Genomic DNA, 60,170 nt, shown 5'->3' with positions numbered 1-60,170 from the left:
CCATTCTGAAAACAAATATGCAACTGTAGGTCATGTCAATATTTATTACATTCCCAAAATGTCAAATACTTGAGTCTTGAAATATAAGAAAAGTGCAAGTGTAAACATCTTACACACACACACACACTATCTAAAGGGTGATCCTCGCTCCGATGCTGTAACTCTCTCGATGAATGCTCGATCAACATCAGCCATGTGCAAACAGACAAGCGGATTTCGCCTCAGACGCGCGTCAATTTCGCTTCAAACTTTTGCTTTTTACGAGCGTCAATTTCGCTCTGGGCGCGCGAATGGATTCAAAATATTCAAGCGTCCAACTAGACGCGGCAGACGCGAATTTGACGCGCTATTCGCGTTTGGTGTGAACGCACAGTAACGTGGTGGTTTTTTAAATGTTTGATTGCATTCGTTGTGTTGTACGACGCGAGGGAGCTTCAACGAGCTCTGAATTACGGCTTTGCAAACATTGCATTTTGCTGTCTTGCTCTGCGGTGTTTCCAGTGTGAAGAATTTCCACACAGCGGCCGCAAACTGCGGAATGGATTTCCTGAGCGGTGGCGTGTCTCATAACTCTGTGTCTCATTGAGCCGCGCCTCCGTTCAGGAAATCCATTCCGCAGTTTGCAGCCAGCTAGCAGACTAGCCGGCGGGAATCACTTTTGGAGTCATTTCAGCAGACAACGTTAAAGCGCAGACATGACTCAAGGATATCGGATATCTCCGCAGGTTGGATCGGGAAAATCCGATACGTGAATTACGCTGGTATCGGTCCCGATACCGATACTGGATCGGATCGGCCCCATCCCTAGTATAAACCTAGCTGTCTCAATACTCGTTTTCTTAATAAACGTTACCCTAATGAATATTCGATTACACATGCATTTCATTAGCTTACGCTAGAAGCCCAAGTGTCTCCGATGCTTGTTTACCATGTGGTAGGTCTTGAATATGATTAGTGCAAATGTGTTTACTTAAAGTCAGCATTTTAAATCTGACTGATGCAAATGTTAAAAAATATAAAATATACTGACTAGTAGGTTTTGCACAGGCAAGCACCACTAAGCAACCACCTAGAAAACCACTGAGAACATCCTGGCAACCACTTAGCAACACCCTATAGCAACCACACAGCAAAGTGCTAAAAAAACACTGAGGTGCAAATAATACACTTTTTGTGCACTGCTTTTTGTTCTCCTGCTTCTCAGCTAAATAAATAATTATTTACCTTAATGGTAAATGTGAGTTTGCCATATTGAATGTTATGCTGTGTACAGCGATAATGACAAGAAATGTCTTTCTATTGATTTATCCTCAATAGAGCAACATACAACACAAACAGTGGCTGTGTTTGAAAGCTTAAAAATGCTGCCTGCGGATGCTGCATTCCAAGGTAGGAAGGCATCCAGGCAAGTCCAAATCCAATGAGAACTTCACTACCTGTCTCCTGTGATTCCCTCATCTGATCGATTTTGAAGGCAGCATTGATGCCTTCGCTGCCTTTGATATCCCACAATCCTGTGCGTTCGGCTCTTTGACAGTTGAGCTAAAAAAATAATGATGGCGTCTGAAAGTTGCGGTTGGTGGTCAGGTGATGCATAAATGTATGTTTTCCACTTCTGATGGCATTTCTAGCGAGAAATTACTATTGTAGTAATTAAATGTTCGCTTAGTTTAGAAAGCTAGTTGCTTGAACGCCCGGAGAGTGCGATGATGGAGGATAAACTTGTGGTGCTCTCGCGGGTTACCAGGAGCTTAAAGGGGTGGTTCGGGATTTTTGACATCGGACCTCATTTTTAAGTCAGCCTGGTTGTTATTCATCAGTGGAGACATTTTTTTTTCCAAAATTATCCAGTCCTTATATTTGGATAGTTAGCCGATGCTCGGCTAGCGCGAGTCAATGGTATATGTTAGCCAGCCATTAAAAACCGTTTTACCCACTCCACAGTGCACCAAACGCAAATCAATTATAACACTAGACTATCGATGCAAATGTCCGTTGAGAGAATAATGTTAGAAATCAAACTTACCTTTCATCTCAATGATCCCAAAGGAACTAGTTTCTCAGCAGCTGCGGAATTTTACTTTGCTCCGGTTAGTAATGCGGCAAAAAGTAAACAGAACAGAAGCGCACTACAGTCGTTACATCCAGCTGAGCTAATGTTAGCTAGCATTCCTCAGCGATATCAAAGTCGCCAGGTAAATACACTTGCGTCATGTGTGTACCGGCTCACTCGGTTGCCTAGGTAATCAATATCACTCCGCTGCTGCTGTAGACAAGGCTTATGATCAGGGTTGGGGAGTAACGGAATACATGTAACGGCGTTATGTAATCAGGATACAAAAATCCAGTAACTGTAATCCGTTACAGTTACGTCAAAAAACGTAGTAATCAGATTATAGTTACATTTTGAAAAAAGGGGGAATACTTTCAGGATTACAATGGTTTCATTTAAAACTAAATAAATAAGTAGTTTGGCATAATAACACTATATTAAGCGCTGCTTGATTATACAGTAGTTCCTGGTTCTGTTGCCAGTAATGACTCACGTGTGCCACACGCTGGTGCATGCGCAAATAACAGCTGTCTACAATCTCCTCAGACGCAGATTGAATCACTGCTGCTAGTAGAAACGATGCTGCCTGCGGGTAATTCGCTTTTAATTCATGGAAATTCCGCTGCTATTTTGTAGAAATTAGGAGAGTAGCTTTTTTAGTACCCAAAATGTCCTTTCTTATCTTTTCTCGCGTAACGGGATGTTCGCTGTCTAGGTAACGTAGGGGAACTCCCACTGCCAACGCCCCACGTCCAGTCAGGCAAATTAAGAAAGATCACGGCTTTAGTCAACATGTAGGCCTATTTTAAAATAAACTAATATGTAGATTGTGTAAAAATTTTAAATGTTGTGTTTTAATTTTTTTGTTAAAAATTCATTAAAAATAAAACAAAATAATCTGTAATACCATACATTAGCCACTAGATGTCTGTATAGCCCTTTACATAAATATATATTCAGGCATGTGTGTATATTTAGCAAATATTGTACACTGGACCAAATTCTTAATAAAAAAATAAAAAAAAAACACATTTTTAATAATATTTCTTCTTGCTTGACTTTATTTATATACGTGACCTTGAAGTAATCCCAAAGTAATCGGTTACATTACTTTCATATTATAGTACTTGGATTACGTTACTGAATACTTTTTTTATGAAGTAATTTGTAACTGTAACGGAATACATTTTTAAAGTAACCCTCCCAAGCCTGCTTATGATTACAGGGAACAAATTATAACTAATGCAATGTGATGAAAAGGTAAGTTTGATTTCTAACATTATTCTCTCAACGGACATATACATCGATAGTCTAGTGTTATAATTGATTTGCGTTTGGTGCACTGTGGAGTGGGTAAAACGGTTTTTAATGGCTGGCTAACATATACCATTGACTCGCGCTAGCCTAGCATCGGCTAACTATCCAAATATAAGGACTGGATAATAAAAATAAAAAAATGTCTCCACTGAACAACCAGGCTGACTTAAAAATGAGGTCCGATGTCAAAAATCCCGAACCACGGCTTTAACAACTTCACGAACCGCAACCATGTTAACAGAAAGTAAATAAAGTTAATAAAAGGCTGATTTGACGTTTACTTGACTGACAGGACAGCTGTTTCAGTGGTTGCCGAGCAACATAAAAAACGCAGGGCACTGCTCGTTCTGTGTGATGGTAAGTGCATCTTTTCTAAATGCATCATCATTCAAACCTGAGAAACGGAGTAACGCGTGTGATCGGGGCCTAATATAGCAAAGCACCTGAAAGACCGACACCCGGATCTATAAATAATTTTGAGAGGTTGGTAACTCTTCTAATTTTAACATTTCTGAAACATTAACCAAGATGGCCTAGTATTGTTGTTGATATGAGTGTGTGTTGTCTCGTTTTTCACCGTAATTCTTAAAGTTAATATAATCTGACTGAGGAATCGTAGACAAGTAAATATTTTAACTGTGGTCAAATGTAAATTAACTTGTGCTTATTTTAATTTATAAAAATTTATATTTTAATTTATAAAAAAAATATTATTTAATTCTGCAATTTGCCTTCATTAGCGATTATCATCAATTTGATTACACAGATACTAATTAAACTAAACTGAGCTAGACAATGACATCTCTGAATTCAATAATGAAATGCCTTTAACAGAAAATTGAATGTTTAATCTTATTATTATACATTACTGACACACTATCCTCCACTGGATACTGTTAAGTGATTTGACACAATCATGTCGATCCAGTGAGCATTGTTTTCGCGTGTGATGCACGCACATTTGCGTTTAAATCTGTTCATCAAATAACGTTAATGTATTAACCAGCATTTATGCTTTTGAACAAGTGCACTACCTCAGGACATTTTTGTTCATGTAAAATATACCTCATTGTCATGTTCTAGACTTGTTATATTTAGCTTTAAATAAAAAAAAATACCCCCTTAATATTGTGCCAGTTTTTTTCTCCGTGGTATCGAATATCGATATTTTTCAAGGTATCGTATCGAAGTTAGAAATTCTAGTATCATGACAACACTACTCAGCAATTTGCACATGGTGTGTCTTAAAGCATATTTAAAACATTACATAGACATATAAACAACATTAAAAGCTTGACCGAAAGATCTGAAAAAAATCACCCATGCATGGTGGGTAAAGACCCTCCCCTCGAAAAAATCAGGACAGAAGTGGTTATAAGTGGACAAAAGAGACACATCTTAATACCAGGTGTAAACAGAGCCATAGGCCCATTCCAGAAACAAATGGCTTGACTCTTATGACCCATTTTATTAGTGAATCAAAAACTTATGCAACAGCTCGATTCCTCATGATCGATAAATCTGAAACACGGCCCTGTAGAATTACACTTTATTTCATAATGAAAGCAAAATGGGAATTATAAATGACTGAATTAATCACAATTGAATTAAAGGAGCTCTTCTAGAACTTATGAAATGCGGATATCTCAAACTCTTCATTTCTTTGAGGAAAGTTGGACATACTAAACGCTAATATGTGTAGACTAGAGCCTCTGCAAAACAATTTAGCAGAGTGTGCAGATGAAACATGACGGCTGCATCAGAGGCACTGAAGAACCAAACGCATCTACACCGTGAGCAGAGGTGTGATGAAGCTGCAAGATGCATCATTTAGCACTAAGGAAATAGTGCAAGTCTGCTGCTCAGAATCATCACATAACTTTTTTGAGTGCTGCTGAAGGGCTTCCGCACACACTTTCATTTGTGTACTGAAATGTAAGTTTTGAATTAGATCTTCTCACTTGAGGGTTAGCCATCTGCCCTGGTTTCTCCGTCCCACAGCATTGCTCCATTGAAGTGACAGTTTCTGCCATCTCCATTTCCCCTTCTGCGTGATACATACACACTGAACTTTGCTTAAAGCCAGCATGAAACGCAAGTTGCGATAGGCTTTTCTTCCCTATTTTGATGTGGGCCTATATCCGAGTGAAACGGCTTCTCAAATGTAGGGCAGGACTTGACTTTTTCCATGTGGAATTGATTGAATGGTTGTGGTTTGCTATTGGTCGATCTCATGTGAGTGACAGGTTGTCCCGCCCTCGCGCCAGTAAACACATCATCAGAGAAGAGATGGAAGCTATTTTGATTAAAGATTAATTTAGTTTTGATTTCTCAATTTTGATTTCATGGTGAGTTTAACCTTAATCTATAGCTGAGGAAGACAACATTTGTGGGGTTTTGGCGCGCTTTGGGTATGCAAAATTAAGTCGAACGGCTGAAGTTATCAGATAAGATGCTGCCTGTTTTTGTTTCATCATCAATTTCTGCATCATAAAAACTTTGAAATGCGATGATGATAGATGATGATATTTCAAAGAGTTTCAATGCTCAACAGGCTTCATTTACAAAACGTGAGGAGAATGAATTTCTGTGTAAAACAACACAAAGCCATGCTTACTACTTATAGGCTATTAGTCGCACAAATAATGAGCAGATCATTTTATACTTTATAGCAAATAAAAACATGCATTCAAAATAAATTACATTTACAATTTTGCATCTGCTTGACTAGGCACGCTGTGTTTTGAGTAATTAAAGGGGCAGTCTGTAAGAATGACAACTAGTGGTCGAAATAGTTACTGCGGTCCAATTCAAAATATCGGAGATCGTCGTTTCTCCCGCCACGTGCTCCTCAGACTGGACGAGTTTGGAAAATTGGCAACAGCAGTATCACAGACCAAAACAAAAACAAACATTCCAGCCTGGAAACACACATTTCAAAGTGAAATAACTGGCTGTAGAAGTGTTTTTCAGAGAAACGAGTATGTGAACTTAGCATGTTTCCTCAATATATGCAAACATGTTATGGTATGTTTATGCTTTTAGTAGAGTGAAAAAGTTACATACAGCACCTTTAACATGCACGTACATTTAATTCAAATGGGATCAAAGTCGAAGGGGTGAGACTTAAAAGTGGTTAATTTATGCTGCTTTACGGGGGATTATTATTAGGCTTTACTTCTGATATCTTTGCACATTTTGACATTCGCTGCGCCCTCACATACAAGGTTTTATTAGACCTAATTGTCATTCATGTCTTAAAGCTTAAAGACATGAAAGGAATGGAAAAATACATAGATTACTGTGTCCGTGGGCCACGTTAAAGATAAGCACAATGGAGCACCGAGCACTGGGTGAAACGGACTCACTACTGGACCAGCTGCTGTCTCGGAACCAGGTAAAGAAAAGCACAGTTTTTTTTTTTTTCAATGCACTTGGCTTCCCTGCGGTTATCCTTTGTCTTGGTCTGACTCACAGGTGGTCACGTGACCTGTCTCCAGTCATTCTATTGTGGGAGTGAAACAGCCAGAAGCCCATTTAGACCTCCAGAAAGTGAAAGGTATTGCAGCAAAATCTAAAGACCTGATGGGCCACCTGAGGGTTTGCCTCTCCAATCACACAATGGAGATCTGCAGCAGCGCTCCTGCGAATACAATTAAGCTCCACATTGTGGACAGGTTAATGAGGGGGGTGCAGGAGGGAACGGATATAGTAAGTAGAAGTAAACTTCCCAAAGCGTGGTAGAAGTTAGTTTGACATTTAACACCCTGATATAACACTTATTTGTGTTTTATTTTTCTCACCGATTCTGCTGAAGATTTTAATGCGAAAAGAAAATTTTTGGGGGGCATTTGTTTTCAATTGAACCCTGTGTATATAGTATAAAACTATATTTATTATACAGGTAGCTATAGGAAGAGAGTCTCAGAATAGACAATACAGTAGTCCTGACAGATGTATTGAACACTGCTGACACCTTGTGTTCTGTTATATGAAACAGACTAGACAGGAAATAGGAAACACTTTTCATTGTTCACTTTTCCAGTGACTGTTATTCTCTAAATAAGCAGGTAATTATGTTAGTGGAACTACATTAAAGTGTCATAATGTTATGTACTAAATAGTTTAAACTACTTTGTGATTAATAGTGTGGTGTCCACATTTGTTGCTTAAAATAGTGAATACTTTGTACAGCAGCAGTTCCTTTTTCCATCACTATAAAATGGTTATAGTTTAAACATTTCTACAACACTAAAGGCCAGTTATAAGTTATCTTATCATATAGATTGTAAATGTAAAAATAACATAGTAAAATAAAAATGTAAAATATAAAAAGGCATGTTTATAATATAAAATATTATAAATACATTTTTTGTAAGTTAAAAGTATGAAGTAACAATGTACAGTGAAAAAGTTTTAGGGTAAGATTTTTAAAGAAACTATCTATTTAATTCTGCAAGGACATTCAATTGATCAGAAGTGACGGTAACATTTACGTTGTTACAATTTTTTTAAATTAAAAATAAATGCTTACTTTCCATTCATCAAAGAATCCTGAAAAAATATCAGTTTCCACAAAAAATTTAAATAAAAAAAATGAATACGAAGCAGAACAACTGTTGTCAACATTTTCTATTTAACAAGACAATACAAGTGCGCACAGTTAGGAGATTATTATAATGCGGCATGGTTTTTCATTGAATATAATTTTACCGTACAAATGTTTCTTGACACAAAATCTAACATGAAGCTTTTATTGTTGTTCAACATAACGCCGTGTTGTTACAGAAAAACGGTAATGAGACACAACTATGACCAGACACATAATCGTTGGACAGCCTCCATTAAGTGTGCAGTGCATGACTTGATAACACCTATGCCATTTTTAAAAGACCGCAATGGAGAATAACTACTAACGGCAGTGAAAAACCGTATGTATGCATCGACAACAGACATTGGAAATCGAAGTAAATGGTTTGCTAGTGGCTTCGTGTGGAACAAAGATCTTCTAGTGTTGTTCAGTAATTACAACCTACTGCATGAAGCACCAACAGTGTACGAGAACCAAAAGCCAGAGCTTTCCAGCAAAGCCTGAGCTTAGATATTTCAAATTAGTCCACAGTTTAACACTGTTGCTATTAGCACAAATAGGAGTCATATATCGCAGTGCCTTTTATCGGTAAAACAATAAATAAATAAATGATGTAGACTCCGTGTCCATGCATTTTTTTAATGAATGAAAAAGGAATTTTATTCTTCTAGTGATTGTTAAAGCTGAACTGAATCAACATCACGGATAGATAAAAATAACATGATATATGTACAGTGCCATACATGTTTTGGATACAATAAATTAAGTTTATAGTGTAATATCAGTGAACACAGTTGAAAAAAAGTGATGGTTTACAATTTAAACTTTGTGTAAATATATAGGCCTATTATTATAAACTTCTCTGGGCACTTTAAGATTTTGAAATAGACATAAGGCGTAAAGAAAGGGCTAGAGCGGTTTATGAAATCGATATGCCATCACTAATAATCCGAGTTTTCAGATATGGAGCGACTGTAGGGGATGTGTGAATCTTCATCCCTGTCTTTATTATGTACACCAGAGACATATAGAAAGACTGCTGTATATGTGATTGAAATAACGTCTGGTAATGTTGCGTCATCTTCCTTGCTTATCTGGAAATTTCTGCATAGCATCCGTATTAGATTAGAGTGGTTATTACTAGCGTCTCTGGAGGGAGAGTGTTTTTAATGTCTGAGTCCACATGTCCAAATGTTAGAAAAGGGACACTTTCTTCTTCAGGTCATTCCGTTTCCATAGTGACAGACGATCAAATTCTGTGATGGGCATTCCAAATAAGCTCTGGAAGTCTTCTGGAGACAGATGCCTCTATTAAAGACGAGATAAAACAATCAGCCACTTTACAGTAGACGTGCAGTCTGAGACAAAACCCTACAACTTAACTTCAAATATTGCAATCAATATTATATGAAAAAATTTCACCCAATATGAGATGAGATATATGGATACCATAATCATAATATTTGTTTAGAAAAGAAAAACGGTGTCATTTTGAATTAAAACATAAATAAAAAAAATAGTAAGTAAAAGTTATGTATTTATCATATTTATTGACATTTATTATTTGTACTAGGAGTGTTTAGAAAAACATTAATAATAATAATAATATTAAGAATTTTATTTTATTTTATGAATATATATATATATATATATATATATATATATATTTTTTTTTTTTTATTGCGGTAGAAGTGTTTGGAAAAATGTAGTAGTAATAATAATAACAAACAATATGAAAATATTAAAAATTATTAAAAATTAATATATTTGTGTAGGAGTGTTTGGGAAAATAATAATAATAATAAATAAATAAATAAATAAAATAACAATAATGAACAATAATAATAATAATAATAATAAATGAACAATGGAGAATATTAAAACACATTTAAAAAATATTATTTATTTGTCGTAGTGGTGTTTGGGAAACAATAATAATAATAATAATAATAATTGATTTAATATATTATTATATTAAAATGTATTATTTTTTATTCAAATTTAAATAAACAATTTGAAAATATTTAAATGCATTTAAAAAATATTATGTATTTACTTATTTATTTATTTGTCATAGGAGTGTTTGGAACACAATAATAATAATAGTTTATTGAAAACAGTATTTATTTTATTAAAATGTTTTTTTTATTTTTATTTGTTGTAGGAGTGTTTGAGAAAAATAGAAATAATAATAATTGAACAATTAGAAAATAATAAAAATGTATTTAAAAATATTTATCTATTGTAGAAGTGTTTGGAAAACATAATATAATAATAATGACTAGTAATAATAATACTATAACAATTATTTATTATGAATATTGTTTTATTAATATTATTTTTCTTTTGAGCTGATTTTTCTTTTGTGGTTTTACACACTTTGCCTTTCAAGGACCTCAAACTGACTAACTTTTTACTAATGTTGACTAGTGCTCATTTGTGACTTACCTCTAATCTGGTTCTGTCCACACCTGGAGGAAGCTTACTGCGCCCTCTGTGGGTCACAACCAGCATTTCATATGGATATATCTGAAGGGAGAGGTGAGATTTTATGATGTTTTGGGAACATTATATTCAGTACTCATCCTTTTTGATTCATTGGACACAGAAAACAGACCAAAAGCTTCCAAAAGGTTTGCTCTAGGGAGAATGTTTACTGCACATTCAGCCTCCAAAGTTTTCAGTTCAATGTTGCCTTCAGTGATGCTGCCATATTGAATTCTGCATTCAATGGATGCAAGGCTTAGAAGCAACATGGATGTGAGTGAATGTATGGCATGGGGTTAGAAGAGAGAAGCTGAGCATGAAAACTTTGGAGGGTCTCTTAAGATCTGCCTCACCTTCTGTTCCAGAATACTAGGAAGAGAGTTTCCTCTGTCCATTCTCCCACTCTGTGAATCGCCATTCTATGAAGACACCACCACCCCAGCCCGAGACAAATGTCCCCCAGGACAAAGGAGATCAATATGAGACAGGTACATTTAGAGAGGAGGGTTTCATTTCATCCATAATAATGAACCAGGATCTTTTGACTCATTATTAAAGGGGTCCTATTATGCATTTCCACTTTTTCAACATTAGTTAGTGTGTAATGTTGCATCATTAAAGCTAAAAGTCCACTCCAAAGGGAGATATTTTATTGAACACAATCCACTTTCCAAGAACTACAACGAAGCGGCTCGTTTTGACTACAACATGTTATTTCCGGTCTGTCGTGGTGAAGAAGGAGCTGAGCCGTAAGGCGAAGCTCTCGATTTACCGGTCAATCTACGTTCCTACTCTCATCTATGGTCATGAGCTGTGGGTTATGACCGAAAGGACAAGATCCCGGATACAGGCGGCCGAAATGAGCTTTCTCCGCAGGGTGGCTGGGCGATCCCTTAGAGATAGGGTGAGAAGCTCAGTCACTCGGGAGGAGCTCAGAGTAGAGCCGCTGCTCCTCCACATCGAGAGGGGCCAGCTGAGGTGGCTCGGGCATCTTTTCCGGATGCCTCCTGGACGCCTTCCCGGGAAGGTGTTCCGGGCATGTCCCACCGGGAAGAGACCCCGGGGAAGACCTAGGACACGCTGGAGGGACTATGTCTCCCGGCTGGCCTGGGAACGCCTCGGTGTCCCCCCGGAAGAGCTGGAGGAAGTGTCTAGGGAGAGGGAAGTCTGGGCATCCCTGCTTAGACTGCTGCCCCCGTGACCCGGCCCCGGATAAGCGGAAGAAGATGGATGGATGGATGGATGTTATTTCCGGATCTTGTGAAGTCATAATGTTACTCATTAAATAATCCCTGCCCACGGAATACACGCAAATAGGGGACGAGGCCTGTTTGAGCAGCTGCTATGTCAAAGAGACGCTGTTTTTTTTTAAGAGTGTATCTGTGTGCTGCACATTTAATGGAGAACAGCTTCCAGAACCACAACGCACAAAAGCTTCTCCTGAAATAGAGCGCTTCTGTGTGGGGACAATCTGTTGTTCGTGGATCACAACTTGTAATTAAGTATTATTATTTGTAGTTGAGTTTTCTATTATAACAGATCAAATTATACGTTTTATGATGTTGCTACGATGTACTCACTTTTGTTGCCAGCTATTTTAACAATAATGGCTGTGTGTTGAGTTATTTTCAGAGGACAGTAAATATATATTGCTATACAAGCAGCACAATGACTACTCTAAAATATATCCAAGTTTCATTTCTATAGTATTGTCCCTTGAGAAGATATACAAAAATGCTGAAATGTGAACTGGGCAAGCTAACCAATCATAGCGTATTTCGGAAGGAGGGGCTTTATCGATACCAGAACTAAGCGACGCGTTCGGGCCAGACTGGGGAGAGAGGTGTTGTAATAATGTAAAATGTGTGAAAAATAATGTTTTTTGAACAATCAAGCATGAAAGCATATTCTAGTACACCCCAAAAACAAAATCAAGACCTTATAAAAGGGCATAATAGGACCCCTTTAAGTATGCAAACAGTATGTGGTGATCACATGAGTCAGAAGCCATGAGAAAGGAGTGTAGGCCAGAGCCATAGAGAGAGAGAGTTGCGACACTCTTTGATGTCGCCGCTATGGCTGTCACGTGGTTCATGTAAGCCCCAATAGTTCCAAAACGTACGCTGGCTGTCATGTTCTTCTATGGGACAGACAGCAGCGATTGCATTATTGAACGGTAAATATAAAATAAAACACACACCCAAGTACTTTTTCAGCTGTTATTGCATTATTGCATTTTGTTAATGTCAGTTTTGCATTTGGAGATACGTTTTAAGCTATATTTTTGGAGGGAAAAGCTTAGTGTTCATGTTCGCATGGGTAGTAGCACTGGCTTTAGCGGCTCTAACTTAACTTTTCCATATCATTCATCTGATGATGGACGTCTCATGATATTTATTTTAGCACAACTGGGCTGTATTAGGCTATTGATTCCCGTGATTTTGCTTATAAATTTTGATTCAGCCATTAGCCTACCTTCGTGATCACGCAAAGAGGTCTGCCGTGGCGGTCCGTTCAGAATTCGCTTAGAAGCTAGCTCACTTCTTCTGATGAAAGTGGCCACCCCCAGGACCACAACGTGAAACATGATCATGTTAAGACTAAGAATATTATTTTAAGATTAAGGCCATACACATTATCAAAACTATAAAAGATTAAAAACGAATTTAAGCATGGCTGATACAAATGAAGGTTTTCAAATAAAATATTTTTTATTAAACAATGACAGACAACAAAAATGTGTGCTTGTGTGTGTGAACAAGAAAAACAAAAACCAGGGGCAGGTGATCCATGAAACAGACAGGACTGGTGATGGCCATAACAATCCTAAAGGTCCAGCATTGTTCTCACAAGCCGCTTCACTCAAGACAATAATAACATAATGAAAAGTTAGTATATCCCAAAAAATTAAATTAAATAAAAGTTGCTATAAAGGTGGTAGCGATTCATTACCGAACTCTTAGCTGACGAAGTCGCGCTAGCTAACTAACGTTAGCTAGCAGGCAGTGCTTGAAAATTGGTTGAAACAACCAACATAAAATATAAATAATTACGCTGTGCATGTACAAATGAAGACCAGTATAAGCATCGCAAAGGGCCTCTGATACAATATAGACAGTTGACAATTCAAAAGAGGTCGATATTTCGGCAACTTAACTCTGGAACAACTCGACGCGCAGCAATGTAAGTGAATGGTGTCCAACGCCCAAATGACAGTGTTTGGAACTATTCCGATCTTCATATCCCGGAAGTAGGCGGTTAAAAGCGCCGCCATTATTAACAACGGAGGTCTATGGGAGTGTCGCAACTCTCTCTCTCTATGGCTCTGGTGTAGGCTAATGTCAGGGTAAAGATACATTAGTAGCAGGAACAGGATGTGGTTTCCAGGTCATAAAACCCAAACGCCATGCTTGTTAAATCAAATAAACAAAGCCATCTTACCTGTACACCTGAGGAACATATTAAGAAAAAAAGATTAGAATGAGTTAAAAAAAAACACACAGAATAATTTAGGAAATATTCAGAAAAATACATTGAGGTCCAAAAAGCTTTAAAATCATTCAATCAAAAGGGGGATGTATCAAATATTTGTTCATATTCATTTGCATTTCGATTCAAAATCTTACTCAAATGTATTATTCTGTTAGTATAATTTATAATGGAACTTTAATGCACGATGAGAATCTTACTTGTGTACACTAACGTTTTCTGACTTTACCTGTTTTTAGTTTTCCGTTGTCTGTGGAGGTAAAGTCTGCAGACTGCAGCTGTATGCAGAGAGAAAAACAGTTACACACACCAGAGACACTAAAGGACTACAGGAACATCTTAAACAACAGTTGACATGTTTGCCACATGATTGGCACATCTTTAAAAGGTACACATGAAAAATCTAGGGTTTTTAGAAAAGTTAATATTATGAAAACTTTGATTAACATTATAGGCGAACTCAGGGGTCAGGGGAGGGACATATTATGATTAAAATGTAAAAAACGACCCCTTTAAAGATGAATATCCCTTACCCTTGTGAGGCCTGTTCGACTGCAAGGAGGTAAAGAGGCGGATTTAGTAGCAATGGCTGATGATCCTGCAATGAATGTAAATGAAACATTTCATTAAAAGCACAATAGACATTTCTCTATAGACTTACTATTCACACAAATGTATTTCATCATTTGAACACTGGGTGTCCTCTGTGACTTACTGGTTGAGGCAGTGATGCCATAGAAGAACCATTTTTGGTTCCCCACAGAACCTTTCTTAGTGTAAAGTATATTCTAACAATCTAAAGAACTTTTTCCCACTATAAATAATATTTTGTGCAATGGAAAGGTTCCATGGATGTTAAAGTTTCTTCTTGAAACCACAGCTGCCAATAAAGAACCTTTACTTTTAAGAGTGTATCCTTTTTGAATACAAAAAAATACTTAAGCACTTCACTATGTTGAAGTGCACTAAGACTAAAACAGATGTCACATACCCAAATGTATGTTTGTCCCATCTGGCAAGGAACGTGTTTTTCTGCGGATGAGCCCTGATTTCTCTATTTCCTCCTTCAGGATCAATTTGCCCAAGTTGGACTGTATCTGAAAAACAAACAGCCCAGTCATGATTAGAGAGCTCCATTAAACGCTGGCCTCATGTTATGTGTGCATATCCTTCCAGCACTCACTTCCATTTAATGGCCTGAAAACAAAACACTTAATCATCTAGCCTTAGAAAAAAATATTCCAGCCCAGCGTCTGATTTATTCTAGACTGACAGACAGACAGTGAGGGATATTAATCTGAACAGGATTTATTGATATGGGGCAGTGAGTCCTGCTCCAGACAAAAGCTGCTTTCACCTTCTGAAGTTCCTGTTCCTGGAGTCTCTTTGCATCTTCAGTCAGGTCCTCAAACTCATCGTCCTCCATTGGTTTTCCCTGCTCAGCTGCTTTCTTTCTCCACTCGATCTCTGTGAGGAATTGACAGACGTTGTAAAAAAAGTGTATCGCCCTTGAGGGTGTACCAATGAAGGGGCTTTCGCACCGGGTAGGAAGAACTAGAGGAATAGAGAACTAGAGACCTCTAATAGGAACTAGAGACCAGGGGAGTCCCCCCAGAACTATTCCCCCAGGACCATTTTCCTTGTTGCATTCGCACCGGCATTTGGATCTTTGAAGTGACGTAAGCTTTCACTTGTGTGGTTAATAGTCATTTCTTATACATTATTAGATAGAACTGTTAAACAAAGTAAACGTATACGAAAAAAGTATTATATCGTGTGTCATGTGGGTGATGCCCAATGCCGCTAGCTGAGCAGAAATACATAACCATGTTTCGCTTGGTCCCTTTAAAGTCGAATTGGATTTCCTCCTTAGCGTAAAGGCTGAGAAGTGCCTGGACTTCGACGTTGGTCCATCTCTCGCTGTTTTTCATGTTTGCGGAGTAAATATATAGGCTATACACTGTGTGTTTATATGGCTTTTTAAAAATGACGGGTACCAGTGTTTCGCATGCATTCAACCAATCAACATACACTTACTAATCAGGCACTGAGGCACAACACAAAGTTTACAGCATTAAAGGGATACTTCACCTCTGGAAAGATGAATGTGTATTTAAAATAAGTCATTTATGTAGAAGAAATTTTTTAATTTGGAGCTTTCTAGACTGAGAAAAGCCAGAAAATGTATTTTTGGCTTATGTGGATGAAAGACAACAACTCCCAGAATGCACTTGCTTCGCTGCCCTAGGAGGCCACGCCTACCGGTAAGAGAGCGCAGTTGAAAACAACAAGGTTAGGCTACCAGTGAGTCTCCGTGATGAGTCTGCCTGGGATTTCGGGATCGCCCAAAATGTCTGGGATTCGGCTTTTGCGTTCTACTGTCGCCATTCATTATGTTTACTGTGGCGAGCAGGACGAGGCTGACGGCCGCGGGAGAACGGCGCGAGGCCGGTGGCGTCATTACTGAGACGCGCCGGTCTCGCATCTCTCACGGAGGTGCGTGCGGGAATTTTCTTAGCAATGTTAAGGTGAACTAAGTAACTTTTTTACCTTAACTGAACAGCTTCGGAGTCATTGGAATGGTTATATTACTTATTTCGGATTGAATGGTGGTCGTTTCGCACCCCCCTGGTGCCCGTGAGCGGAAAATCCGCACTTGCAACTTTGAGCCGGCGGGCGCGTCAGGAAGTATCGCGTGATATCAGGTCTCGCGATGTAAACAATTGCTTTACGGCCAAAAGAAATCTGCTAAAATGCTGTCATTATTGCGCTCCCTCACGCTGTTCGAACCCGAATGAAGAAGACGTTTTAAAGAATGTCCCATCTGCTTTGATGTCGTTGATCTACTAGCCTCTGGTGTCTGAGAATCGCCAATGAGTTTTTACAACAGTGTTGTCAAATATCTATTCCGAAGCTGTGGGGGGAGCTCTAGAGAGAAACCTGCGAGCAAAAAGCGAGAATACAGCGAAGAAATCCCGAAACTACTGAGCCCTGCTTTAAAACGCACATCAACCGATCACTTGTTTAGCGTTCATGTAAACACTACATTTAGATTCACCGATCGGAATGAATTCAGTTAGATTGAAACAAGAGGTGTGCATGTAAACAATGAATGGCGACTGCAGAAAGCAAAAGCTGAATCCCGGACATTTTGAACGATCTCGCCCGCCGGACAAGTCGGGAAAAGGAGGATGGTAACCCCTACTACTCAGCTTTCTCCTACTACTCAGCTTTCTCCACAGAACAAGAACCTGGCTAGCTTAGCTTCCAAAGAAAGACGGCTGACACTGTGTACATTCTGTGAGTGAGATCCCACCCTCTATGGGCGGGTTGAAAACATTCGGGACAGCCCCTACTACTGGCTGTAGTCTTTAGCCTCTGGCCAGAAAATCCTCCGATGACGCAAAATGACGATTTTTGCGTCATCGGAGGATTTTTTCCAGACAAAAAATACATAAATCTCTCCTCTCAGGGGGATATGAGGATGGAAAGCACGGTAATTCGAAAATACTACAGGTTTTCTACTAATACAAAGCTTAATGCTAAATCCTGAAGTATCCCTTTAAGTACGTTTATAAATACAGCCTTTTATGACCAAATTCAAAATGTCCGGCGCGGGAATAATTCGACTCGGTATGTTGCACTGAATTTAAAAGAGACCAGTTTTTGGGCAAACCGGTCAGAAATTATACGCAAAAATCACCATTTTTTTCATATCTCCTGACCAGTAGGTGGCGCTGTGCCAAAACGCTGTAGGTAGCCTCAGGTCATGCTTGTGATGACACATACCAACTTTGGTCTGAAAAATACGCTAAAGCATTGTAGCAATAATACATCTATTTTGACGAGCTCTTCGTCAAATTCGTTCGCACGTTATTCGAGAACGTTTTGGTCTATCAAAAGAGTTTTAAATAACTTTATGCCAGCATGGTCTGAAGATGATGTGAGCCACTTTTGATGAAAATAAGACAAACATTGCGTCATAGGATGCAATCGAATCGTCTTGAGCCAAGGAATAAGAGGACATTTTGTTTCTAGCCCTTACGGTTCAGAAGTTCTTAGTGTAAATTTGGACAGCTGATGGCGCTAGAGGGATTGAGTTTGAGACACGTATAAATAAATGCTAAAAAGTTAACTAGTTTCTGTAAGTCTGCATGCTTCTCTAAAGGTGCAATAACAGAATTGGGAAAAAATGCCACATTTTACCTTCAATGGTGTGGAGCGGGAGACCAATAAAATGTCATTGTGGGCGGGGCTACTGTCCAATGCCACAGAAATATGAAAGCTGGTGAGCATTTACCCATAGTAGCTAGAGAGGGTGGACAGGGCCAGTATTCTGTCTCTATCTTTGAAGGCTGGTTGGGATCAGGTGGTTGGGCTGCTGGGAACTTGGAGGACTCAATGATGACATCCTGTTTATTATGAGACACTCCAGTCTCTCTTTCTGAGGACAGAAGAAGATAAACATCAGGATGTTACCAGTGAATCTGACCTAACACCTTGGAAAACCAGTAATCTATGATTTATAACAAACATTATAAATGAACAAATACCGTGTTTGTAAATTGGTGGTTTCTTATAGATGTTGATGCCACTGTCTGAAACATGAATGGATGTACAGTTACAACACATTTGCATGATTATGAAACATTGTGCTATGAAAACCCTCTGATGAACGAAGCACCTGGCCTGTGGAAGTGCTGCATGGGGCCTTTGGAGGCAGGGCTGATTTTGCGGAGGTGCACGGTGGAGCCCATGTTGGACCCTCCTGGAGACCCCTGCTCTGGCCACTCCTTTGACTCTTTTGAGGCAAATATCTGAAGAAAGAGGGGAATTGCATATACGTTCTATTATTCTGAAATGCTAATAATGATTCATGTTTCAATCCCGATGTTAAGAGTGGACACAATTTAAGCACTCAGCATGTTAACAGAAGCCAGACCATCATATTTCACTGCCTGCATCAATAATATGACACTGCAAACTCATGCCTTACAGTAAAATATGCTAATGGAAGTCAGAAGCATAGAATGCTGTTTGATTCCACTGTTCAATTTTCTAGAGTAAGTTTTTAATTAAAAAACTTAATTAAATAGCAGTGCACAATATTACAATTCTGGCTGACACCAATATGCTAATTATTTTCAGTGAGTGACCGATATAAAATCAATACATTACATTATTATTATTCAATACGTGTGTTTATTTTATAAGATCAAATTAAACTAAAATTAAATATATGGATAATACGTGGATAATTATTTGGATATTTGCTAAATAATGATTTGTTGAATAATGTTTCTATGACTGCACCACAATAATGTGAATTAAAGACATTAAATTAAAGCATCAATAATAATCTATAATATTCACAAACAATATTTAAAATATTACAATACAACATTATATGATAATGCTTAGTATTATTATAATAAATAAATAAATATTAAATCATGTTAAAATTCATGACATTCAAATTCTAGCTGATTACAATATGCTGCTAATTATTATAAGTGCCCAATATTAAAATTCAATAGTATTTTAATAAATTAAAAAAACACAAAAACCTCAAATGAAATATAATATGGATAATACGTGGATAATTCTTTTGATATTAGCTAAATGATGATAAGGTTATATGTCTGCACTGAAATATATGTGAATTAAAGACATTAAATTATAATAATATTATTAATTCATATTTATATGAAATATTACAACAATATTATAATACTATAGTATTATATAGTAATTAATACAAATGAATAATGTTATTCAGTGAATAAAGACTTTAATTATGATGATTAATAATGTTAATAATTCATTATTAATTCACATTCAGTATTCATTATTATTCATTCTTTAAAAAATATTACAATATTATAATATTATTAATATTATTAATTATAATGAATACAAATTTAATCTTTTTAAAATTTTGTCCGATAACGATACGACAATTATTTTCATGTTATGGCCAATAACCAATAAATGGATGATGCTAAAATTCAATACTTCTAAAAAAAGATATAAAAATGTTTTATTAAATATAATACAGAAAATAAGTGGATGTCTTTAATGTGAATTAAATGAAATTAAAGTACACGGTGTCATATTCACGCTAGCAAGCATAATTAAAATACAGAACTGAAACTGAATGTAATTTAAAATGACAGCGTCATTAATTGAGTGTCTCAGTAAAGCAATCACATGTGAAGTGTGCAGGGAGATAAACACGCTAGTTAAAGCTAGTGATCAGTGACTAGCGGCCGTCCTGGTGTCTCACCTCAGGGGAAGGAGGGGGCGAGATAGAGTGAGGTGACATTGATCTCTGTAGAAGACGAGGAGAGAAAACAGAACACACACATACAGTACATGCTTCGTCTTCAAGGCCTGACATTCAAATGCCACTTTTACACACACAAATCATTTAACACGCATAACAAAGCTTGACTAATAACATTACATCTCTTCAATATATTCAGCTTCCTGTTTGCCAAAACACATATATTGATTCTACTTTAAGTGGAAGCTGTAAAACGTACAATAACCCTTCTCAAACGATACAATGAAACAAAGACTTGATTTAAAGAGACACTGGCTCTTTTCTGACCTCTCTGCTTCTGGAGAGACCAATCCGATCCAGGGCTGAGATATTAAAATGCGACTCGTACACCATCAGATCTGGCCGTTCCACCTCAAGAATGGCTTTGTCTTTGGGAATGGCGGCCAAGTCCTTATATCCAATGACCTGATTGTCCATCCGTGCCTTTGGGGAGTTAAACAGAAAGAGGCTGAGTTCAGTTTGGCGTGAAAGAAGCGGTTGTCCTCTGAGATGCCTCGTGGGGTTCCTAGGAACCGGGATATTGAGCATGTGCTTTATAGCAGATAACAGAACGGAATGTGTTATCTGCGAAACTGAAAGCTATTGAGAGTCCAGGCTAGTTTTACTCACCACAATAGAGGTGGCTGGGGATCCAGGAGCACTTGGACCCCGGGAAGACGGGGCCGTCCCTGCCTGCAGCGGTGGAGCAGATCAAAAAGGTCAGAGGTCATAATTTAACTGCTCTTATCTCTTATCCAATGACATGTTGTTAATGAGAAATAAGACCTATATCTAATATCATCAATCAAACTGATGATGTCTGTCACTCGGCCACGCCCCCTTTCCATTCTCACTAAGGAAAAAAAACCCAGTGCAGATATGATCATGCTTTAATGGGCTTACTTTGACAGAAATATAAAATAGATTAGTATACACATGAGACTATTGATTAGTATACACATATGAGAATAAAACAATAAAAAGCTATATAAATATTTCAGAAACCCTAGTGTTTGGAGATCAATGATTCATGGCAGCAAGATGAAATGAATTCAACATACTTTACCTTCTGCATGACTGAGGACAGCTATAAAACTCCCTTCTTTGTTCTTCCAGGTACACAGATCTGCAATAAACCATAAAAAAGACCAAACGTGAATTTAAAATACAATCAAGTCAGGTTATCTTATAGAAGTAACTTATTTGTTACCTGGATATTTTGATTGTTATACCAATTTCCAGTAATAATATATTTCTTGAATTATGTTTATTTTTCTTTATTAGAAGTTAAAGAATTATTATTATTGTAAGTTTTCTTAAAATAAGTATTCTTACTAAGGCTGCATTTATTTGATTAAAAAGTACAGTAAATATTGTGAAATATTTCAATATTTGTGAAATATATAAAACTCCATAATATGGCTCCGGGGGGTTAATAAAGGCCTTCTGAAGCGAAGCGATGAGTTTGTGAAAGGAAAAATATTCATTTTTAAAACTTTATAAAGTAAAATAACTAGCTTCCGGCCAAACGAACATACAGATTTGACTTAAGTCTAAAGCGCAACTTATGCGAGTAATGTGACGTACTGCTGATATTTACGCTACAGATGCACTTTTAGGATGGATAGATGCACTTTTATGATGGATAGATGCACTTTTATGATGGATGGATGCACTTTTATGATGGATAGATGCACTTTTATGATGGATAGATGCACTTTTATGATGGATGGATGCACTTTTATAATGGATGGATGCACTTTTATGATGGATAGATGCACTTTTATGATGGATAAATGCACTTTTATGATGGATAAATGCACTTTTATGATGGATGGATGCACTTTTATGATGGATAAATGCACTTTTATGATGGATAGATGCACTTTTATGATGGATAAATGCACTTTTATGATGGATAGATGCACTTTTATGATGGATAAATGCACTTTTATGATGGATGGATGCACTTTTATGATGGATAAATGCACTTTTATGATGGATAAATGCACTTTTATGATGGATGGATGCACTTTTATGATGGATAAATGCACTTTTATGATGGATAGATGCACTTTTATGATGGATAAATGCACTTTTATGATGGATAGATGCACTTTTATGATGGATAGATGCACTTTTATGATGGATGGATGCACTTTTATGATGGATAGATGCACTTTTATGATGGATAGATGCACTTTTATGATGGATGGATGCACTTTTATAATGGATGGATGCACTTTTATGATGGATAGATGCACTTTTATGATGGATAAATGCACTTTTATGATGGATAAATGCACTTTTATGATGGATGGATGCACTTTTATGATGGATAAATGCACTTTTATGATGGATGGATGCACTTTTATGATGGATAAATGCACTTTTATGATGGATAGATGCACTTTTATGATGGATAAATGCACTTTTATGATGGATAAATGCACTTTTATGATGGATGGATGCACTTTTATGATGGATAGATGCACTTTTATGATGGATAAATGCACTTTTATGATGGATAGATGCACTTTTATGATGGATAGATATTTATGATGGATAGATGCACTTTTATGATGGATGGATGCACTTTTATGATGGATGGATGCACTTTTATGATGGATGGATGCACTTTTATGATGGATAAATGCACTTTTATGATGGATAGATGCACTTTTATGATGGATAGATGCACTTTTATGATGGATAGATGCACTTTTATGATGGATAGATGCACTTTTATGATGGATAGATATTTATGATGGATAGATGCACTTTTATGATGGATAAATGCACTTTTATGATGGATAGATGCACTTTTATGATGGATAGATGCACTTTTATGATGGATAAATGCACTTTTATGATGGATAAATGCACTTTTATGATGGATAGATGCACTTTTATGATGGATGGATGCACTTTTATGATGGATGGATGGATGCACTTTTATGATGGATGGATGGATGCACTTTTATGATGGATGGATGCACTTTTATGGACTTCAAAACAGAAACAGCCATTCACTGCCATTATAAAGCTTGGGAGAGCCAGGACATTTTTTAAATATAACTCCGATTGTATTTGTCTGAAAGAAGAATGTCATATACACCCAGGATGGCTTGAGGATGAGTAAATCATGGGCTAATTTTCATTTTAAAGTGAACTACTCCTTTAAATAAAGTCTTAGTATTGATTGCTTCTCAAAGAAAACTTTTAAAACCTTCAAATCTTGTATATTTCGATATTTTTAGTGGAAAACAATATTTAACAAGGCATTTCCCAAACTTCCGAAAACATACACTACACATTAAATTGGAAATAGAAAGTTGGTCTTGATATTCTGCTATGAGTTTTGATTTAAAATAAATCACAATTTTAGAAAGATGAATACAGTCTGCTCCAAAACAACACTGTGAAATTCAGATGAGTTCATTTAAACGGTTTCTGGATGAAACAGCCCATTAGCCTCACATTAGCAGACTCTATCACCGGAGCATTCCTGAAAATCAGTCTGAGCTGATCCTCCCACTGAGGGTGTTCAACACGCCCACTCATATCACACATTTCATTTCATCACCCACCACAGGATATTTGGAACAAGGTTATTCCACACGTAGCTTCTGCTCTGTATTCAGAGATGCATCTGTTTTAGAAAACTCACATTCTTACATAATAATTTTTTTTTTTTTTTAAGTTCAAATGGGTTCTAGAGCCCTAGGGATCTTGACTCAATTTTAAAGGATCCTCTATATGGAGAAATGTCTTAAATGATTGCATAATACTTTCATGTTTAATGGGTTATTTAATTCCCCCCCTAGTGATCAAATATGATTACGAGCTGTTTAAGTCATAACATTTAATTAAAAATGAATTAATACTAAATTCATAAAATGATCCCATGACGGGAATCCCTAAAAGGTTCTATATGAAGCTCCTGACATAAACCTTTAAGGTTCTACATAGAAGCTTTTCTTCTAAGAGTCTGTTCAGAAAGGTATAATTCCTCAGTTAAAACATTTTTCTCCAAGCTCAGTTCAATACGCAAATATTAAATAAATATATGTAAGCTGACCCCCCTGAAATGTGTAAAATGTGTAAAAAAAAAAAGATTCTGTGCAGTGCTATTTTAGTATCATTTATAGATACTATTATAGTATTCATTCATATTTTAATTATCTTTTATATTTATATTGTCAGTTTTCGTCTTAGGTTTTAGTATTCTTATGTGCTTTTGTCATTTAATTTTTTAAAATATATTTCTATTTAGCTTTCACTTAAATCTATTTCAGTTTTAGTCATTTTAGTATTTTATATAGGTTAGTTGCCAATGCAAGTTTTAATGTAAAATTTTAATCTAATATTTCTATTTTATTTGTATTTCTATTTAGCTTTCATTTATTTCTATTTCAGTTTTAGTAATTTTAGTATTTCAACTCATTTTATTTCAGTTAGTTGCCAAGGCAACAGTTCTAATGGAAGTTTTATCAAATATTTATATTTAACTTTCACTTATATCTAATTCATTTCAGTTTTAGTAATTTTAGTACTTCAACTCATTTTATTTCAGTTAGTTGCCAAGGCAACAGTTCTAATGTAAGTTTTATCCAATATTTCTATTTTATTTCAGTTTAGCTTCAATTTATATCAGTTTTAGTCATTTTAGTACTTCAGCTCATTTTATTCTGGTTAGTTACCAAGGCAACAGTTCTAATGTAAGTTTTATCTAATATTTCTATTTAGCTTTAATTTATATCTATTTCAGTTTTATTCATTTTAGTATTTAAACTCATTTTATTTCAGTTAGTTGCCAAGGCCATAGTTTTAATGTTTTTTTTTAATCCAATATTTCTATTTTATATCTATTTTTTTAACTTGGGTTTTAATCATTTTAGTACTTCATTTTATTTCAGGAAGTTGCCAGGACAACAGTTCTAATTTAAGTTTTTCATCCAATATTTCTATTCTATTTCTATTTAGCTTTCATTTATATCTATTTCAGTTTTAGTAATTTTAGAACTTGCCAAGGCAACAGCTCTAATGTAAGTTTTTCATCTAATATTTCTATTTTATTTTATTTCAATTAACAAAAAGAATCTTTAATAGTTTAGTTAACAGTGATAACACTGATTCTGTGACACTTTTAACATTTGCCTTCATCCCAAACTGCCAAACACAGCAACACTGGATCAACCAATAGGATGAGATGGGGGTGGTACTCTTTTTGCCAAATTATTGGAAGAATTGCCTTTAAAAGCTGCTGTCAGTATTACTAAATATGAAGAAAGCAGTTACACCAACCGTCTGATCTCCACTAAGAGGATCAGTGGACTAATGTCTTTATGAAATGAGACATTAATTCATTAGACGCAGAGACATCCTGTTAGTGTGGGGGAGGGGAAGTGACATCAAGATTGCTCACCCAATTTCACCTTGAGCAGAGAATTATCCACAGAATTTATCAGGTTCCAGCATCGGAAAACAGCAGAGAATTATACTGAGTACAGATGGTTTCGGGTTGGCAGTCGTTAACGTGCTAATTAGTTTTAACAGTAATTTCAATTTCATATAAGGACGAGCCTTGAATATTTTATAACAAGAGCATAAGTAACACGCAGGGTACAAGCCTCAAGGCGTTTTGAATCCATTTCCTTGCATTAAAATAGCTGACAAAGATGCTCTATTTGCAAAAACAGCTTTTTGACTGGATGAAGTTCACTCGGGGACGGGGTAAAGCAAGAGCTTTTTCGTTCCGGTTTGTTTTAACTGCTCATGTGTTGCTTCAGGGGAAAAAAAGACAAATGTCAAGGGAAACGCATAATATTTACGAGCAAATGGGCAATGTGACATTACGTGACCACCCAACTTCTCAATACTGTAATAGAATTTTAAATTATACAATCAAATAATTATAAAAATATAAAAATACTATAATTAAATTTCATATTACAAAAAAATTATATATATATCAAATTTATTGTAATATGCCAATTCTGTCTAGATTTAACCACATTTTTTGATAACACTTTACAATAAGGTTTCATTAGTTTACAGTAATTAACTATAAAGTTAACATGAATGAAAACACTTCTAAAACATTTATTAATCTCAATTAATGTTAATTTCAACATTTACTAACAGATTACTGAAATCAAAAGTTGGACCTGAACTAACATGAACAAAGATGAATAAATAATGTATTGCACATCGCCAGTTATTGTTAGCATGCATTAACCAATGTCAACTAATGGGACCTTATTGTAAAGTGTTACCCATTTTCATTTGCTTTTTGGTAATCCAGACAAGTTTCCTTCCTTGGCAGTTTTAAGACACCCTTAAACAGCATATTAAACCTTCCCTTTTCCATTTACTCTAAAGCCAAAAATATTGATTTCTTTTCAGTGAAAAATCAGTGAGAGAGAAATCTATTGTAGCACCAAACATCACTGTGGTTTCCTTTCCTCAGCCATACACATCTGTCCCGGCTGGTTAGTAGGGTTAGCGATCGGCTCGGGTCAGGTTTACTCTGGCGTGAAGGACGGTGTGTGTGTGTGTGCTGAAGACGTGATTGATCACTCTGAGCACAATGTAAATGGCCTGTCATCTGAGACGAAGGGACCCATGTGCATCAAGCTCCCTGTAATTCAAGTTCAATCTGGCTAAGAACAGTCCCTGAGCACCAGGCTCAAATAAAGTTTGATTTAGTGCTGATTCACATGCCGAGAAGACAATTTAGCACTTAAACAGCACTAACCAGTTACCTACTGTGTGGAGATGTCATGTGTTTTTGTGCTGTGAAATTCAGGATACTGCTGGATACCACACATCACCCCTCAGAAGGTAGCAGAGAACGAGGCCGATAGTTTTGAGATTTTCTTTCAAAGTGAAGTTCTACTACTGCAAAACTATCATGCCATCTTTTGTTAAATAGTTGGGAGCATGTCTATGTTCCCACAGCCCTAGCACTAAAAATGATCCTTCATAGGGGACATAGTTAAATGAGAGAACATAGGACTGTGGGAACATAGGGCTGTGGGAAGATATGGTTGTGGGAACATAGGGCTGTGGGAACATAGGGCCTGATTTTCAAAATGTTCAGTAAAAAAACAAATTCTTAGAAATGTGGGAACATATGGCTGACCCCAAATAGGGATAATGGCCACTAGTAATACAATATTGATCTTATTGGAGGAAGTCAAAGACAATGTCAAACGCATTAACCAACTTTATCTTAATAAAGAGCACACTTTAATAGCATATAGAAATAATAGTGGTGCAGGGATGACGTATTTTTGTAGGCCAACCCGGAAGTTAGCATCACACCGGTTCCCTCGACAAAAGCTTAATAGGATTTCCATTGGCTTTTGGATTAGAAAATAAAAGCTCATAATTCTTGCACATTTTGTTCATCTTGATAATCTTCACAAATGAACACAACTTATGAATTTTGAAGCGTAAAAGCTAAACATGGGTTATAAACTAACTACACGGTCACATGACAAGGTCACCATCACCAAGCTTCCGACAACTCTTTCTTTCTTTAAAAACACTGAAAAGTCTGAGTTATAATAGTTTGCGAGAGCATGGTTATAAACACAATGAGGCTGTGAAAGCGGACTAATGTTTATGAGTTCATATGTTTGTCCTGGTGACATTTAATGTTCCGACAACCTCTGTAATCCCATTTATCCACTCGTCAGCAACTGCAAGACAAGTAAAAGCTTTTTAAAAAAAATCACAAGGAGGTATTACAGATGTATTTTATACTATGGAGAAAAACTTGAAAATATCTTGAGCTTGTGTTCACCACAGACCTTATTTTGAGCATTTAACCAAAAACACATTCAAAATACATTCCAAAAAGATTGTGACAACATTCAAACAACAACATTGAATGTTGGTCATTTTTTCTGACTGGCATATTATAATAATTTTAAATGTGTTAAACTCTGTTTATTAAATTATATCGATCAGTTGAAAAATCAGTTTTCAGTTGAATACTTTCAGCTTTTCATTATTTGTAATTCATAACTAGAGGTACAATTGACCTTGACCTCAGTCACAGCTGTTATATATGAGCATCTTTAATTCATGTTAACTTTCAACCAACAAAATGAATGCCATTAAATGGATAGTTCACCCAAGAGTGTAAATTCTGCCATCCAAACTTGTATGAGTTTCTTTCTTATGTTGAACACAAAAGAAGATATTTTGAAGAAAGTCGGTAATCAAACAGTTTCCATACTATGGAAGTCAATGGGGTCCATCAACTTTTTGGTTACCAAAATTCTTTAAAATATCTTCTTTTGTGTTCTGCAGAAGAAAGAAACAGGTTTGGAACAACTTGAGGGTGAGTAAATGATGACAGAATTTTAACTTTTGGGTGAACTATCCCTTTAAATAAAAATAATGAGCAACATCTTGTGTTAACTTTTAACCAACAACCTCTTTTAACCAAAAACCTATAGATAAATTGAATACAATTAAATAAAAATAATTAGCAACAACAAAATATACTTGAAATGATGGTCTACAGATATTAAGTAGCTGGTAGGCTGCTAATTACCATCAATACACTTATAAAATTAATCTATTCCATTGCACTGAGAACATGAACTGCATGTATGCTCATAGTGGGATAAAATAGTATACTGTACTACTACAAAGTACGCTGATCAACCACAGAAAAGCTTAAATGACATACCATTATACTAACACTATACTCTGTAAAAGACAGCAAAGTGTGTCAGGCCAGTATTAATGGCCCTGCTTCAAGCATTACTGAAAACAGCGTGTGTTGATAAGGAAGCCAGGCAGTGCACTTACGAGATCCAGAGAATGCCCTTGTCTCTCATCCGAGAGATTTAGCATGCAAGAGTAATATGATTCTTATTCACAGCACAATCTTAATCAGCATTTGTGTCTAAAAAAAAACTAAACATCTGACACAGTTGTTAAAGGCATAGGTCACCCACAAATTTAAATTCTGTCATTTACTCGCTCTCAAATTGTTCCAAACCTGAGTTTCTTTCTTCTGCTGAACAGAAAAGAAGATATTTTGAAGAATGTTGGTAACCAAACAGTTGATGGACCCCATTGACTTCCATTGTTTTTTTCCTACTATGGATGGAGGTCAATGGGGTCCATCAACTGTTTGATACCAACATTCTTCAAAATATCTTCTTTTGTGAAAGAAACTATTACAGGTTTGCTTGCGGGTGAGCAAATTATGACAAAATGTTCATTTTTGGGGTGAACTATCCCTTTAAATTTCTCTTGTTTTAAAGATGTTTAAATATTTTTACTGGAAGTCAAGACAAAAATACTGATTAAGAAAATGATCAGAACTCTTCCGACACCCATATAGAGGCAAAAAGACCACCTTCTAGCATCATCACAACACACTCCCAAGCATGTGCATCAGTGTTTGAGAGTTAAAATCATACAATAAATAAATATGAAGAGTTCAGATGCAAAAGCCTCTAAATGCCATCTAAAATTTTCTTATAGAATGATCATTTTTATCAAGCTTGTATATTTAAGTTCAGTAATTTCACTTAAATGACAATTAATAGGTAATCTTCATTGCCATTTAAGTGAAATTATTGAATTTAAATATACGAGCTTGATAAAAATGATCATTCTATAAGAAACTTTCAGATGGCATTTAGAGGCTTTTGCATCTGAACTCTTCATATATAGATAGATATAAAACAATTGAATTTTAAAAGGAAATGATCCGAATTTTAATCTGGACTTGAATATAAATAATAATTTGGTTTTGTTTTTACCAAAGTTAACAGAAGAAACCAGTGATAAGTTTATGGTATGACACAACTTCAAAAGAAATGATATATATACACATATATTGCATATTTAGGTCAAACTGCACAGGACCAAGCACCAAAAATCCATAGCTTCATAAAAAATTGAAGAAAATAAATTAAGGAAGGGATCGCAGAACCAAACATTTAGAGGCAAAACAAGCCACAATACACACCAGGATTCCACCTCAGCTCCAGCTCTGTGATGAAGAGGAAATCCTACGCTGAGAGATCCAGACTTCCTGTCATCCTTCTCCCATTCTCCCCAGTCCTCATCGTCTCTCTCTCTCTCTCTCTCTCTCTCTCTCTCTCTCTGCACGCTGTCTAGAAGACCCCACCCACTTCTCTCTCCACCCAAACTGAAAAGCACTTATCTCAGCAGACCAAGAGCAGCCAACGCCCAATCAGACGAGTCGGTTGCGTCACCGGGGCAACGCTCTGCTCCGTCTGAAGAGAATTCTCAACAGCGCTGATGGATACAGGATCCATTACCTTGGTGAGGCCTTCCGGCTCCACTGGGAGCACGGTGTGACGGGCCGAGGATCTGGGGAGCTTGTGTTTCTGGCATAAACAGCCTTAGGAAGCCCTCCTGTTGAAGATCTTTCTTGTTTGAACAATGGCCATGCTGCACACATCACGTCCCAGAAAACAAGCCCTTCCTAACTCCTCCCCATCACTACTGATGTGCCGCACGTGCTCTGGGCAGCCATATTTCTTTAGGCTTCGGTTTATTCTGCATGTAGAGCTATCCAGGTCATAAGCCTGGGGGTTTAGCAGAGCTCTGGATTGTCTTGACTAGAGTTCAGTCAACAATCCTGTGAAGATCAGACCAGCAGAGAGACTGACTGCTGGATTTGTTCAATCAGATTAGTGTCCCATTGATTAAACCTTCTCATCGTCCACTCTTAGTGAATCACTTCACTGCAAACTGAATGACAGGAGGACACCGTCAGTGGCAGGAAAGTGTCTTATCACAACTCTATTCAACATATATATTTTCACACAAAGTATTACAGCCCATTTTGCAGTTTTAGGACAGGATAGAAGACCAGACATGGAAGAATGGAATAAAATAAGACAGAAATTAATAGAATATTACAGAATAGAAAAGAATAGATCTAGGAAATAATAATACAAAGAATAGAATATGACTAAAGAATAGAATATGCCATAATAGAATAGAATGAAATAGATCTAGGCTGGACAGGAAAGAATAGAATAGTCCTAAAATTAGCAAAATAGAATAGTATATGACAGGAAAGAATAGAATGTGACACAATATAAGAAAAGAGAAGGGAATATCTCGAGGACAGAAAGGAATAGAATAGAACAGTCCTAAAACGAATAGAATAATCCATGAAAGAATAAAATATGACTGAAATTAATAGAATATTACAGAAGGGAATAGATCTAGAACATGATAAATGAATAGGGAAAGAATAAAATAGAATATGACAGAAAATAATTGAATATGCCACAACAGAATAGAATGAAATAGATCTAGACCAGACAGGAAATAATAGAATAGACCTAAAAACTTCACAATGGAATAGAATAGGGAAGGAATTAATAGAAAATGGCAGAATATGACAAATTAGCCCAACCCTAAAAAATAGAATAGAATAGAATATGACAGGAAAGAATAGAATATGACACAATAGAGGAAAGGAGAGGGGACCAGACAGGAAAGAATAGAATAGAATAATAGAATAGTCTAAAACGAATAGAATATGATAGGAATTAATACAATATGGTAGAATAGAATAGAGCGGAATAGAATAGCCATGCCCTGCCCTAAAAAGTACAAAAGGGAATAGAACATAATAGAATAGAATAGAATATGGCAGGAAATAATAGAATAGAATAATAGAATAGTCCTAAAACGAATAGAATATGATAGGAATTAATACAATATGGTAGAATAGAATAGAGCGGAATAGAATAGCCCTGCCCTGTCCTAAAAAGTGCAAAAGGGAACAGAACAGAATAGACCAGAATAGAACAGAATATGACAAGAAAGAATAGAAAAGAATTGGACTAGATAAAAATGTTATTTCTCTTCAGAATTGACTTTCCATGCAAAGTGGATCTAAATGAAACAGTGCAGGAAGGGGAGGTCATCTGCTGTCTAACTGGATTTCTAATATCCAACAGACGATCAGCCTGCTTCAGTGTTTCATTATACAGCATCACTACACATCTTCATCTGTCTACAGTCTCTCGACCATCATGGGGAATATGAAGTAAATGCTTATTTAGCAACAGGCAAAAACAGCAGGGAATCTGCCATCAGGAACTGAAGAATCTCTTAACATGTGACTCTTTGCTCCTTACATCTGACAGCCGTTTCTCTGATGATGAGAAAGCCTTTTCACTGCCACCATCAATGCTGTCAATTCAGACTGTGTGATCATGAGGAAATGTGACAGCAAATTGCTCCTTTGTTTTGTTTTTGTGTGCAGGCAATCCTTCTATATTTCTACAAATATGAATCAGAGCGTCTGGTATTAAAACATCTGGTATATCAAACACTGGTAATTTCCTACTTGTAAAAACAGCAATATACACTAATATTAATTATTATTATTATCATCATTGCATATTAAATTAATTTGGACAACCAATGACAAATAAGAAGTGCTCCACAGAAAAAACCTGCAGGACTGAGGTTATCCTTAAAGGAAGCAGTAGTTTCCTGTTGCTTTAGACAGGGAAACGCGCGGGGACGCGCAGCTGTTAGGGGGCGCGACTTTTAGTGCCAGCATTGAGACTGTTGCTGTTTTCCTTTCTTTTTTTATTTACTCTGTTTGCTGTTATTTCGTGACGCTTGTAGGGCACAAGTAAATGTAATTCGCCAATAAATCAAACAAGCGTTTATATATCTCGGACATTTAATTGAATCAATTTGTTTTAATTACATGTCTCGAGTCATGAATAATAATGCGTACAGGCCTATACACAGAACATTCGTATTTAAGGTCTGTCTGAAGTCAAGATTCTGTTGAAGGTTACAGCTGTACATGGCCAAACAAAACGACACATTTTATTTTAAAATCTTTTCTTTTTTTTATCCAAATCCGACGTTTTTCAAATAGAACTGATTCGAAATTGTCCTCTAGAGATCGCGGGACTCTGTGCGTGTAGAAGGACAAGTGACCGATGATGTATACAACCTCTACTGATGATCATAATCGACTACGGCAAAATATTAATACATACATCCATCATAGGCTACATCAAACAACAACAAACATGAATACACATCAGTCATTTATACTCTAGTCTGCACATTTAACATCCCAGCTATATGATGAGAAATAAACATGTCGCGTGCGTGTACCTCAGATTTTAAAGCAGCGGTTTATTTTTTCCTTTCCGTCCAGAGATGCAGAATTTCAAAGGTCTCTTGAACACTCAACTCAAGATCATTGCGTGGATTACGCGTTCATATGCCCGTGCCACATTGGCCGTGTCTCAAACACCAGTGAGCTGCCTACCTAGACCGCATATTGTGCGTCATAGTTGCTGTAGGCGTCAGCTGACTCGGAACGCGCTAATAAACCCCCCAAAACGCGGTGTGTAGTTTTTGAAACACAGCCGATGTGGAGGAAATGTGCGTCTGAAGCATCTTTTACAGTAAATGGCCAGCCAATGAGAGTAAAACAACTGTACTATACTCAAGATGGGACCGTCCTGTTCCTTTTAATAGGACACTTATTCATCCCTGATTCCCTAGATGTAAACCTCTTTGAGCCTATGCAGTATTAGGCTACTGCAAGAATTTGTGCTATTTATCTGCAGGTCTTTATACATCTGTGATTATTAAACCTACGTTTCACATTCACAAGTCGCCTCTGACTTTATTAAGTATACAACTGATAGGCTACCTGAATGACACGAGGTATTTGAAAAATGTATTTAAATAAAATAAAATAACTAACACGAAGGTTATAATCGAACCTTACACCACTAGAGGGCGCGGTAAAGCCTTTTATTATTATGACAGCTACAATATATTTTATATGAATAGGCTACATTTTATTTTACATGAATTCTATTCTATTCTATTCTATTCTATTCTATTCTATTCTATTCTATTCTATTCTGTCTGGCCTAGATATGTTTCCTTCTCTTTTCTTCTATTGTGTCATTTTCTATTCTATTCTATTCTATTCTATTCTATTCTATTCCCTTTTGTACTTTTTAGGGCAGGGCAGGGCTATTCTATTCTGCTCTATTCTATTCTACAATATTGTATTAATTCCTATCATATCATATTCTATTCGTTTTAGGACTATTCTATTCTAATCTTTCCCGTCTGGCCTATCTGTTCCCTTCTCCCTTTTTCTATTGTGTCATATTCTATTCTATTCTATTCTATTCTATTCTATTCTATTCTTCAGTTTTTAGGATAGGGCTAATCTGTTATATTCTGCCATATTCTATTAATTCCTTTTTAATTCCTATTCTATTCCATTGTGAAGTTTTTAGGTTCTATTCTATTATTTCCTGTCTGGTCTAGATCTATTTAATTATATTCTACTGTGGCCTATTCTATTATTTTCTGTCATATTCTATTTTATTCTATTATTTTTTCTACTCTATTTTTCCTTATTAATTTATTATGCTCTACATTATTAGAACTATCCCGTCCTATTCTGTCATATTCTATTGCTTTCTGTCATATTTTATTCTGTTCTTTCATGTCTGGTATAGATCTATTCCCTTCCCTTCTCTTTTATTTTATTCGGTTCTGTCATATTTTATTCTTTCCTGGATTATATTCTTTTTAGGATTATTCTATTTTCATCTATTCCTTCCTGTCTTGCCTAGAGATATTCCCTTCTCTTTTGTTCTACACTGTCATATTCTATTCTATTTATCAGTTTTTGGACTATTCTATTCTGTTTTTTTCCTGCCCAGTCTAGATATATTTCTGTCTATTCTATTGTGGCATATTCAATTATTTTCTGTCATATACTATTTTATTCTTTCCTTATTCATTTAATATGGTCTAGATCTATTCCCTGTAATATTCTAACAATTTCTGTTGTATTTTATTCTGTTCTTTCATGTCTGGGTAGATCTATTCCCTCCCCTTCTCTCCTATTTTATTCTGTTCTGTAATATTTTATTCTTTCCTGGATTATTGTATTCTATTAGTTTTAGGAATGTTCTATTCTATTATGTTCTATTCCTGTATGGCCTCGATATATTCCCATTCTCTCCAGTCATATTCTATTTTGAAGTTTTTAGGACTATTCTATTCTTTCCTGCCCAGTCTAGATATATTTAATTCTATTCTATTGTGATTATTTAAATAAATAAATTAAAATAGCTTAAAAACTCACAAAAAAATAAATAAACGGTTACAGAGTCTAACCCCTAGAGGACGCACTGAAGCCTCTTCTTATTAGGCAGTATTTCGCATACATGACATAGCTTAACCACTAGATAACTTTTTTTGTAGTATGCAGTTTCATTTTTATACACCTTAATATAAATGCTTTTTCTTTTACATTATTTTAATTCTTCTAAAATCAATTCCACTGCAACAATACCTGATATGAACGGCAAACTGAAAACAACAAAACGCATTTAAATCACATGACCTGTCGTCATGACGTGTTTGTAGCTCATCCGGGTCAAAAGGCGTCAGCATGGACACGGGGAATGTTCTTGCATCTCTGGTAGGGAACGAAATATTTTAACGTATCAACAAACACAACGCACTGTACAATAACGCGACAGGCAAGCCTAGTATTTTATCGAACCGATGCTCTCAGTTAACGGATATTCACCACTGCTTGCAGCCCATATTGCTGCAAATCATAGTTAGCTTGCATGCTAACAAGCATGTCATGAGCATATGGCAAAACAGATAATAAGAAATAATATCCTTAATCACTGAAATGTATATTAATCCAGGTTTAAAATGCGTTGATAGTTCTTTAGTAGCCTAACATGGGTATTGACAGCGTTGATGATCACGGTTTCTTGTGTGCTTTAATGGCACGAATTTTACGTTTTAAGATTTATTAATGTTCTGTAATGTATCATTCAATATTTCTGTTTTAATAAACAGGGGGTAGAAGGAGCTACTGCTGCTGCGCATGCGCTGTCTCTTCCAGCAGAAGCGTATGGAAATGATGTGAGATGAGATGTTTTGATATTTGCACATATACGCAAAACTTTAAATTTTCTTAGAAGCATTATCACTTCAAAACACTAACCGTATTTTGTTCCCTATCAGGCCCAGTTGGAAGTAATGTGGGCTATGAAAGCCTACAATCACGCAGAAATTTACTTTAATGTAAGTGAATGAATGAATGAATGAATCTATCGTGCGGTGATTTTGGAACACTTGAATGTCCAGTTTAACTGACAGTCTCTTTCTCCACAGCTTATTTCCTCCGTTGAGCCTAAATTTCTAAAATTAACTAAATCAGACGAGCAGATATACACTAAATTCCGGGAAGCATTTCCTGACCTCAGTATTGAAGTTCTGGACCCGGACCTGCTGAAGTCGGCAGACGCGAAAGAGGTTTGGGACGTTACTTTTGTACGCGAGAAGAGTTTAATTTTACACATTACTCAGAGAGAGTCTGTCAAGCTCCGTTTCAATTTTGTTTCCAGAAATGGAGGCCCTTTTGTAACCAGTTTGAAGGTGTTGTAGAGGACTTCAACTATGGTACATTATTACGTCTAGACTGTAAGAAGGACTACACGGAGGAGAACACGATATTTGGTATGCAATGCCACACATGCACTCAAGAAATAGATCAGTATCTTGGAAATAGAAAACAAAATATTGCTGTAAGGAAACGCACAGGGAAAATGCCTAATTTTCCTCCCCATTTTCATTTCAGCTACCAGAATCCAGTTTTACGCCATTGAGATTACCAGAAACCGAGAAGGATTCAATGACGTTGTCCATAATGCCAATTCAAAAACCAAACAACTTAAAAAAGATGAGAGTTAATCATGACTGTGTATTATTTAAAGTGGCCTTCTTGGTGTAGTAGAAATCTTACACATCAAGTTCAAAAGTGGAGAAATACATAATAAACGTCCTATGTAAATGTATGTAAAAGAGCTTTTTCCATCTGTTCTTATAAGTCGGAAGGTGGATCAAATTTAGTTTTGTTTTTCCTGTAATGTCTCACCTTTTTTTGTAATAAATAACAGTACATTTCCCCCTGAAAAGTGCTGCTGTACTGTGTGAATTTATATTGTAACTGATTAATCATGGCTTGAAAGCCATGAAATTGCAATCGCATTTCACTGTAAAATGTCATTCTAAGTAAAACAGGAAATTCAACAAAAAGCAGAACTCCACAGTAATTAATGAGCAAGATTAATGCAATTATGCAGTAGGAGTTTAAAATTCAAAGGTTCTTTTGTGGACTTCTAAGTTCACCCTTGAGAACATCTTGATGTATCCGAATGCCAACTTTCTTGCAAGTTTGGCATTATTTGGCATTTTTGCAATAACTTTTACTGCCACACTGAAAAAATATTAATATTCACTGCAGACTACAATGAATATGATTTACAGTTAATGTTTAAGCCAGGGATAGTTCACCCAAAAATGAAAATTCTGTCACTCTCAGATCACTCACCCTCAAGTTGTTCCAAACCTGTATGAATTTCTTTCTTTTGCTGAACACAAAAGATGATATTTTTAAGATTGTGGGTAACCAAACAGTTGATGGACCCATTGACTTTCAATTTTTTGTGAACTATCCCTTCTTGACATTTCAGGTTTTCTATGACAATGGGAACCCGTCGCTATTAATAACAGGAGCATTTATTAAAAAATGTGTCTAATTTGACCATGTTGACTAAAAGCATGACAGTTTAGTCACGATGTGGCGGTCACAAAACGTGCACATACTAGTACAAACCAATGATGTTTATTTTGCAGTCACAATGCTTACACTATATGTAGCAGACATCCAAACAAACAATCAAACAGTTCAACCTTATCACTCAATGGACCCAACACACAGTCGCCAAAAACACATTCACATCAGGGAACCAAAAAAAAAAAGTTAACATCCATGAGTGTTGGACATGGTTAAGAGATGAGCTAGTTCTTCACAAACAGTTAGCAGCAACATCTGTTGAGTAGCACAAGTTGCTAATATACTCCATTCACCTCTGTTTAAATCTACCATATTCCGATGCGTTTTCTGTGATTAAAAATAAATCTGGAATCCAGGGGGAGAAAAAAACAAAACAACGGGGTTAAAGCTAGAGAAACTGTCGAGAGTGATCCTGTCGCAATGACTTGAGTACCAGGGTCTTTTTTTTGTTGTTGGAAGGACACGGCTACATTATATAGGCTTCACTACCGAAGAACGCCAGATCAACAATAAAGCCACGAGAGACTGGAAGTCTGTGAGATTAAAAAGCAAGGAAAACAGTTTGACGAAAGCTCAGAGAGCAACTTCACCACAACCAAGTCACTTTATCTAATCAAATCCACAGACGACATGATCAAACCCTTCAGAGACAAAAGGGAAAAGGTTACACGTGCGTTCTCCTTTAACGGAGGTCTCGGAAATAATCATACACTAAAATGGGTGATTTTGGGACCGTTTCCAGGTCAGAGGTGAGCAGAACTAAACATCCTCAGCAATGGAGGTGGTGGGGATGTCACGATGACCTTAAGGGGGAAGGTTGATGCTAGACGGACTTCATTATGCCCAAGATTTTAGGGAAACTGTATCCCTCCTGAAAAAGCTAACGCGAGGGGTTGTGTATTTACAAATCTCCTGTTTTTGTTCTATAGAGTCAATTTGAGGCGGGGGGGGGGGGGGGGGGGAATAAATGTACAACTTGTGACCCTATATGACTTTTCATCCCGCCCCCTCTGCGGACAGGTGTCAATCCCAGCACTCATGCCACAATCCCACATGGTCACCCGGATATAAACAATTCTCTCCATACAGACAAATCCGCACTAACTTACTAGACTGTAAAAAGTTTTCAATCACACTCATTATTTGTCTTAAATTGTAATAATTATAAACATTGTTGAAAATGTTATGAAAAAAAATGTACACTTTTTTTTTTCCTTATGTGTTTCTATACAAGGCAGGCAAAAGCAGAGCACTATGTATACCAGCTCATCCTAACCCTTCCTCCCACAGACATGCTCTCAAACACACACACACACACACACTCACACGCAGACGCCCACTTCCCATCATCCCTTGGAGCGGTTTGGGTGTGCCATCCACTCTAGAGTCCACACTGGTGCCATCCCACACCCCAAACCCATTCCCAACCATTCCCCAGCCGTACCCTCTTCACTCTCTTTGGACTTTGAGCCCCAAATGACAAGAGAATGGTCAAGGAGAAGGACCTCTTGAAACTGGCTTTAAAATATGTATATATTTATATGTGTGTATATATATATATATTTATATATATATAAAAAAGGGTGGGGGAGGAGATGTGAGGGGAGGAGGTAATGGTTTTTTTTAGGGACTGGGGAGCGGGAGGTGCAGGCTTGCGCAGTGGTGGTCCCCCGGCAGCCGGGCCAGGGGCGGGTGGGAGTACGGGACGGGGCCGGGCCACATGGCCTGGTGCTCTATGGAATGTCAGCTCATCATATCGTTGCTGTTTACCCCGTATGTGGAATTCTTCATGGAGTCATTGACTTCTCTTCTAAATACTGAAAGATTCTGTGTAAACCTGCAAAACAAAGAAAAATTGTTGAGTATATATGCATGCATGTATGAGTATATAAACTTAAATGACATCTGAAAAGAAAGTGCTAGTGTCAGCTGTCTTTTAACTTTGCAAAATCAATATAAATGAAAAATTATTTTAATACTCTCAAAACTTTAGGGATATACGATATAGTAAAAGTGAAGTAATAGATGAGGAGAAGGCTTAGTCGACCAAATTTTTATTGGTTGGTTACAAAAAATCCAGTTGAAGTCACGCAGTCCATGACAGATCGTTAACATGGCTGGTCCATGTGGTAATTACAGTGTGTCAGGCAGGAAATCCAAACTTTCGTCTATCATTCTTCCACTTTAAACAAAGCTTATCATTTGAAACTTGCAATTAGCAATTGCAATTAGCAGCTTAACTTCAGCCATCTAGCATGGCCGCTCTCTCTAACATTAATCTAGATAAATATGCGCTATTATTAGGCGAATATCCAAGTGTTTGTATGAAAGCTAAATTAGAATAGAACAGAGCTTCCTGTATGACGATTAACTTAGTGTGCATTTTTCTCAAATTCCATCCACTATACTGCAGATAATGAGTCAGCGTCGTAAACTTCCTCTTTGCAGACGACACTGACTCAGAAAGCACTAGTTTATTAAAATTACATGTGTGCGCGCATGAGTGCTTAATTAATTTTTTAAAGGTTTAGTTTTATTTTATGCTTTAGTATTTCTCTGTAAACTTAAATGCAAAGCAGGATGAGAATCATATGAAATCAAATGACCTGTCTCTGTTTTTGGTGAGCAAGTTTCGCTCTATGCCCTCCATGAGATTTTCGAAGCATAAGTGCATGGCTTGCTGCTTTTCTGGTGGTTGGCTGTTCACAATGCTGTTCCTCAGATCTGCAAAATACTACAAACACAATGCACTGATCACAAATAGTGTTGTAGTGCTAATTAAAAAGAATTATAAATTATAAATACAACATTTCAGAATCGATTCAGAATCGTTGAAGAGAGAATCATGAAGTATCAGAGAATAGATTTTTCCGACACCTCTAACACACACACACACACACCTTCTCATTGAGCAGAATCAAGCCAAGCAGTGGCCGTGACATTGACCACTGATTCCTACAATCTTCAAAAATTATGATATTCAACACTGTCGACAGCATCTGGATAAGAAGATTGTGAGAACTGTCAAATATCTCCAATACACTTCTAAACGTCAAAGTAAATAGACACATGAGGAAAATGTATTTAATAATAAACAAACGGTGAATATTTCATTGCAAATTATGTTTCAACAAATCAAAAGACTAAATTCTTGAACACCAAATAATTTAATTTATGATGTAAAACTGTATTTTTTATGTGTTCTGTATCTTCAGATGGCTACAGATGCAGCCTCACCTGCTGGATCATCTCAGGGTGCTGCTGCATTATGTGAAGGAAGCGGTCGCTCTCCTGGGCCATGGGCGCCGCTCTTTTCTTCGTGCTGCGTGACAGCTGCTTGAATAGATAAGTAACTATGTGATCCAAGCTTGAGCAGCAACCAGTGCATACCATTGTGTCTGTGAAGGGAAAAACAGAAACGAAGATCAGGCTCATAGGTTCACAAACACCAAAGGGGTCCATGATGGGGAAAAAAATAAAAAATAAATCCTATGTTTGAAGAGAAGGTCCTTACCAAGTGCAGTAAGACCTTCTGATATTGAGGACAGGATGTACATGACCACGTGAGGCTCCAGGCTGGCGATGAAGTTCATATGGTCTTGGGTTAGCACCTCCAGAAGAGAGTAGTAAGACTGACTAAGCTTTGGATAGTCCTGCAGAAAAAACAACCAACCAAAATCAACCAATCTGAATGCTGAAGGACACAATCCTGATACCTGACGGCTCTTACCAGCAGGTCACTGTGAGGGATGGACAAGAGCAGCTTAATAAAGGTCTGCAGGGCGTTGTCCAGGGCATCATCGCCGTACAGACGGAAGACGCCAAAGTTGACATAGTTGCCGCTTAATACAGCTTTCAGCATGGAGAAACAAATGGAGATTCCCTTCAGTTTCAGTGCATAAACCTGATCTTTTGGCACCTCGCCCAGTGTCAGGATCCGATTCCCTTAAAAAAAAAAAAAAAAAGATGAGTGAACAAATGATTATTTAACTTAAGTCAAAGTGCTTACAATCTAATACTACTACTACCCCAAACCAGAGGAATAGCTCATTTAAAATATGAAAACTGAGTCATTATTATACCATATGTTGTAATCATCTTGCTTGTCTCCCTGAACAGCAGGATTCCATTTGGTGATGACACGTCAAACTGTAATCTCTGTGACCTTCATGTAAAAAAACACACTAAGTCAGAGAACATGCATAACCTTCAAACACAGGTCTCAAGGACATGTGCAAAATGCAACATATGCATAACCAGGGCCTAAAATGAATACTCGCCAAGTGCCAAATGTGAGTAGAAATCTGTGTTGGCGAGTATATGAAACCGTAATCAATCGCTAGTTGGCTGATAACATTTTTATGAATCCTAACAATGAAATGAAGTGAGAACATGAACAACGCACGTTAAATATTCAAGCGCAAGAAGATGCGAAATAGAGTTCAATTCGTTACTCGCTGTGTGGGAAGATTTCTGTGCGCAAACATTTGAAGCACGCGGCTAGAAATCCGTGTCTCAGACAGCACGTGAAAACTGAATTGAACTCTTTCATGTCTTCTTGCACTTGAAAATGCACCCGTTGTTAAGATCCTTGTAAACATAGTCAGTTCTGTTTTAAATGAACATAAACAGTTGAGAAATAAAACACGTGTATCAGTATATTGGATCTGTGCATTAGCTCTTATAGTGAAAGTAGCATTAAGCCAGGGACACACCAAGCCTATGATCGGCCGTCAGACAATGTCAAGCCGTTTTTGAGCGTAGGCCAACTTGTTTTTTTCCGGTGTGTTCTGCACCATTGGCTCTAGTCAGACAGCGTCTGTTTTTTGGGGGGGCCGATTCAGCATGTAGAATCGGCGTCGGGCTGTCAGTGAGAGAACTATAGAAGGCTGTTCTAATTTGACGCCATCTTACCCGAGTGATCCTGGGCGAATATTTTCATAATAACATGAGCCAAGGGGAATAGAGAAAGTAATCAGCATGACTGATATTCGAAACAGTAAGCATGCGCTGCTTTGTTTACGGTTTGTGTATCTGCAGCGTCGGTTTTCCTTTTTGAATGACGAATATATCTGCAGAAATAGACAGTTGTCTCATTTACACGCAGGTGCAGAACGTGCGTGCTAGCTGACAATCGGCAATGGTCCTTTATGCTTAATGGCAATGGTTCAAGCACAGCTTTTTTGCCCAGACTCAAGCGACGCGACAACACAGACCGCTTTCATCAGCGCTAGTTCTTTGGCGTCGGTTTGGTGTGTCTCTACCTTTATATACCTTCAGCTGTCTGTCCTTAATGTTAATCAAACAACAAAAGACAGAAAAATCACTCACTGCTCTTGACTGAATAACTTTTGAAACTTTAATAAGGAATGGATTAATCTGTTTAATTTATACAATGAAGATTTTGCAATGTTATTTTACATTTGATTACTTATTTAATTTCTGTACCTGGAAACTGTGAATTTTCACTGTTATCTAAATTTTTGGTGTCATAACGGTCTGCTTCTGCAAAAATAGTTTCCTGCCTGGTAAATTTTCTTAAGTCACTGGCATGTGGCAAAAAGGTAGTTTAGGCCCTGTGCGTACCTGTTGTGGACAAGTTCAGCCATGAGTTTGAGGACCGGTGTGGTGCAGGCAGGTACATGGTACCAGAGCTCTATTGCCCTCTGTAAGATGGGCATATAAGTGGGGTAACTATGATCTGTTAAGGAACATTAAAATTGACATTCAATCTGAAATGCGCAGTTTTAATTAAAATAGTTTAAAATGAAAATGAATGAAAAAGAAAAAAAGAAACAAATAAAACCAAAAATAAAGAAGCACACAAAATAAAGAAATACACAAATAATTACACATAAAAAAAAAAAAATTATAAAAAAAAATGTTAAAAGGATACATCCAATCAAAGAGCATCATAAAGCTGGTCTTGGCATTGAAGGCAAAGGCAATTCCCCTTAGATCTCTCACCAGTCCTACTAAAGTTCTCTGAAAGAAAGAAAAAAGCAAAAAATGTGATCATCTATTATACGTAAAAACACTGAGGTACAGATGTATTATAAAGGTCAGCAACAATAAAGAATGGCATCTCACTTTTGCTTCTTGTTCATTGAAGGTGTTGGTGCTGAACATCTGAGCTACGGCTTCAAACGCAGCAGTGAGAGGAAGCATGAACTGTTCAAACTGGTCCTCATCCTCACCTGTCAAAGACAGAACATCATAAAAGATGTTCTTTGACATGACACTTATGTTCTATTTCACACATATCTGATGATTTAAGGCCAGCCCACTGTGAATTTGAAATATGAACTATAATAGGTACACCCTTACCCAAATCTACCATAAGAAGTCTTCCCAGAGCTGTGTAGAAAGTGGTCCGACACCTCATATCACTAAGGTTGGCCTGATTGTTCACACCCAGGAAAGAAAAGTGCTCACTCTGTCAAATGGAAGAAAAACAAGTCATTGTCAGCTTGTCACGGAAGAAACGATTTTAGGAATGAATTAAAAAAGGAGTACAATTGTTTTTAAAAGAAATTATTAAAAAAAATTATATTATGATTTTATTATTTATATTACAGGGTCAAATAAGGCTGAAGTTCAGTTAAGAAAAAAGCTCAGGTTGTTCACTTACTGTGTGGTTGTTTAGCATGAACTGGACAGCGCTGAGTTTCACTAGTTTTCTAACACTGCTGTATGTGACAAATAAGGTTAAGGAAACACACAAGAAAATATTTACTGTCAAAAACATCACAGACGGTTCTATACATTTACATTTAATTTTAAACAGTGTCAGCGTTGTTACTGAGGTTGATGGACTTTAATTTAAAGCAACATGTGTGTAAGGATATCCAATAGAGAGATCATTGAGGAGCTGTAGTGTCTTAGATGTGATTGGTTCACACTGTCCCCAGTACTTCAAGTTGGTGATTCTGCATTAAAACAAAACTCTTCGTTAAAAATGTTTTTCAATTATAATTCTTAAAGTAAGGTTTCCTATTAATTATACCCATCATTAGTTGACATATACTCACATTTTACCAATGAAAACACTGAGTACCATGGTCTCATCATTCAGGCCAAGAACCTCTGATAGTCTCCGATACAACTAAGGATAAAACAAAAGTAGTATTAATTCATGTCATCTTGAATTCATCTTGAACAGGTGTTTTGCACTGTAGCTCTTACTAATATATCCTGCATTTTAAATGGAATGATGTAATAACTCAGTGTTTCCCATACATTTATCTGTGGCAGCCCGCCACAATATCAGCATTGACCGCCACAAATAGATTTCAGTGCTTCCCATTCATTAACTAGACTGTGGCGGACCGAAAATATATTTAAACTTCTTGTAATAACATATAATGTCGTGTTTTGCGCCATTGCTGTCAAACAAGCTAAAATTTAAAGCGTGCCCACGGACCCCCATAGAGGGACAGAGGTCCACCCACCAGTTTCACAAAATCCTGTGGGAAACACTGATTAACCAATCAGCATCCAAGATTGGAACCATCCATTTTATTACGCATTTAGTATGTTAAACTACTGAAAAAACAGGCTGGGGAATAAAGCCACGAGAAGCAAGCAACTGTGATAATTCACAGGGTGAGAATAGGGGGATAAAGCGGTTAAATTTCATTTACAAATTAAAAACTTAATGTAACATTTAATGGCAAATACAGTATACATATTTTTCTAAAATTAAACTGCTAAAAATAAATTCTTGGAAGGAAAATAATCATTGTAGTACGAGTCCTGATTATGGCCCAGTCACGAATGGCACCCTTCCCTGAGTCTACACTGTGCTGCATTTGCTGTTGGGTAATTTCCTGTAGCTCAAACTGTAGAGCATTGGTACTTGCAACGCCAATGTCATGGGTTCGATTCCCTGATAAGAATGTAAATGTGTACCTTGAAATGCAATGTAAGTCGCTTTGGATAAAAGTGTATAAATGTAAATGTAATTGTACACTATAAAGTCTGCATCTCTACAATCCAAATTAAGTGTGCCATTTGGGACACTATACACAAATTCGCCATTAAAGTCAATACATCAAGATCAAATAATACTTCATAATGATTTTTGCACTGTTTTGCAGTTATGAGGAGCACTTTTAAGGTGTTTAATTCCAAGGTTAAGGACAACAGGCTAAAGCAGAACTAAACACATTTTTATGACCAATTCACACTGCACCGACACACGCCGACCAATGCTGATAACCACCAGATTACAGTACGTCACTTCTCAAACATTTCTCGACACGACAAGCAACGACTAAACATGTTCACTCGGCGAAAACAAGCTTCGACAGATGCCAGCAGACACCGACAGGATCCCACATTGATTCGACAAAACTCAATGAAGTGTCTGTTGCCGTCTGTCGGTGCAAAGTGAATTGGCCTTTAAAGGAACAGCTAGTCTCTCTATGTGCACTTATCTTCCAAACTGTGAACAGAGAATCGGAGCAACAAGAGAGAAAACTTCAGCTTTCTGGTTAGTTGAGACAGGACACTTTCATCTCCAACAAAAAAACTATTTGTTTTCAAAACTACAGGTCAAGTTAGAAAGCCAGACTAAAAGATTGAAACCACAACTAAGCATGCAAAAAAGCTGAATCGACGGCCTCTTTTCAAAGCCCAGACACAACACCATTGCAAAATTCAACCATTCTGAGAGTTCAAAGACAAAACCCTGTGGAAGTTACGACAGATTATAAACCAGTTCTAACTAGCTGAATGTTTTATTTTAATTTTTTATAGCTTTGATGTCTAAACAAACCACAGCTTGAAGTTTGTGCTCATGCAAACAGACAAACTACAACTATAAAATAACTGCAATTACCTTTGATGATTTTTGCACCTGGTCACCAATGTAGATTTTCCGAAACTGTTCGAAGAAACTTAGCATGGCTAACTCGAGCTTCTCATTTCCAGCTTGAGCCAGCCGCAAGTCTGTGAGGTTCATTAACTGCAAAACTCTGAAAATGACAAAAGATGAAGTTTATATTTCAAGCAATAAACCAAAAAACTAGTCATCTCCAAATGATTAATTAAAATGTAATTCTTTACCACTTTGTCAGAATAAATTTAAGCACAAAATCCATAAATCAACTGTTTTTAACAGAAGTGAAATTAGGAAGCACATCATTATAAAAATAAGATTTAGTTTTTTAGATTGGCTAAAGATAACTAGAAATTGGGTATAGTGGATTTTTTAGTTTCTGCATGGTTTGTATAGGACTGGATAAGGAGAATAAATGTTGCAATTAACTTATTTTATTTCATTAGTTTTTTAGTGAAGGGAAAGGCCTGTTAGTGTTTAATTCTGTTGTTTGACATTTAAAAGAGTTTCTGTTATGTTGAAGTATTTGTGGTTACCATTGTGCTGAAGAAGAGACTATGAAGGAAAACACTACATTGACTCTATAAGCAATGACTGAGCTAATGCCAGTGACGAGTTATATCTTACTAGTTCATTAAATATTCATGCTATATACGTTACATTTAGCATGTGCAATGATAGCTGTGGATTTGAACTAGAGATGCACTGAAATGAAAATTCTGGGCCAAAACTAAAACTTTTGGATGCTCTAGGCCAAAAACCGAAAATGCTTTTTAAAAAATATTTATTTCTTATATTAAATTAGCTTTGTAAACTAAAAAAACAGCCTATTTAGTGATGGCACAACTAAAAACAGGGGAAGAATTCGGCCCCAGCTCTCTTGCCTCTGTACTCTTGTATGTGGTGTGGTTTAATTAACACCATAGTTAATATACAAATCTGAACAGCTTTTTTAATAAAATATGTAAATATTGTTTGACTTCATTTATTTTCCTTGACAAAAGGTTGTCAGAAACGGAAAGCTGTGCAGCACTTTGTGTCCAGCGGTATTTCTGCTTGTCGACGTCGACTCGACTTTCATCACATAAATGTTGACTTTAAAAAAAATCTGAAGACGTTGAACCCCAACTTTCAAAGAATAATTTTAGAACAATCAAATTGCATGTGAAACTTTAATGCCGAACATTAGGGTGTGAACAGCCTTAAAGTAACACCAAAGAACTTTTCCTCTTCGGTCCCCCTACAGGTTGGAAGCGGAATTGTCCATTACCGCTGTCATAAATCATTTAGCCTACCGCAGCCTACTGTCGCACACACGCTCGCTGTTTATCCAGCACCGGATTTGGAATGAACGATGTCCACAGACAAGGTAGAGTATGTTGCATGATTTTATGAAAGTATGATGTATTGCGACATCAGAAACGAAGAAAAACAAAATAGTGACTATTGTAACGCTTGCCGTAAAGCAAGTCAAATTTGTAGTTTCTTATGTCTCATTCGAACTACAGAAACGCTACCCAATCTGGCAAACTTGCATAGTGCGGTTATAGCAGATATAGGGCCGCAAAGCGAATGCAGAAGTGCCTTTCACCCTGTTACGACTTGATGAACCACTGAAACGATTTTGGAAACATTATTTTAAGGTATAAAAATTATCTTTAGTGTTGCTTTAACAGCCTTCGATGCCGATTCCTCACCGACACACAAGCTCCCCATCCATGGCATCTTGCTCATCCGTGCTGGCGAAGGATACTCTTCCTCCAATGACTGCACCAATGATGTACACCAGCCACGTCAAACGACCTGGACAACATTCATAACGTAAGAGTTGTATCATAACGTATGTTTGTGCATCAAGAAATGTGAGGTGTTTCAAGCTCACCCTCCTGCACTGCTATGTCCATTGTGCTGGAGTTGGTGGACTGCAGGAGCTCCTGGTATGACTGGGCCGACTGATCGAAGAGCTGGACCAGCAGGGCACAGGTCTTCTCATACTCGCACCGCCCGATAGTTGACAGCTGGTCCAGCTGCTGTTGCACCAAGCCGGCATCATCCAAGGGATCTTCAAGACCATCCCTGTATAGAATGGATATTGTATATAGAAACTAAGGTTGACTGCAGTATACCAGTATTGGTATAGCCTTGCCAAGCACCTGTTGCTTGACCATCCTGACTTTGTACAAAATCGACAGGTGAGTACATCATTCAAACGATCTAATTTAGACATGGATTTTCTTTTAACACTGATCAACGCGTTGATCACGCTAGAACCAATGATGTTTAGATCTCACAATATTTGCACTTGAGTTTAGGTCGGTCTTGAGCAATATTTGCACTTGAGTAACAGTAGTATTCAGGTGCAGAAATACTACACTGTAAAATAACACTGGATAGTCTTCACTGTATAAATTAAACAGATAAATCCTTACAATTAAAGTTATTTAGTCAAGTGATTTAGTGACAGATAGCAGCAGGTGTATAAGGCTGCTGTCACAGATCCGATATACTGTTACACATGTTTTCTTTCTCAACTGTTTACATTCGTTTAAGACATAACTGACTGCGTTTATGTGAGTACTAACCAAGACGGACATTTTGACAATTTTGTGTGTATTTGACCACAATAAGCTGTGAAAAAGAAATCTCTTTGGAACGCGCAAGCTCTTTGAGAGGCGGCTTTATGTGTGCATGCTGTGGGTATGAGTGCAAAGAAAAACATCTCTCAAAGAGTGCATGAGTACTACTGAATGATTAAATAAAAAAAATTAAAAATTAAAACGCTTGCATGATTAAATTGACAAGGCTTAAAAAGACGTGGGCAAGTGATATTTCCGTCAGCCGTCCCGAGAGCGATTTAAGCGTCCCAGCTCGCTTATAGTGGAGACGCGATGTGATTTGAAGCCAGAAGCAATCTGCTCAATTTGAGAGATAGAGAGAGGGGAGATGCGGTACTGATGATTCTCTCACACTGCTTGTGAAATTACTTCTCACAAAAAGTTTCCAAATTGCCGATTTGATGTGATAATCAGTGTTGATTAATTTACTAATAAATGTTCGTGGTAATTTCCCACATTATCAATGCGAAAACCTGCAGGAATGAGTAAAATTATGCTCAATACCTGAGCTGAAATTCAGACCCCGTATGGTATCGATTTAATATTGATACTAAACTACAGTATTAGATTGTGGTACCACACCGAAGCCAAAATTGTGGTATCTAGCCAACCCTAATAGAAACATTACATTTGACATTCACATTCATCTGACCTAACCGTGACTTCAGATAGCGCTCACTCTACCTCAGAATGATGTGCACAGACTCCAAGCGAGACGTGATGTAGGCCTTGGTCACTTCAGGGGTGTAGGTCTCTAGCATGTGGGGCTCCGTGGCCTTCACATAAGGGACAGATGCCGCCAAACGCTGCCACAGGCTCAGCAGATAGTGCACGCTGTTGGGGGCAAACTCCCAGTGCTGGGACACATCAAATTATTATCAGTCTTTGAAAAGCCAATTTTCACATTTTCAAAACTTCTTTAACAATCACAAATCAGATGTGTCTTTAGCATTCCAAGTCTTTCACTCACCTGCAGACTAGTTACTGTGAAGTTAGCAATCAGTCTTATGACCTCAGGGTAGTTCTCTACTTTAACCAGCTCTCCCAGTTGATAGTTACTCTTGAGTCGAGCCAGTAGTCGGCAGAACTCATGGTAGTTGTTTGGGTCCGACAAACTCTACAAAACAAAAAAAAACGAATATTGCCACATCACCCAATCAACATTATACCAATTGCTATGTATAGATTTCACAATTCATACACAAACAATCTCTCTCTCTTTTTCACTAATTCATTCAAATAAATGCAATCTTACCACAATGCTTTATTTCTGTGTCTGATTTAAAGTGGGCAGAAAGCTAGATATAAATGACCCATAATCAAAATAACTAATGGAAATGAACTTATTCTTACCCATACAGTCAGCTTTAACTTGTAAATGCTGGAAAATGACCAATATAGCTAATCCCTATATGAAGACACATTCTACCAAGGTGGGCATACTGGGCACCATCCGATCTGACCCTTCCCCCAACCACCGTTGGGCAGCGAATGCAAATTCAAATGTGAAAGTGAAAGCGAGTGTGCATTCAAATACCATTTCGACCGAACGAAGAAAAAAAAATTGTATAAAAAAATAAATAAATTGCAGAAGTCTGAAATAATCATGTCTAATTGCAATGACGATTATTCTACATATCTAATACTATAATGTATTTATAAAAGACACTTGAACAAATATAAAGATGGACAGCATACTTGAGGGTTCTCCAATATTCTCTTCACACCATCTACTAAATGGGAGAGGAACTTTGCTCTCTCTGCGTTGTTGAAGAGAGACCTCCGGACAGATGCTATTTGGACTAGACAAGACAAAACCTAAAAGACAAACAAACAGTTCACATCATTAGAGGAAGAGTCTAACAGTATCTATGAGGCAAAGGCTTGTTTATCTTTATATGCATATCATGCTGTTTATCTGACACTCACCAAGGGAGACAGCGAGGGAGGGATGGAATGATACAAATCAAAAAACAGCTGCAAGGTTGAGGAATCCAAAAAGGCTGCAGATGAGAGAAAAAGGCCAAAAGTATGCATGAATTAAACATGAATGCCTCATTTTATACTAAATATGTGCGCACAACTACTCAAAAGTTTGGGTACGGTCACATTTTCCCCCCATGTTTTTTCAGCTCACCAGAGCTGCATTTATTTGATCAAACATACAGTCAATTTTTTAATATTGTGACATTTTATTCGAATTTAAAATAACTGTCTTCTATTTTAATACGTATTAAAATGTAATTTATTCATGTGAAGCAGAGCTGAATTTTCAGCATAATTACTCCAGTCTTCAGTGTCACATGATCCTTCAGAAATCATTCTCATTGGCTGATTTGCTGCTCAAACATTTCTTATTATCATCAATGTTGAAAACTGTTGTGCTGCTTAATATTATTGTGGAAAGTTTTTTCTTTGATGAACAAAGTTCAAAAGAACAGTTTGTTTAAATAGAAATATTTTGTAGCATTATAAATATCTTTACTTTCACTTTTAATCAATTTGATGTCCTTGCTGAATAAAAGTACTCATGTCTTTGCCAACAATCTTACTGACCCCGAACTTTTGTACGGTAGCATACATGCAAAAATGTCAACCACGAATAATCATTTTGAAAAGTTGGTTAGCCAGCCATAACAAAATAATTTGCATACTGAAGACTTAAAAGGCACAGTAGACAAGAGAAGCAACAACAAGAAAACTCGACTTCATAAGCATATCTTAAGAAGGTTAAAAAAAACACAGACACTTTAAACAAGTACTGTTTGCACCACTTCATTGTTTGCCAAATAATGGAAGATCACCTGATCTCCAGCTGGTGGGGATCTGGACGGTGCACAGATCATCTGAGGACTCATCGGTGGATGTACCGATGAAATCAAAATTGAGGCAATTGTGGGCCAGTTTGAGTAGCTGCATGAGCAGCCCGTGCTGGCTCTCATCGTTTAGATTCAAGTTCTTCCCAGACGCCTGCAGACAGACAGAACAGAGCATTGAGTCCTTTACATAATGTTCAAGCACGCTGGCTTAGCAGTTGTGAAGGAGTATATACAGATACATGGTGCAGTCCATGAGTCATTAAGCATTAGCCTCACCTGCTTGAGGAGGTTACAGGAGAGGGTGAAGATGTCAAACAAAGAGGAATCTCGAAAAGATGAGGCAATCTTCCTGTGTTTTGTAAGTGGATGTGATGAGTCTGCCTGGGGGAACAAAAGAAGATTCAAGGAATCAGTAATTCATCTTTAATGTGGCATACAGTTATTGATCCTAAACAAACAGCAAAAAAATTCCAAGCACTAAGGAAAGACTAAATGCAGACATACTGCTGTGAGCGGAGAAACTTACTTGGTTAATCTCATTGGTTAACTGGGAAAGAATTGTGACTCCTATGATGCAGTGTTCAACACTATCCTGAAAGCATCATAAAATGTAGCATGTTAAAAATATTTTCAACCAAGCAAACCTTATAAACAACTAGTCAAATTGAACATTTGATGATAATTTTTCTAATTTGCCTATAACACGCAATGTAATCATCTATGCCATTACGCTGAGTATGAAAGAATGAGTGACAAGTGACAAACACTTCTCATGAGACAACTTAGCTTGAGTGATGCACTGGAATGAAAATCTTTGGCCGAAAATTAAACAAACTGGGGCATAAAGCAAAACCAAGATGTGATTTGCATTAGCATTTAATTTATGTAATTCACTGAGAGTGCAATACTAGGAAACAAATACCAACTACAATTGTTTTTGGATTTCCACCACAAAATGTTTCTATAGACTGTTGTGCAGTTACGTTTAAAGGTCCTCATTCATGAAAAAGGAGTATAGCTAATGTGAGTAATGTGTTAATTCCTTTTATATGGAAATTTAACATTTTAAAGCATTTAACTTGCATTCTAATTCAGCAGTTTACATAATATTTGTTTTAGGAATGATTTACGTACAAACCATTTGTTTTCATGATTCATGAATGAGGACAAAATAATGTCCTCGCAAAACTCAAGTTTTGAACAAGACCAAATCCAAAGAACATTTATATATTCACATGGATGTTGTTTTCTCACCATATCAATGTTTGTTATGCCTACCTGCAGGAATCTTGTCACATCGACTATAACATTCCTGAAGACGTAATCTTCCTTTTGGCAGTCGAACCAGCCAAGCTTGGTGATTCTGGCATAAAGCTGGATCAGGGCTTGTGTCACAAAGGCAGCAAGCTTTGGCCGGGTTGCCAGATAATTGAGTACATAATTTCCTGAGGAACCAATGTGACATTTATTTCACAATTTTGTCTCTTCAAGGTTTTTATAGGTCTGAATCTCAAATTGGTAGATGGTATAAACTCACGAATGTCAATGCGCTGCTCCAGGGGAAGTGGGTTGCTTGTACGAGACACCAACTTGGAGAGACACGTTGCAGCCAACAACTGCGAGTACGAGGACTGTGAAGTAAGCAAATACACTGTCAAGAAAGCAATTCGAGGAAACCTAGCCAAACACTTTTAAACGGTTGCTAAACCCAAACTAATGGAGGAAGAACTAAGGATTTTTGAGAACATTGCTGTCTGATCAGTTCAGCTCTTCACAGCTTCCAAAAAGTTTAATTCTTACACTTCCTCTTTCCAGCAACAACTGGCATTTACTCAGGCAGTCCGGACTGTTGGTGAACTCCACCAGAGCTTTCTCGGCCTGTAGACGTGTGGTGGTGTCTGTGGTCTCATATAGCTGCTTGCACAGGATCTCTAGCTGGGCTAGGCTCTGAAAAAGAGACGCACATGAGTTTAGTGGCAGCAAAAAAAAACATCCAGAGGATATTTGTGAGATGAACCAATAAAATTCCTGATATTTTTGCAGTCTTCCAAGACCTTACTAAGCACATGTCTAAACTATTTTTATAAACTCTACTTGCAGAAATGTGTTAGCATTGATAATCAAGCTAGATGATGGATGTGGTCAATCAATGACATTAACCACATCTACTATTTTCATCAAAAAATACATTAAAACGCATACAGACAACGACTTGAATACAAGCATGTTTTTAATTTCTGCATTCAAATCTATTTTGATCATTTTGGGGGGAAATAAAGTATTAAAAAAAAGTCAGGGTCAAGTGCCCTGATCTTATTTTTATATATATATATATATATATACACACACACACACACACACACACACACACACACACACACACACACACACACACACACATATATATATATATATATATATATATATATATATATAAAAATAAAGAAAACTCAGTAGCTGAGCAACAATTTTGACAAAAGCACTTGAACAAATTTTTTGCCCCCGCAAAATCATCAGTCATGTGGTGCCGAATCTTATATCTGTGCATCAGGGTCAATAAAGTTAGTTCAGGTTGTAAAATGTCATGTGGTGTGACGCCACAAAAATGTATATTTATGAATTAACAATACAACAATTTATTATTTGTAAACAAATATTATTTGTAATAATAATACATTAACCTTAAAAAAAAAAAAAGACCAAGAAACACACTCAGGTGTATTCAAGATTTAAGGAAAATGTGGTTAATTTTTACTTGGTTACACCACGTGGCATTTTTAGAGTCATTAAATAACTCCACAGCACATCTCAACAAAAGACTTCAACAATTTGAAGTATTGTCAAATGCTAAAGATGCCAAGTCTTACAATCCTAAACCAGAGGCCAGGGAGCTTCAGGATCTTACTGTACAATCACAACCACAAACAGCGGGTTTATAAAAAAAAATAGACACTTATGTTCCATTAAGAAAATTAATGCGCAAGTTATTGTTCTAGGTCACTAAGGGAGTATCTGGTTCGTGCATGCATGAAAGACTATGGTGATTGGAGAAAAAGTCAGTGATACACTTTGGTAATAATAGAGGAGAATGAACGAGCTAACTCGTGTTATGCAGCAACAAGCCTCTGACTCCAAACAGTCCTTTGTTCCCTTGTGGAGCATAACTAACTATACAAAATCAGCATCAGCAGAAAAACAGCAGCTGCAACAAATGCACAGTCTCAATGAAAACGTTAATGTTTATTATGTAAAAAAATTCTGAATCTGAACTAATAAACTCAGCAGCCTACAGAGTTATTTCAAAATTCTTCGCGCTCAATAGTTAAACAAGGTTAACTAGGCTAGTTTAATATTTGCGCAAATACATTTTAACAGTTTAAATATGCACACTTTCTTGTGCGTTTCACAACTTTAAGTTAGTATTTCATGGCATGTCCATGTACATTTATGCTTGATGCAACCTGGTGATAACCGAATCAAGGGACCCTAAAAGAACAGGGAGGACCCATAACGATACAAGAAAATGAATTTGCATCCTATAGATAAAAAAGAAGTTGAATTAGCAAGGAACTGCACAGACAAGATAAGACAACTCTAAGTTGAAAAACACAAAATTAAGACATCATGCACAACTTTTTGAGTTGTCAAACAAGAAAGGAGTTGAATGTTAAAAGCCAGAAATTCTGCTGAGTCATTAACTTACTGGCCTCACAACCTATACTTTGATAAATATGTCAACATACATATATTGAAGTATTGGTTGGTTGGTTTATGCATAAAATAAGTATGTTACACTACCAAGATGTGATCAGCAACACTCACGTGGCCTGTAAGACATAGGGCTGCTCTGATGGTAATTAATAATCTATTACTGCAAATGGAATGGCTTCTTTACCACCTACAGAGTAACAGGACGCGTGACAACAACACTGGAAAGCTCATGTTTACTGTTGCCTGTGCAAATGAGAGTCAGGTTAACAACTGCATCCCCCACTTCATTAAGTTTCATGGGAATAAGCAGTTATACAACACTGTGTTTAACCTCGTGACCTCCTTAACCTTTGCCCTCAAATATGACCTGTCTTGAGCAGCTTGTTTACAAGATGACATGACAAGCAGCGGCTGTGTCTGAAAACATGGTAACGTTACAGTGTTTAACGCACAAGTGAAGCCCGAAAAATGCTGTCTAGGTATTGAGATTTTTATGACAACCGTGTTGAGCCTGTCAAAAGTGAATGAGCAGTAGACAAAGAATTTCTTTCAATTCTGAGCAGCCTTTATTTGTCAATTACACCTGAAATTATTTTTGTTGGCTCATTAACCCCAGTTATCAAGAACAATGTCGTGATAGTCAATGAAATTGAATAATATCGTGTTTTTTTTCGTTTCAATGTAATTAAATTGATTATTTAAAACACACCTCGAAGCATTCATAAACCAAATACAGCATTAAATATAATGCATAATATAGTGAAAATAAAATTTAAAAAAGGGTATTTCTGGTTCACTACATTTACGTCATCCAATAATGGCAGACAGTTATTCCGCGTAACGTTAGTCATTTAACTCTTCTCAACCGCTACAGGTGAAGAAAATATACAGTTAAGTAATATATATATATAAATATATTTGGATTACTTTAAAAACCATTACATTTTTACAACCTACGAAGGACGCTAACGTGCATAGCGTATTTATAATTTTCAAGAAAAACACATTTCTGGTCGGGCTTTTGGTTTGACGAGGCGGCGCGCGGGAGAATCTCATGAGTTAGCATGCGAGCTACAGGCTAACAGCGCGAGAGCTCAGCAAACTGGACACATTTGCGTCTAGCAACAACAGAATGACAGATAACCGAATGCAAATACGCTTTTGGTCTTACAGAGACGCTTTTCTCTAGGAAAAAGTATCGCTGAGCGAGAGTTACTATCGCTTGTGAATACAAGGCCAGTGTGTGTATTGCATTGCAAGCGGTTGGATGAGGGATGATGCCTTGTTTACAATGTAAAACATCACTGTGGCTATAGAGTTACATGCAGTGTAGTATAATTGATCTCTCGGGATCTACCAATCTCTGCTGCTTAAAATAAAAGTCTTTGCATCTTGCTTCAAAACAACTTTCAGACAACTGGCAAAGTTGTGTGTTAGCCTGGACTACAGAGTTAAAATCAACATGATGACAGGCCACAAGTCAACACTTGATAATCGCATCCAATAAAGCATGCGAGTCAACCTCTCCCGCCGCGCGACGCATGCATTTAAAACAAACACGTACGCATCGCCGAAATAAGCACCGGGATCTATCGCTAGACTGCAGTGGATCACAATACATTAATTTAATAATAGCAAAACAAAATCATTGACTTACCTGCACATGATCCGCCATTTTGCTCCATTCATGCTCCTCTCACTCCCCCTGACAATGAGCATGCGCGCATCTGCCCACAATCACTGGAACATATACGCAATTGACGCAGGTAGCGATAAAGCCAGATGTGCGTTCGAGGCTTCGTGAATACCGTTACGGCAAACCTCCACCGCCGAAACTAACGCAGAAAATAGCCTTTGTTTACATGCTTCTTAAAGTGAAACTGCGAATTCAGATATTAGAGGTCACGTGGATTATGATTCTAATTATATCTAAGCGTGATTGACAGTGCTTATTTAAAGTTCATAGAGGCTTCTGCGGGCGTTGTTACGTTGAAGGACTTTCGTTACACCTGTTGTAAAGGTGCACATGGACTTTTGCTTATTACGAGATTTTACACATAAAACAATGTGCATCACTTTTGCTGTCATTAAAATTATGTGCACTGACATTAAATGAAGACTCCAGACATAATAGTCTTCTAGAAATTATTTTCTGTAGCTTTATAGCCTACACTGTAAAAAGTATTGGAGTACGTTACATTTTTTTTTTTTACTATTTCAGTTTTTCTGCTTCACAATTCAATATGTTGGCGTTATTTATTATTTTATTATCGAATTTTCTAGCAATTTCTGAGTGAAAATTGTTTCCACAACAATTGCTGTGTCCGAAATCACATACTGTCTGAGTACGTATAGACTATACGGAAGCCCTGAACCGCAACGTAAAAAAAAAGAGATTAAAGTCGAAATATTTCGAGATTAAAGTCGAAATATTTCAAGATTAAAGTCGAAACATTTCGAGAATAAAGTCTTACGTAGAAGTTGCGTGTGTGCTTGCCATTATTTCACATTGCCACACAGGCATTGTGTGTGTGTGTGTGTGTGTGTGTGTGTGTGTGTGAACTGGATCTACACAAAATAATAGCTTTTTACTTTTATCTTGGCTTTCAAAAAAAGGAAAATCTACAGGTCTACCAACATGGCATTAGCGCCGGAATAGACTTTAGCCTATACAGGCGAAAACACTTTTCAGACTGGATCAAGATCCAGCTTTATGAATGAATGAATGCATGAATGAGGCATTTATATAGCGCTTTCATATGTCTACTGTAGGCCTATACTTAAAAGTGCCTTACAATCATTTCAGGGAATCTCTCCTCAACCACCACCAGTGGTTATTATATTTGAGGAAATCACGGGATCCGGCCAAATGATTGGATACAGAATGATGCACTTAAAATGTATCCAGAACGTATTTACGGTGAAGAGGGAAACAGTGCGGTAACTGTTAGGCTAAGTGTTCTAGACCCAGATAGTGTTGCCTATTATAGACGAGCACGAAAACACGTCAAAAACACTGCCACATAAAGTTTCGACCAGATTGTGAACCTACTCCGGCGTAGTCTGTGGTCTATAGGCAATGCCAGAGCCATAGAGAGAGAGAGTTGCGACACTCCCATAGACCTCCGTTGTAAATAATGGCGGCGCTTTTAACCGCCTACTTCCGGGATATGAAGATCGGAATAGTTCCAAACACTGTCATTTGGGCGTTGGACACGATTCACTTACATTGCTGCGCGTCGAGTTGTTCCAGAGTTAAGTTGCCGAAATATCGACCTCTTTTGAATTGTCAACTGTCTATATTGTATCAGAGGCCCTTTGCGATGCTTATACTGGTCTTCATTTGTACATGCACAGCATAATTATTTATATTTTATGTTGGTTGTTTCAACCAATTTTCAAGCACTGCCTGCTAGCTAACGTTAGTTAGCTAGCGCGACTTCGTCAGCTAAGAGTTCGGTAATGAATCGCTACCACCTTTATAGCAACTTTTATTTAATTGAATTTTTTGGGATATAGGCCTACTAACTTTTCATTATGTTATTATTGTCTTGAGTGAAGCGGCTTGTGAGAACAATGCTGGACCTTTAGGATTGTTATGGCCATCACCAGTCCTGTCTGTTTCATGGATCACCTGCCCCTGGTTTTTGTTTTTCTTGTTCACACACACAAGCACACATTTTTGTTGTCTGTCATTGTTTAATAAAAAATATTTTATTTGAAAACCTTCATTTGTATCAGCCATGCTTAAATTCGTTTTTAATCTGTTATAGTTTTGATAATGTGTATGGCCTTAATCTTAAAATAATATTCTTAGTCTTAACATGATCATGTTTCACGTTGTGGTCCTGGGGGTGGCCACTTTCATCAGAAGAAGTGAGCTAGCTTCTAAGCGAATTCTGAACGGACCGCCACGGCAGACCTCTTTGCGTGATCACGAAGGTAGGCTAATGGCTGAATCAAAATTTTTAAGCAAAATCACGGGAATCAATAGCCTAATACAGCCCAGTTGTGCTAAAATAAATATCATGAGACGTCCATCATCAGATGAATGATATGGAAAAGTTAAGTTAGAGCCGCTAAAGCCAGTGCTACTACCCATGCGAACATGAACACTAAGCTTTTCCCTCCAAAAATATAGCTTAAAACTTATCTCAAAATGCAAAACTGACATTAACAAAATGCAATAATGCAATAACAGCTGAAAAAGTACTTGGGTGTGT

At 37.0% G+C, this 60,170-nt stretch overlaps 3 protein-coding genes across 5 annotated transcripts; 1 reads left to right on the top strand and 2 right to left on the bottom strand.

Annotated features, from left to right (window-relative positions):
- Nucleotides 1-7,987: 7,987 nt before the first annotated feature.
- On the bottom strand, nucleotides 7,988-33,611 carry dmtn (dematin actin binding protein). Of its 3 annotated transcripts, XM_082157739.1 has the most exons (15): nucleotides 30,269-31,106; nucleotides 21,329-21,388; nucleotides 20,893-20,955; nucleotides 20,551-20,706; nucleotides 20,224-20,268; nucleotides 18,622-18,754; nucleotides 18,491-18,535; nucleotides 18,238-18,381; nucleotides 15,295-15,404; nucleotides 14,929-15,034; nucleotides 14,471-14,535; nucleotides 14,162-14,215; nucleotides 10,802-10,867; nucleotides 10,410-10,490; nucleotides 7,988-9,269 (listed from the first exon to the last, which is right to left on the bottom strand). In XM_082157739.1, the coding sequence occupies exons 2-15, from the start codon at nucleotides 21,335-21,337 to the stop codon at nucleotides 9,156-9,158; spliced, it is 1,191 nt and encodes a 396-aa protein (XP_082013865.1). In that variant the 5' UTR covers nucleotides 21,338-21,388; nucleotides 30,269-31,106; the 3' UTR covers nucleotides 7,988-9,155. The 3 variants fall into 3 exon arrangements, with proteins under 3 accessions (XP_082013865.1, XP_082013864.1, XP_082013863.1); XM_082157738.1 differs by lacking the exons at nucleotides 7,988-9,269; nucleotides 10,410-10,490; nucleotides 10,802-10,867; nucleotides 30,269-31,106 and adding exons at nucleotides 13,773-13,897; nucleotides 33,433-33,611 and having other exon boundaries at nucleotides 14,167-14,215; XM_082157737.1 differs by lacking the exons at nucleotides 7,988-9,269; nucleotides 10,410-10,490; nucleotides 10,802-10,867 and adding an exon at nucleotides 13,773-13,897 and having other exon boundaries at nucleotides 14,167-14,215; nucleotides 30,269-31,115.
- A 2,072-nt stretch (nucleotides 33,612-35,683) lies between these two features.
- Nucleotides 35,684-37,298, top strand: pbdc1 (polysaccharide biosynthesis domain containing 1). The gene is made up of 6 exons (XM_082157740.1): nucleotides 35,684-35,782; nucleotides 36,178-36,243; nucleotides 36,346-36,405; nucleotides 36,496-36,636; nucleotides 36,729-36,840; nucleotides 36,962-37,298. Exons 1-6 carry the CDS (start codon nucleotides 35,753-35,755, stop codon nucleotides 37,072-37,074), a joined length of 522 nt encoding a protein of 173 aa, XP_082013866.1. The 5' UTR covers nucleotides 35,684-35,752; the 3' UTR covers nucleotides 37,075-37,298.
- Nucleotides 37,299-37,992: 694 nt separating this feature from the next.
- On the bottom strand, nucleotides 37,993-57,777 carry xpo7 (exportin 7). The gene is made up of 28 exons (XM_082157736.1): nucleotides 57,605-57,777; nucleotides 54,037-54,183; nucleotides 53,774-53,867; nucleotides 53,515-53,681; nucleotides 52,763-52,828; nucleotides 52,513-52,617; nucleotides 52,222-52,387; nucleotides 51,347-51,420; nucleotides 51,116-51,235; nucleotides 50,388-50,534; nucleotides 50,102-50,274; nucleotides 48,685-48,878; nucleotides 48,500-48,605; nucleotides 46,803-46,938; nucleotides 44,992-45,065; nucleotides 44,809-44,889; nucleotides 44,592-44,655; nucleotides 44,288-44,396; nucleotides 44,051-44,157; nucleotides 43,857-43,945; nucleotides 43,547-43,654; nucleotides 42,043-42,125; nucleotides 41,691-41,905; nucleotides 41,475-41,613; nucleotides 41,198-41,358; nucleotides 40,861-40,959; nucleotides 40,567-40,694; nucleotides 37,993-39,797 (listed from the first exon to the last, which is right to left on the bottom strand). Exons 1-28 carry the CDS (start codon nucleotides 57,620-57,622, stop codon nucleotides 39,704-39,706), a joined length of 3,264 nt encoding a protein of 1,087 aa, XP_082013862.1. The 5' UTR covers nucleotides 57,623-57,777; the 3' UTR covers nucleotides 37,993-39,703.
- Between the last annotated feature and the right edge of the window lie 2,393 nt (nucleotides 57,778-60,170).

This window comes from Leuciscus leuciscus (assembly GCF_965113295.1).
Source record: "Leuciscus leuciscus genome assembly, chromosome: 24".
Classification (NCBI taxonomy): domain Eukaryota; kingdom Metazoa; phylum Chordata; class Actinopteri; order Cypriniformes; family Leuciscidae; genus Leuciscus; species Leuciscus leuciscus.
This window is presented reverse-complemented; position numbering and strand designations above follow the sequence as displayed.

What these genes read in the sequence shown, in the direction of transcription:
- pbdc1 (XM_082157740.1), top strand. Translation starts at nt 35,753, where the DNA reads ATGGACACGGGGAATGTTCTTGCATCTCTG. An exon ending in CAGAAGCGTATGGAAATGAT is followed by an intron (nt 36,244 to 36,345) that starts GTGAGATGAGAT and finishes GTTCCCTATCAG; the next exon opens with GCCCAGTTGGAAGTAATGTG. An exon ending in GGAGGAGAACACGATATTTG is followed by an intron (nt 36,841 to 36,961) that starts GTATGCAATGCC and finishes TTTTCATTTCAG; the next exon opens with CTACCAGAATCCAGTTTTAC.
- dmtn (XM_082157739.1), bottom strand. An exon ending in CGCCCCCTCCTTCCCCTGAG is followed by an intron (nt 18,755 to 20,223) that starts GTGAGACACCAG and finishes CTCTTTCTTCAG; the next exon opens with ATATTTGCCTCAAAAGAGTC. An exon ending in ACCACCAATTTACAAACACG is followed by an intron (nt 18,382 to 18,490) that starts GTATTTGTTCAT and finishes TTCTGTCCTCAG; the next exon opens with AAAGAGAGACTGGAGTGTCT.
- xpo7 (XM_082157736.1), bottom strand. An exon ending in AGGTGCAAAAATCATCAAAG is followed by an intron (nt 45,066 to 46,802) that starts GTAATTGCAGTT and finishes TTTTATCCTTAG; the next exon opens with TTGTATCGGAGACTATCAGA. An exon ending in TCAATGAACAAGAAGCAAAA is followed by an intron (nt 43,946 to 44,050) that starts GTGAGATGCCAT and finishes TCTTTCTTTCAG; the next exon opens with AGAACTTTAGTAGGACTGGT.